General features: G+C 30.0%; 5 protein-coding genes across 18 annotated transcripts in view; all 5 read right to left on the bottom strand.

The window, feature by feature from the left end:
- The window catches only part of LOC106763117 (kinesin-like protein KIN-7N), a 7,473-nt gene extending 1,708 nt beyond the window's left edge, over nt 1–5,765 (bottom strand). Inside the window, exons 1-17 of the mRNA XM_014647308.2 lie at nt 5,521–5,765; nt 5,346–5,435; nt 4,231–4,349; nt 4,020–4,133; nt 3,833–3,914; nt 3,666–3,733; nt 3,491–3,568; nt 3,262–3,404; nt 3,064–3,166; nt 2,895–2,975; nt 2,223–2,291; nt 2,092–2,151; nt 1,836–1,955; nt 1,379–1,669; nt 789–881; nt 207–365; nt 1–113 (exon numbers count right to left, since the gene is read on the bottom strand). The exon at nt 1–113 is cut by the window's left edge and continues 154 nt beyond it. Of these exons, the coding sequence (XP_014502794.1) occupies nt 1–113; nt 207–365; nt 789–881; nt 1,379–1,669; nt 1,836–1,955; nt 2,092–2,151; nt 2,223–2,291; nt 2,895–2,975; nt 3,064–3,166; nt 3,262–3,404; nt 3,491–3,568; nt 3,666–3,733; nt 3,833–3,914; nt 4,020–4,133; nt 4,231–4,349; nt 5,346–5,435; nt 5,521–5,671 (1,934 nt within the window). The 5' untranslated portion in view covers nt 5,672–5,765. The remainder of the gene's footprint in view (nt 114–206; nt 366–788; nt 882–1,378; nt 1,670–1,835; nt 1,956–2,091; nt 2,152–2,222; nt 2,292–2,894; nt 2,976–3,063; nt 3,167–3,261; nt 3,405–3,490; nt 3,569–3,665; nt 3,734–3,832; nt 3,915–4,019; nt 4,134–4,230; nt 4,350–5,345; nt 5,436–5,520) is intronic.
- A 9,900-nt stretch (nt 5,766–15,665) lies between these two features.
- LOC106764519 (basic leucine zipper 4-like) lies at nt 15,666–16,495 on the bottom strand. The gene has a single exon (XM_014648797.2). The coding sequence runs from the start codon at nt 16,359–16,361 to the stop codon at nt 15,930–15,932; it is 432 nt and encodes a 143-aa protein (XP_014504283.1). The 5' UTR covers nt 16,362–16,495; the 3' UTR covers nt 15,666–15,929.
- A 5,413-nt stretch (nt 16,496–21,908) lies between these two features.
- Nucleotides 21,909–35,784, bottom strand: LOC106764837 (protein ROOT PRIMORDIUM DEFECTIVE 1). 13 transcript variants are annotated; one of them, XR_002668306.1, is made up of 7 exons: nt 27,290–27,400; nt 24,620–26,593; nt 24,439–24,533; nt 24,203–24,323; nt 23,997–24,116; nt 22,663–22,886; nt 21,909–22,488 (listed from the first exon to the last, which is right to left on the bottom strand). XR_002668306.1 is itself a non-coding variant. In XM_022782516.1 (3 exons), exon 2 carries the CDS (start codon nt 32,317–32,319, stop codon nt 30,991–30,993), a length of 1,329 nt encoding a protein of 442 aa, XP_022638237.1. In that variant the 5' UTR covers nt 32,320–32,351; nt 35,595–35,784; the 3' UTR covers nt 27,410–28,780; nt 30,990. The 13 variants fall into 13 exon arrangements, 5 of the variants coding, with proteins under 5 accessions (XP_022638237.1, XP_022638238.1, XP_022638239.1 ...); XR_001375996.2 differs by having other exon boundaries at nt 24,208–24,323; XR_001375998.2 differs by lacking the exon at nt 23,997–24,116 and having other exon boundaries at nt 24,208–24,323.
- Nucleotides 35,785–39,288: 3,504 nt separating this feature from the next.
- On the bottom strand, nt 39,289–42,281 carry LOC106764347. 2 transcript variants are annotated; one of them, XR_002668091.1, is made up of 2 exons: nt 41,669–42,281; nt 39,289–39,318 (listed from the first exon to the last, which is right to left on the bottom strand). XR_002668091.1 is itself a non-coding variant. In XM_014648631.2 (1 exon), the coding sequence occupies exon 1, from the start codon at nt 42,188–42,190 to the stop codon at nt 41,732–41,734; it is 459 nt and encodes a 152-aa protein (XP_014504117.1). In that variant the 5' UTR covers nt 42,191–42,281; the 3' UTR covers nt 41,325–41,731. The 2 variants fall into 2 exon arrangements, 1 of the variants encoding a protein (XP_014504117.1); XM_014648631.2 differs by lacking the exon at nt 39,289–39,318 and having other exon boundaries at nt 41,325–42,281.
- Nucleotides 42,282–55,594: 13,313 nt separating this feature from the next.
- Nucleotides 55,595–60,261, bottom strand: LOC106764946 (growth-regulating factor 2). Its single transcript, XM_014649402.2, has 4 exons — nt 59,560–60,261; nt 58,630–58,848; nt 57,806–58,151; nt 55,595–57,054 (listed from the first exon to the last, which is right to left on the bottom strand). Exons 1-4 carry the CDS (start codon nt 59,957–59,959, stop codon nt 56,190–56,192), a joined length of 1,830 nt encoding a protein of 609 aa, XP_014504888.1. The 5' UTR covers nt 59,960–60,261; the 3' UTR covers nt 55,595–56,189.
- Nucleotides 60,262–65,440: the final 5,179 nt, after the last annotated feature.

Here is a 65,440-nt window from a genome sequence, read left to right as displayed (position 1 = left end):
CCACCCATATTGACTGAAATATGACTTTCCAAAGTTGCAAATAGACGAGCTCCAATTTCACTCACAGTTGAAAGTATCTTCTCAGTCGATAGTGTGCCACCCGACGCACATCTCTGTTTAGGACACAGGAGAAAAATACTTTACTGTTTCTTGAAATCATCAAGCAAATAAAGTTCGAAAAGAGTGATATAGTGCACTCATTCAACCTGCATTACTGACAAAACCTCCTCAAAGCCATCCTTGAAATTTCCCACAGATTCAGATAACCCCAGAGGCAATTCATGAATTAGTTGTGTTTCTTGTTGATGTTTTGCTGCTTCACCCATTAATTGTTTGCTTGATGGAACTTCCTTCGAATGCTTTTTCTGGATTCACACAATTAACATAGAGCCAACCATACCGAGTTACAAAAAAAAGTTCAAACAGCAAATGTTAATAATACATAAGATAATCACGAACAATGACATGAGACGACTACAAATCATATCTCGTTAATTCTTATTAAAAAGGAAGCTCACTATAGCAGTATTTTATGGATGGTCGACTCTACAAAAACGATGTTTTATATCTCTGTATCAGTAGCTCAAAATGGATTCAAAATATTGACAAATTAAAAACATTCTAGAAAAGTGCATGAGAGATATGTATAATTATCATAATTGTAATTTGTAGCGTCATACTGGAAGAATTATCCTTTTTTTATTGGTCTTCTAGATTGATCACAATTCTATGGTCAAAATTTCAATTTCACAAATATGATTGGGATAGGATATTTATCAGATACTGACCTCGAGTTCATTTATTCTTTCTTTAGCTAGTTCCAGTTGTCTCCTCAAATCTTGAACCTCTCGTTCATACCTCTCAATTTCACTAGTACAACCCTGACAAACACAGGTCAAACGAACTAAGTAACAACTGCCAAAAAATTGCATCATATACTACTTAATAAAGATACCAATATCAGAATATGTAATAATTAAAAGCAACGCGCAAGCCACATGGGCGTAAACTTACTGAGCATTTGAACTACAAAAATGGTTTACAACAAATTCCAGTTTTCGTAAACCTTTTAATACATGATCACGATCGGGTGAGTCTATGATTCTTCAATAATACAGCAAAGAAAATTTTGAAAAATCCATCAACCAAACAAATTAAAATAAAAAATAATCTCCACCATGTATGTCTAGATACCGATTTCTCTTCTATCTCTTGTATCTTCAGTTGTGGAGGGCAACCAGTGCAAACTGTATAGCGTTACCCTTTTACTCTTAACTTTGTTCCTTTTGGGGAGATGAGGATGGATTTGAAACAATAGAAATGCAAGAGCACATAAAAGAAAGTTTTTGGGGAAAAAACTTAATACTTATGTACTCACAGTTGTATCAATTGTCGGGAATGACTGAACTTTTCTGTTGGTGGGAGGAGTAGTTTGAAGGGAATCAAGATCTGCAACATAACCGTTGTTCATTTTCAACCACATATCTTCATCGGCCACATTACAGAAAACATCTGGAAGGGGGCTTTGATCTGGCAACGTTGAATACTTTGATCGCCTGACTACAAAAGCACTGGGATCTGCCTTCGGAGATTTAAAAATATCTCCTTGAGATATACTACTAATGTCATTGTACTCTTCCATAAATCCGTGCCTCAAAAATCCCGGTCCCTAATGAATAAAATGGTTAAAATATCAGGAAGAGTGAGAATGAAAGTCAAGTTAACTACAACGCGGTACAAGAAAGGAATTGTGAATTGTTCCAATGGAAGAAAAGTGATTATGCAATTCAGTTTAACATGCAGATATAATGATCATTCAGATAAACGAGGTTCACCTGACTGTCGTTCGTCCCACAGTCTGAGAAAGATTTTGTAGTAGAATTTTCAAATTTTATCTGTTGTTCCCTAATCCATTGATTACGTGATTTCCTCTCCTCTTGCAGTTCCATTTCAGACTGTACAGTGAGATATAAGCAGATAGTTAATTAATTAATACAAAACGATAAAACAGAGTTTACGATAACCCTTTAGAATGAACTTTAATGGCTCTAAATATGCATAGTGCATAGGAATTTGAAAGGCCAGACCTACCTTCAGCAAATCGTTCCTGAGTTTAAGAATCTCTTGCTCGAGCACCTCAGCATGGGACCCCTGAAAAGAAATTTCTATAATGTAACATATTCTTATTTTGAATGTACAAATTATCATCAGGAGATGATTACCTGAAGCTTCTTACGTAGTTCCTCTATCTCTAATTGTTGCCGTTTTAACAAGGCAGCATCCGTCAATATCTGTAAAATTTCTATTGTCAAAACAGTGGCCAAATATAGGCTAGAAACAAGTACCAGCACGCGCATGAAAGCACACCCTAAGCGCATATAGCTAGCTGCGAAGGAATTGAAGGTTTATTATTGAAGTGCCTATATCTTAACTATTCCCTGAGAAAAACAAGTGAAATGTAGAGAAAAGTTCAGGCTTGACCCAATTCTCTTTAATCTGCTAATATACTGTCGGGCAAGTCTTACCAGTACATATAAATTGTTTTAAAATTTCTTCAAACTTATGCAGTTTAAGAAAGAACAAAAGAAAGAAAGAGAAAAAATCGCCATCGTAAAAGGTACTTATGCAGATTAAGAAAGAAAGAAAAAAAAATCACCATCGTAAAAGGTAATACGCATCCTCATCAGTAAGATCATCATGGTGGAAACTTAACATTGTAAAACGTAAACATTTCACAATTAGTGGTACCTAGGCAGGACTACATATGCACGTACAAAACCTACACTGAGTTCCTATTCAACAAGCAATATGAAACTTTTAAGAACTGAAAATAAAATTTAATAGGGTAAAAGTTATAAAATAGTAAACTTGAAGTACACAAAAAATACGCAGACCTCATTCACTTGAACGCAATTCGTTATGCGTTTGGCTCTACTGGCAAACTGAAGAGTTCCCCTTGTTTCTTCAATGTGAATCTGTATGGATTACGGATATTGGCATTAAAATATTGTCGATCTCGAGCAGACGAAAAGAGCAATGCAAAACCGAAATCACAGCCTCTACCTCTTCTGGTGCTATGGTGCAAATAATGGACGTTTTGGCATTACCACCAAGAGCAGGTTGGAGTATACGAGTTAATTTACTATCACGATACGGGATATGCCCCCTGCCATGAAACAAAAAGGGGCGGAGCATTATTATCTTGTGAAAAGCCCCCAAAATTAAAATATTGCAGAGGAGGAAGGACAAATAACTATATACCTTTGCTTCGAACCCTCACTTAGTTTGTTGATAACATTTCCCAAAACCATCAAGCTTTTGTTAATATATTTTCCTTCTTTTAAACGTACTCCATCAGCTCCAGTCTTGGCAATCCTTTCAGAACCAGCAAGATCTACTAAATTCTAATTCCACAAAGTCCACAATAAGCACGCCAATTACTCGTAAGAATTTCTTATATGCAAGGAAGGTGTGAAAAAAGAATACAAACCAAGACTGAAACTCGAACAACATCATTAATTGAACAATCATTGGAAGAATTGGAATCCTTTCCTTTGCTTTCAATAACCTGCATATTTCATTTTAGCAAATGATTTAGGAATAATTTTATGAGGAAAAGTTCTCTGATAAACATAAGTTTCGCAAATAAAAAGTTTGAGGGATACCATTCTAAATATTGTGTGCGATCTGCTACTCCTTACATTCATATTTGTCTCACCAAAATGTCTGTTAACTGTAAAAGTATCAAAGAACAATCATCAACTTAAATAAGCATGCATATACGTTCAAATTTCAGAGCAAATTATAAGAATGTATCAGTATAAACACAAACCTTCCCCTGCTTTAATGAGATTCAGCACTTGTTCAGCATTATTTACAATTTCCTCTTTCAGCCCTGAGACAAATACTCCACGCTGGCAAAAATTAAAATGCAAAAGTCAGCCCATTTATACCATACAGTTTCTATGATGTAAACGCACATCAAATTTTAAAAAGAATACATATAGCAATTATGCAACCTCCAAACTCTCGTGAATTTGCAATTTCTGGTTTTCAACAACAAGAAGGTCGTTAATTTCTTCGTTGTAGATCTCCATATAGGAAACTCGGATCAGAAACTCTCGATCAGATATCTGAGGCACCGAATTGGTCGAACCAAACATCAACATTACATAAATAATCACAAACTTGAACAAACTAAAACAATTTCGTACTAAGCACTAAACCTACCGTCTCAATTGTCGCAAATATATCTCTAACTGCCCGAGGAATCACTCCTGCGTCAGTTTCAGAACCATTCATGGTGAAAGTCTTGCCACTACTGGTCTGCCCGTACGCAAACGCAGTTCCTGAGCATAGCATGTGACATGATCTCAATAAATCAACATTCATATTTAGAAATTACAAAAAATTAATTACATCGGTAAACTTTGGATTTTCGTAGCATCCTCCAAAGACACATTGTAATACTAGTAATTTTAGGTCAACGTTCAGACATTTAGTCCATTGAAAATTTTATTATTAGTCGAAACAATTGAAAAGAAAACGAGATAATGAGACTTGGTTTTAGAATAAAAAATCAAAACATAAAATCAATTCCTTTTAAAATTGACTTTACGTTAAGCTATTCACTTAGTTCCTGCAGTTATCCCTTACGCTTACGTAAATGTTCAGACTTAGTCCATTGATAAACTGATTATTAGTTGAAACAATCATCAAGAAAACTTGATGATGAGACTTAATTTTCGAATAAAATATTTAAACATAAATCACTTCATTTCAACTTAACTTAGTTGCTGTAGTTATCCCAATTTTAACTTTACTCCTCTAGGGGAAGATTATAAACTTTAGTAAACAGTCTTTAATAGGCGTTTATCACTGCTAAAATTCTTAGTAAGCAGGTTCATGTCTATCTCAATCTCACTAAAATTGAATTGTAAGGTCAGGATTACACACCTTTTATGTATTACAATAATTTAGCTTTATTCCTAATTGAATTAGGATCTCCAACAATACAACCAAAGCATAACATAAATCTTACAATAAATTAAATTAACCATTCTTGGGATTTCCAAAAATTACACAGTCTCTTTCTGAATTTCTAATCGTGTAATAATCACCCTTGCATGTTTAAAAAAATTATACCTACACTCCTTATCTCCTTAATGTTTTAAAAATGTCGGCGAAGTTTATGTAATTTCATGAATCGTTGGAAAATCTTAATACAGCATTGTTTAGTACTTGAGCTAAGCTAAGACTAAGACGAATATCAGAACCAAAATAACTAAAATAAAATAACAAAGAGTAGTAGATATGAGAAGTGAACGAGTATCGAATTTGGATACCGTTGAAGCCATCGAGCGCGGAGTGAATGATATCCTTGGCAAGGAGCTCGTAGACGCTAGCATTGCTGCTTCTTTCGTCGAATATATGATCTGAAAGAGTGAGAAATGGAAAATTGAAGAGTAATTTGAATATAAAACATAGAGAAGAAAGAAATTGACGATGACGATGACGTACCAAAAGCGTAAGAAGAGGCAGAGAGAGGAGTGCCGTGAATCTTGTGAAGAGATATACGGTTATCTTCGACATTCCAGAAGGTTCCAACGGCGGAGGAGGAGTCTTCGGACACCGGAGGACGGAGGCGAACGGCGACGCAGATCTTCTCCATTTTGCTGCTTTTCTCAGTGATTCTGTTCTGCAACAAACAGAGCGGGCACTGCTACGATCCTTTTCTCTTTTACTACGTTTGAATTTCTGTGCATTGACGGAAACACCCTTATAGATCGCGGCCCAACCGTTGAATTTAATTTCTGGACATTCACACAAGTGGGCCAACCAGGAGCGCCTCTGTTTCGTTAAGGTATTCAAAAACATGGCACAAGATAGAATAAAAGTGAAAATTGTCTAGTTAAAAATATAAAAAGTAAATTAGGAAAAAATGTGAAAATAAGTTACAAATATAAAAAGTTGTGGTAAAAGTCATTAATCACACATTAGTTGTATGTCCGTTTACGTAATATCTCTATTAAATTATAGCATAATGAGATATTGTACTTTTTAATGTCTAAATTATTTTTTGATTTTATCTTTAAAAGATATATTTGAAGATAAAAAGTATTTAAGTTATCTTTAAATTTAATTTCTAAAGAATCTAAAATTCTAAAATTATTAAAGAATATCATAATATACTTAATTTTTAATTTATGAAAAAGTGGAAATTTATGAAAAAAAAAATCCAAAAAAGGACATATATGTGTTTATGACTGGATTCAATATTAGACAAAGAATATTCGTTAACAGAAATTGGAATATTTTTACTAAGTTGATTAAGAAAGACACTATGCTTTGTTGGAAACAACGAGATATAAATTATCTTAGCAGGTAAAGAATGTACGGTGGATTACAAAAACCAAGGTAGGTTAATGTTGTTGTTACTATGAACACAAGAACATTTTAACAAACTTAATATCTTATAAGAGAAGACATATTTAATTTAAAATATAACTAATCATTCTTTTCAATTTTAATATATTTTTATTAATAAATCTGTAATAATATAAAATATATATTTTAAATAAACTCATCCACAAATTTAAAATCTTGTTATTATAACTTTAATAAGTACATTGATTACTACATATTCTATTAGCTTATAATTGATTTTATTAAATATTTACTCTCATTACCTAAATTAATTATTATTTTTTATTTAATGTTATTAATTTTTACATATTTATCTATATTTTAAAATATTTTCATATTACTTTATAATTTCCTCATAAATTGAGATTTGTTTTTCATATCATCTTCAATTACACTTTTTAATATTTTTTTATCATAAATTCAGATAAATAAAGGAATGCATGGAATATAAAGTTGGCAATAACTTATATAATAACTGCATTTTTATTAGTTGACTACATGAAATTAAAAAATGTTTGCGGAAAATCATATATTTATATTTGCTTTTCTTATTTATTAAGCAACACGCATTACATAAAATGTTAAATTTATAAGTTTTTCAAAAGGTAACCTTGAATCATACCAGTTCACCAATGCACTCAGTAATTAGTACTGAATTATTTGCTTTCAAAACAGATTATTAATTAAAAAGTTATTAGATACTTTTATATTTAAAAAAACTAAACACTAAAATATAACTTGATATTCATTAAATTAAGTTAGGTCTAAAATGTTTTACCTTCATAACTCTAAAATCCTAAACCTTTAAACAAACTCAGTTTATATAATAATTTATATTGACTTATTTAACACCATTGAGTATTGAAACTAATCTCTATTATTTTGTTTGATAGATTAAACCAGGTTCTTGTTTTTTAAATAGAATATCGAGATTTTTTCTTGAATACGAAGAGATTTGATATTACTCAGTATTAAAACTTATATTATTAATTTTAAATTTAATTCAATTAATATATATAATAATTTAATTATATATTAAGTTAAAGAATGTCCGATAATTTATATAAGGGTTAAATATGTTTTTAGTCCTTATATTTTGGAGCGATTTTTGTTTTAATCCTTCTTTCAAACTAAGGTACAATTTAGTCTTTCAACTTTAGAAAACTCTGGTTTTAGTCTTTTTTACCAAATTTTTTTAACTTTATTTGCTGTTTCAAACATGTTTCATTATAACATTTGGATTCTTTACACTGTTTGACACATTTTTTCTTCAATGTTAACATAGAAACGCGTTTGAAACAACAAATAAAGTTAAAAAAATTTGATAAAAAGAACTAAAACCAGAGTTTTCTAAAATTGAAGGACTAAATTATACCTAAAGAGGGACTAAAACCAAAATCACTTCAATGTATAGGAACTAAAAACATATTTAACTTTTTATATAATTTCAAAACATTGACATTTACATAAACTGACAAAACATTAAAATAGTAAATAATTTTCTCTCTTATCCATTAGAAAGATAGAAAATTCACCCCGAAATAAATAATTCAAAATCATAGATTGACATGAGATATCGTAGTGTTGAATGTCTTCTTTTTTTAGAACTAAAGTTATTGGTTTCTAGGTCAAAAGATGACACCTCTTTAATTACTCTTTCCAACCAAACAAAGATTTTTTGCTGAGTTCTTAAAACTTGCTTGTGAATAAATAATTGAAAAATTAGAACTAGAAGACAAACACAAAATGGAAGAAAAAAAATCACATGTGAATTAGTAAGATAATAATATTCTTAAACCCTCACTAATTACATAGTCTTGTATGAATGTTTCTTTTAAAGTTTTTCTTAATTTTTTAATTTCACGAGAGTGATTCTTTGAGGATTTCATGGGGGCTACAAATCTGAATTCCAAATCGATTCTTTGCATTTGGATAAAAACCGACCAATCATCAAAAAGTGATTGTAACTTTGTTAAGGGGACTTGACTTCAGTATGCATGTCTCTTTATTATCCAAATCAATGATTGATATTATGAAACAACAATAAATAAAAGATAGATTAAGTTATTTTAAGAGTAATTAAAAAAAAAAGCTTTAATTAATCGCATCGTTCTGCCATTGCTAGACATATCCAGAAACTGTTGTAGTAGTTCATGTAGCAGTCACTTGAGTTTGAATTTTCTCTGCAAGATTTAGAATAGTTTAGTAATATTGGTCTTGTTGTAATTACAGGTTCTGTAAAGTTGGTTCATATTAATTTGTGATGCATAGAATCTACAGTGCCACTTTAATTAGTTTTTAAGCTACTTTTTGCGAATATTATAATTACTTAAATTTAAATTTTTTTAAAAAAAGTTTACTTTAATTAGTCTTATTATTAATCTTACATTTATATTTAAAACATTATTTGTACTAGTTTATTCTGTAATTTTGTGTTTGAGTGGCCATTTCTAGTTAATTTTTATTTAGAAGAAATAATTAAGTTTCAAGTTTATAAGTATTTTCAATTCAATTTTTATTATATTTTTATTTATTAAATATTAAAAAAATCATATTTTTAAACTTAGTTATCTTATATCCACAGCTTAAGGTTAAAGTAAGTGATATAAATGTTATTTTATCTTTTTATTTTATTTTCTTATTTTTGCGTGTTAATAAATGTGATGTTATATGATTAATATAAAAACGATATTATAATTGATGTAAAATAATGAATGGTTTTAATTGTTATTATTGATAACGTGTTAGATAATAAAAAGTCATTTATATGTTTTTTACATTATCACTTATGGCGGCAGAGTCACTATCATGTGCATGTAGCATATATTCAATGAAAGTATTAAAAGTCATTTATTATTTTATATAACTTGTAATAGCATTTTATGTTATTTACAAAATTTTACATTTCTTATAAATGAATATAATTAAGTAAGATAATGAGTAAAATAAGAACCACGTCACTCAATTAATAGATAAATTAAACAACAAAAACCAATTGAAAAATATAAAACTTTTGAATCTTCAATAAATCAAAAGAATTTGATAGAAATTAAATTTAAAATATTCAAATTTACGATAAACTTAAAACTTAATTACTTAAATGAACTTATTTATAATTTTGCTACATAAAGCATATACTTTTTGCATAAATTATTTTTCATAATCTTTATCAAATGTGTTATTGAGATAAATTTTATTAACGTAAAAATTGGATATGATATATTGAATATAGATATAATATTCATATATAGTATTTGTTTAGTTTTAAAAGAAAGCAACAACACGTGACTTCCCTACATCATAACAAATGTAAAAGTGTGATTAAGATCAAAATAATGTAACATATGTTTTTTTTAAGTTGGTTTTATTTTCACATGTCTCTTGAGAAAATTTACAAAGATAGAATGGTATAAATATTTGTAAAATATAAAATCTTATACATATATTTATGAGCTCAATTAATTATAGATTTTCAATAAAACAATAAATATTAAAGTTAGTAATTTTTTATCTGATAGGCTATGATTGATGAACACTACGAAAAGTTTAGATGGGATGTCAAGAATCATAGTTATCATAGTCACACCTAATATGTAAATTTTTAGCGTAAATACTAAAGTTAAACAAAAATTCAACTTAAGTCTATTTTAGTTGATTCAAAACTAAAGACTGACTATTAAATTAGTAAAACTAAATCCTATAATCAAATAATTTCTAATGCATAAGAAATACTTTCTCATGATGAATTACTATAGTTATTTTTGTGTCCAATTATTCATCATCAATAAAAGTTCCACCGTATTAGATATCAAATTTTCTGTTATAATAGCATATTCAAAACTATAAATATTATTCTAAAAAATTTAAAGTATTATATCACTTATTTTTAAGAATTTTAACGAGATATTTAAGTTATTAATTTAACGTCTAATCAAATAATATCTCATTTGAAAAATGTGTGATGACTATTTTATAATATAAAAACAATAATATTTATGTCGAATTCAAATGACATGTAGATGAAAATTTTGAAGTTATATTTTCACATTGTTCCTTCTTCTTCACTTCTTTTTGCGATTTCAACATTTTTTATTTCTTCACTTTTCCTATATTTTAAAATAAATATAAAAAAAGTTGTAGTTTAGATTGTTATTTTTTAGATACGGTAGACTTCAAAGTGTATAACGAAAAGAGCAAATCTATTAATATGAAACTTGGTTTGGATTGTTAAGGAGAGGATATAAGTTGATGTGGATATTGATTTGTATAAGTTATCATGTCTTTATTCTACTAAGTTTCGAAATTACTTAGGACTTAGTTTTTGACATCTTTCTATTGTCATTTGTATGAGATGAGGTTGAAAAGACAAATAAGAACCTTCTGTGACAAGATATTCAAGTATATGAATATCATAGTAGTTAATTTGATTATTAACCTACATTTATAATGAATTGATATATTTTTTTTGTAAAATGTTAAGTTCTCAATACTTAGCTAATAAAGAAACAAGTCTTATATGTCATTGTCAACTTATAGGGAGACTTCAAGACTTTCTTTGTGAGAATGTGTTTGGAGAGCATAAAAAGGTCAATCCTTATGTCAAGTACCAAATCAACGAGAACAAATTATAGATTTGTGTTAATTGGTTGAATAATTATTGAAAAAGGTTAGTTTTTGACAATTCTTATAATGATACAAATTTGTATAGACAATATTTTGTATTAACAATTCTTATTTTGAATGACTTAAGACTCAATAACACCATACAATACCTGAACACATTTTTTCATCCTATTATAAACAAATGGATTATTTAAAATGAAGTAATTTTATGAACAATTACATTATAAATAACTTACTCCAGAAGTCAGAAAGACCTTGTGAATAGTTTATAAAAGCATTAGGCACCACTTCATGATATTGCTTATATGAAAGGGTTGCTTATATCGTTGCTATATGGTGTATATTGTCCCCATTATTTCTTTATTTTTTTTTTCATCTCATTTTATCATTGTGGTTGAAAAGTGTGAAATTTATGTGATCTTGTCGAGTTTGGGTCAGAGTCTTCGAGGTGAATCAATGTTTTTTAAAGACTAGGTTGTTGTTTGACTTATCTGGAAGGGACCAAGATCCAAGAGAGTCTAATTGGGAGATTCACCTATAAAAGACTCTCTGATACTTAATTAAGTCAATAAGAAAGTATAGATCATATGAGTGTATAAAACATTTAGAGATGATTATATATATATACATGTGTATATATATATATATATATATATATATATATATATATATATATATATATATATATATATATATATATATATATATATATATGTGTGTGTGTAAATGTTTATATTAATTGAATTTGAGTTGGGTCGAGATCATTTGAACTTTGTGTTAGGAAGTCAACCTCTTATTGAAAACAACTCTTTAGCTTTGACTAATTTAGAACCAATACGTACACTAGTAGAAAATGGTGATATTAGAACATCACCGATTTAATTCAAAATCCAATGAAAACTTTGTAAATAACGAAAAATATTCTAAATCGATTATAAGGGAAACCGATCTAATATGTATATATTAGACTGGTTATAGAAAGAACCAATCTAATATATACATATTAGATAAGTTAAAGCAACAACTGATTTAATATGTCTTCTTCACTACAAAGCATGAAAACCATTTTCACTTTTTGAACTTCGTCTTCTCTCTTATGCTTCCATTGTTTCTTCTTTTCTTTTCTACGAAAAATTAACAAAACTTTTGTCTTTTCCAGACCATTCACTTTCGCCACCATTGTGCCCTGCCATTATCGCACTTCAATCAGCTTCTTCAGTAATCGATGCAACAAAGTAGTGTTTTAACATAATACATCAACATATATTAGATAAACATATATGTTTTAAAATTGATTTGATATACTTATTTTGCACTGATATTTACATTAAATTTTACAAATTGCATTGCATATAGATTATGTAGTTGATAAGTGTATCCTTAATATTATACCAATCCTAAATTGGCTTCAATATAATTTTATTTGATTAGGTGTGCGTCATTTGTTCTCTTCCTTTATGAGTAAGAAATGATCATGATAAGAAAATTCATCATAGCAAAATAAACTTAAAGTGAAATTTAAAAATAAATTTAAGCAAATTGATCTAAATGCAAAATATAAGTTTATTAGAACTTTTTTCTTCTTCTTTTTTAAGGTTATTACACATGAATTAAGAAATGCTTATTTTGGTTGAAGAACTCTTACTAAAATATTTGCTTTCATTTTTTTTATCAAACAATTCATGTCTAAAATTTCAAAGTAAAATTAACTTATTTTTTGATGCATAGAATACATCAGTGTCATTGTCTAATTCTTAACCTATCAAGATCTTTAAATGTTCCTATTCTCTTTGAAACTCTCTTCTTAAAAGTAATGTAGACGACAGCTGTAGTTATAAAGTTACTTTAATGTTTAAATGAACAAAAAAAAATATAAGTAAAAAAAATGGGAAGGATTATAATGTGTCATTTTAATATTTGTTGGCCAAGGAAAATCCTATCCTTATAATAAGATAACTATTATATCTTTAATAAAATTATAAATGTTAGACTTTTTTTTTATACACGTCTGACTGAAAATCTTAGAAACAATGAATTACGGTCCACGTACAAATCTATCAATGTGACTGATTTGTCATTAGACAAATACTAATAAAAAATGAAAGATTAGAGAAATTATCAAAAGACATCATAATAGTTTCTCAAATATAATTAATGATGTTACTGCTCTTTTTGAAATTGATTGTATGATGCAAAGTTAGTGGGTACGTAAGGGTTAAAGCACCACTATTTACACATATACTTCTTTTTGTTGTTGTAGTAATATTTATCTTTTTCTGAAATGATAAATAAAAGAAAACTAAATTTAGCATAAAAGATGATGTTTGTTGTTCAAAGTTATTGCAAATTCAGTGATACTAAAATATGAAAACCTAAAAGCTGGCATGACGCATATAAGGTTGAATGGGTGGATTTGTGGATGAAATTCGTAGAATGTAACATTGATCATGGAGGATATATCTGTATCATACTTTAGAAGGCGTGGCATGTATCTTTCATCAAAGTCTACAGTGGAATAAATTGATGTGTAGTTTTTCTTCATTTATTTAATATTATTCTCTCTTATTATCTTAACATGATAGTTTAAATTTAATATATTTTTACAAAATTAATTAGTGAGATAAAAATTATTTTTATTTATATGTTGTAATTAATTTTTATCTTTAATTAATACAATAATATTAATAGTAATAATAACAATATTTTTTTTCTTTTATTATCTATATTATAGGAGGTTATCTTTCTTTATGTTAATTACATTTGTTTTCATTTATATTCTTTTAAATATTTTTTTAAATTAAAATAATTATTTCATTGTTTTCAAGTAATTGTTTTTTAAATTTAATTATTTTTTATTTGACTATTTTTATTCTAAATTTAACTATTTTTTATATAAAAATAACTATCTACTGTAAATTTGTGAAAATTATTTATATTTATTTTTATAATGATAGTAATAATAATTTTAAGTTTATACATACAAACATGTGTTTTCTTCATTAATTTATTAAAGGAAAATTATATTTTAACACTAATTTTTGGACACTATTTTGACACTGCACACGTGTCAAAATGTGGTTGGACGATTTCAAATTAAAAAAGAAATTTTGGTTTTTCTCTTCCAAATATACCTTTGTCTCAGTTTTTTTAATTTGAAATCGTCCAATCACATTTTAACACATGTGCAGTGTCAAAATAGTGTCAAAAATTGGTGTTATAATATGATTTTCCTTTATTAAAATTGACCCATTTGTCTAATATCCTAACTAGGATATATGTTTATCTGTCCTACCTCTTCTTTTTTAAGATGTGAATTTACTTTTTTTCTTACTGAATTTTAGAAAAGTTAACTTTAGAAAACATTGAACAAATGCAACTTTTGGTTCCATCTATATAGATTCTTTATGTCAACGACTCAATGTATTGATCCAAGTTTTATGATTTATAAGAGAAATATAATATTTTTTGAGAAATATATGTGAAACCAATATTATATTATATATACACCAACTTTATTTAATTAGACTCTTTTATTCATTTGTGATTATACGAGTTTTACTTTATAGTAAAGAATATTGTATGAAATTTTCTTATGTTTTTAGATGAAAAAAAGTTGAACTATATATAGATCACTAGCTGATCACTCTGTTAAGAAGATAATGACTATCATTAAGAATGACTATCATTTTCAATCAATTTTGACCATCAAAATCAATCTCAATTGTCCACTATTAATTGAATAAAAAGTTAATGTCTTTAAACCAAAAAATAATCAAATGGTTCTCTCAATAATCAATGTATACACACACACACACAAACTTATGCATTAGATTTTATATCGTTAATTAATAGTGGATTAATACGAGATTATTATTATTATTATTAATAATTTCTGAAAAAGAAAGTAAAGTAATTCCATCCCTTATGATTAACAGGGTTGTTCACATGTGGGGGGTCCTCTATGACCTCATTGCTAAAATTTTGGCCACACCTCTCTTTTCCTTCTTTAATAACTTTTTCTAGGGCAACTTTCTTTATTTTCTTTTCCCTTTTTCTCATATAATATTTTATTTAATTTAATTTTTCTCATAATAATTCATAAGGTATCAACAATATTGCATGATGAGAAAACACTGAAACTATTGCCAAACGGAGAGCTTATCAATAATAATTTCCTTTTGGACAGGGCAGAAGGCATGATGAACCAAATATCTTTGTCCACTTCAAGTCATAGTCAAATCAACAATACTTGACGATTATCCAAATCCAAAAGACACAAAAAGAACAAACAACGTTATATAAAAACATTAATTCCATCATTCACCCATAACTATACCTTATATTTACATCACATACATGCACATATCTATATTTAACATATATATTTATATATATTTCTTGAAGATTCCCATCATAGAGACTTAAATAATTGTCACTCACCATTCTCCTTAATTTAGACACTAATCAATGTAATTACAAAAGCTATACCTAAGACAAAACAAAGTGGCAACAAACAACACCAAAAAGTAGAGAGACCCTCAAAATCTCTCTACGTTCCTCTTCCAACAACGTGGGGTTTCTCGAAACTACCACATGCATGTGTGTGTATATATGGATATAATAATTTCATATTGCAATAAAAGAAAAAAAAAAGTTGACGAAATTAGAAAAGCTTAAAATTTCTGACTTTAACACATGCACCCAACACAAATTTGTGGTGGGGGTATATAGTATATATTAGGAAGAAGAGCTTAATTTATTATACAGTGAGATGCTAAACGACGTCGTACGTACTACTCAATGTGATATTCATATACACATAATGACATAGTCTAATTTTGTTCATGTTGTTGTTACATTTTAGTTTATGAGTGACACTGCTACTGTTGTGAAATCATGGTGGCTAAAATTTGATAAAGATTTGAGAGTGTAGCCATAAGGGTCACGGATTCGGATCTAAGACGTTCATTCTCCAAGGAGACAAGAAGATTCTGGTGCATGGTTAAGCATAACCGGTTTTTTAATTCTCGGTTTTCCATTCTGAGCCGGTTCGCTTGGTTCGTGAGGTTCTCTAAATGCCGCTTCTTTCTCCACCGGGACCGTCGGGCTGACTCCCGGTTCGACTGCATTCGCCGGAGCTTTCTCTCGTGCGTGGACCTGACCACCCGGTTCGATTCCTGCGAACCGGACTCCGGGCTGAGCGGTTTGTTAACGAGGGAGAATAGCTCCTCTATTTCGGTAGGCGTGAACATGGTTTCGAGAAGCGGGAAACAGGAGGAGTGAACCGGTTGGGCTTCTTCGTGGAAGAACATTGTCGTTGGTAGTTGCAACGCGAGAAGAATAAGGAGAGGAGTGAACCGGTTGTGTCGGAAAAAACGAACCGGAGAGAGGAAAGAAGGAGAAAAGGGAAGAAGTGAAGCTTAGGGACGGGGTATTTAAGGAGGAAAAAGGCTGCAAAACGTTCCAACATGTGGGGCCAGAAAGCTATGTGCGCATTTTCCCAAAGAAAAGAAAAAGTAGGGTAACACATATTTTAGGTATTTTCGTTTTTACACTTTAAAAATTACTTCTTTTACACACCCACACAAAAAAATTAGGGTTATTATATTTAAGTTAACCTTTTCTTTAAACGATCTCCTTTCCATCAATCTGATAATCATATTTAAATTAAAGCTAATGTGAAAGAGAGACTTATTAAATCTCTGTCAAAACTTCAAAATTGATGGTTTTCATTACTATATATATTCCTTTGAAATAGCTAATATTCTATTAAGATTTTTGATAATTCTAATGATTTTTCAAGAATAAGAACGAGGAACAAATATATATATTTTATATAAATTGAATTTTTCCTTCTTTTACGTATTTGGTTTTTGTTCTACGATTGATGAGGAATATATATAAAAAAAAAATGCATCTCCTAGTAAGTGGTAAGGATATTCTTCCGTGATGTGTAGTAGAAAGATAACATATTGTTGCTTTTGAGGGAGTGTTAATGCTTAATTTCGTGTAGTGGACAACATAAGGAATGATAAGATAAGAAATTAATACATAATTAAAACTAAGTTTGACCCATCTTAATTAAGAAATTAAAAAACGTTTTTGTTAATTAATGAATGAAGTGGGTTTCAAAGTTTGAGATGGAAAGTTTAAAAGGGTAAACAGTGTGGTGGTGGGGATTGATTTGAGGATGAATAATGACCTATCTTTTGTTTCTTTGTGTATTTTTAATTTTTTTTATATATTATATACTTTTGGTTATATGGTAAAATAATTAATGGGGTCCTCATGAAAATTTTGCTTTAGCTTAATGACGAAGGATCAACCAAAAACGCATATGCAACGAATTGGATTAGAAAGTTACCAGACAGAGGCACTGCGCCGAAGTCATTTTGGACACGCACATGCATGGAAGGTGCAAAAGGAAGTGAAAGAAAAGTTCCTCCATGAATAATCTTATTGATTTTTCTACCAACAAAACAAAATTTAATTAGTGTCGTCAATTTGGACTAATTAGGGTTTAATACGTGGAAAATTATGGCCATGAATTTCTTCTTTTCCTCTCCCACCCTAATGCACCCACGTCCTTCATCAAAGCCTACAACAATCACCAATTTCAACGTAGCCACAAGCATAATTAAAAAATCCACTAGTCTCATCGTTGTCGCATTACACTATGAATTTGTCATAATTTGGTCATCAATTTATTCTCTTTGTCAAAAGGGTTTTTGAGTTATAGATTAGACTCCATTTATATATATGAATTATCCAACATAACTAAAGAAAAAGATTATAATACAAACAAATGCATAACACAAAGTTTTACTAGCTATTAGGTTATTTGTGGAATATCAAAAGCTTTTGTATCATGACCAACTTTAACTTAGTTTTGTCAAAGCAAAACACTGTATTATCAGCGACCATACAGTAATTCCAAGTGCAATTTGGAAGATGGAGATAACTATCAAAGCTCATTGATTGCTTTGTTTTCAATCTTTTCGTTGATTTTAATTGTAGATACCAAGTATCTTCGAAGAATTTTATTTGCTTTGTCTACTATTTCACTAGCTATAGTTGATGTGGTAAAGTATAAAGATTGATGGATGTCGTTATAAACAGCATAGTGTACACCAATCTTCCCATAGTTTTTATGTGAAGCATGAGAAAAAAAAAAAAAAGAATCTAATATGTGATTGTTAACAGAGATTTTATATGATTTCTATCCACGTTATGGTATCTTTTATTGTATCATTATTCATCTCCATGGGACATGCATGACTTTATCAGGAAGACGTTCTATATAGGAGCTTGTTTAAGTCAATCATCAAAATCAAATTATCAATTCTAATACCATTGATGGATCTTACGGTAAATGATCATTAGGGAGATATGACACTAATAAAACATGAGTTTAACTCACACATAAGGAAATGACACCACCTTCAATCAAAAATCTTAAAACAAAATATGGTTTATGAGATTTTTTCGTTATATAGTGTTCAACTTTCTTACTTTTACATAATGTGTAACTTAACTCACATTTGAATTTTCAACACTTAAGAGTCAAGGTCAAATATAATATAACTTTTCTCGTTCAATCATTTGAAGTGTTTTTTAAAGACAAAATCATGACAGAAATTTCAGACTCCAAAACTTACAATACCGTGACAAAACTACCAAACTCTGAAGTAAATAATATCTCGGATGTAGTGACTAACCCTAAAGGTTATCTCAACAAACTTAAAATCAAAATATATATCAAATAAAGAGAAGATCAAAATGTAATTTATAAGTAAGGAGAATCATAACTTATAAGTCAATTTTGTATCCAAAAATATTTAGTTTTAAATAAGTTATACTAATTAAAATCCACTTTTATTAAAAGAAATTGGAAAAGATAAAATAGAAATAAAAAGGAAGGGAATATTCTTGGGTAGTTTTGATTCTATAGTTAACTAGGGACAGGTTTTGGGTTTGGTTGGAAGTTGGTTCCCTTGAAGAATGAGGAAAATATTAAAGGGGTTGTGAGTGGAGGATAACATGCGACCCTTTCTATGCCGTTTCAGTGTAATATGACTAATTTAAAGAAGCAAAAGGAAGAGAATTTAGCAACCTCGTCTTTTAGCAAGCCAAAGTGGTTTGCATGCATGTGCTTCAGTAAATTTTAATGCACTCTCCTTTATTTCATTCATCACCAAACCAATGCACGTTGTTTTCTTTCCTTTTATGATGAGTGGAAAGAAGTAACCATAATACACTTAAAAAACTCTTTTATGACATTCTTTAAAATCATTGCTTTAACATTTCTTAAAAACAACCAACTAAAAATTCTCAATCATTGAGTAAGAGTTTAGGACAAAAACAACATATTAGGGCTTTTAGTATAAAAGCACGTTCCATTACCAACTAAATGTGCAAACATCACCCACAGTTTTGACATAAACTAAAATGAAATCAGTTTTCCTTTTTCTTGAAAATATCAAAGAATTTATTTTGAAACCCTCAAATTGCACCTTTTTTGGAAAATGAAAAACGTATTTGTGAGGAAAAAAAATTGTAGTCAATAAGCTTACTGATGAATAATGTTAATATGGCACAGTATCATATTAATATGAAATAATAAATGTTTGGGGGTATGAAGTGGATATCAGTTATGTTGTCTAGACTGAAATTCAATCTTTTTTTTATTAGTAAAATTGAAACGAATCGGATCAGGTTAAAAGTTGAGACAAATTAGAAATGATAAAATATCGACCTAGACTAAAATTCAACTTTTTTTTACCAATAAGTCTATAATCAAAACTCGGTTAAATTACTATAGATCGAAATTCGACCAAATTCAACTGAGTCAACTCCAATTGAAAATCAACTAAATTCACTAAAAACAACATTCACCGAAAATTGGCTAAGTTTACCCGGAACTACCACGACCAAAACTCGATTGAATCAATTCCAACAAAAATTCGACTAAATTCAATTAAGTCAATCCCAATTGAAATTTGACCAAGTCAATTCCAATCAAAATTTGATCAAAACATCAACCATCAAAACTCAACTAAGTAAATCTCAACCAAAATTCATTCAAAGAGACAAAACAAAAAATCAACCAAATTCAACATAGTCAACTCCTTTCAAAGTTTAGTTAAGTTGATAACAACCAAATTTAACTACAACTTTAAATATTATCAAACAAGTAGAAAGTATAAAATTAAATATTTTTAAGTTATCTAGTGGGTAACTAAACTACAACTTTAAAAGTTTTATTTTTTAAAACTAATCTATAAAATAGTACAAATCAATTTTTAATTTAAACCGTTCAAAAATTTTAGTATAATTAATTAGTAATTCAGTTCAATTCAAATTATTTTTCTCACCCTTAATTTTAGGGATTGAAACCGAGTTTAACATAATGAACACATTCTATTATAACATCATTCTCGATGTTATGACTATTGCGAAAAAGTAAAACATGAATCACGTCCCCCTTCTGAGTTACGAGCCCAATCATCGTGCCGCCTACTGCATACATGCAGCATCCACCATAACCATTGCCAGGTCGATTAGTTTGTTCCACTATCATAATTCTTCTCAAATACACAAGTATCTCATGGAGTTTTCACTCTCCTAATCCAACCTCAAGTTTCTTAAGGAATGGGATCCCATTGTTCGTAGAAATTAATATTTCCTTAGCTTTGGCTTTACATTGGTTTTCGGCAGATTTGTAAGAGTGCACAGCTTCACTCATGATGAACCTTTCGCCTTGTGTTGATTCACATATACTTTCAAGATAGTTCATTCCTTCTTTCCACATATACACATTTCAGCATGGTACGATAACACACAAGATCAGGAACTATACCAAAAGTTGATAGCTCCTCGTAAACCCTTTTGGCTTCATCAACCTAGCTTTTGTGAAAGCGTGGAGTAAAATATTAAAATGGACACAATATGGTGGAATGCCTTTCCTATGCATAGCTTGTAAGGTTTTCTCCAGCTTTACAAACTAGACCTTTTCTGTTTCGATAAGATCTCGAGCATTGGCCTATACGTTGATCATGATATTGCAATTGACCTGTATTCCAAAGCAAAGGCAAATAATTAGTACTAGATCATTATTCAACAATTACAAACTATATGATGCCAGAAATGCAAAATATTTGATGTTGTCCAATGTAGGAAATATGATAATGCAGAACCAATGAACTACAAGTAGGGGTGGGCAAATCGAACTAAACTGTACTGCACTGCTAAAAACTGAACTGTAAAACAGTTCAGACAAACTGAACTGAACTATAAAACAGTTCAGACAAACTGAATAAACTATTTTTTTTTATCAAACTGAACTGTACTAAATTGTACTAAACTGCAGTATGAACTAAACTGAACTATTAACTGAACTGTAAACTGCACTAACTGAACTACTAACTGAACTGTAAACTGCACTAACTGAACTGAGCTATTAACTGAATTGTAAACTGCACTAACTGAACTATTAAATGAACTGTAAACTGCATTAACTGAACTATTAACTAAATTATAAACTGTACTGAATGAACTATTAACTGAATTGTAAACTGCGCTAATTTTAACTGAACTACTAATTTTAAACTGAATTGTACAAATTTTAACAATGTACTAGATCTAAAATCTGATTTTAACACTATCTAATAACAAAGTAACTTAAATTGAATCATTGATTCGTAAAAGTCTTCGACTAATATTTGAGAAAATCTTAATACCATTTAATGTTCTATTGACGAACAAGATTCAATTTATTTCCTCAAAGCTTTTGAAGTTCTTTAATCAGAATCGAATATGAAAATAAAACTCATTTTTAAGAAGTACGTCACCAAAAGTATTTATGAAACTTATAATTTTGTCAATATAAAATTCTCACATGTTCAACAATAAAATATATGAACAAAACAATAAAACATCTCCAAAATCTGTTAAAAGGTTTAAAGATTTTGACAGACCCCTGGGAGTGGATTCATTTCAAAGCCCAATACATTAGAATCTCCAATACATTAGAATCTATAGTAAAATGTATCCCAACACAACACTAATATATAAACAGGGAGTGCACTCCAACTGTTTGCATTTATAACAGCTCCAGCATTTGAAGTTGCTGTGATGGATGAACAAAAGCTTTAATCATACATGACTCTACCACAACGATCACATGCACTAGAGGCAATTGGAGCAGCTTCTCTTGGCTTCTCCTTCTGCAACTTTGGAACATCAATTTCCAAAACATCAGCCAGGGCCTGGTGTCAGCGAGGTCCAGAGAGCTCAATGGCTTCAATAATAAAGGAAGATTCTTCGTGAACACTGTAGAGACAAATCCACTGCTTTCTCCAACTCTACAGGATCAAAACATCCCCTCAGATCCCTATCCACTAACACTTCCACCTGTTTCTCCTCGTATAAGGTTCTAACCTGCAGGAATTCGGTAGCTTCTTCAAAATTTATGATCAATGCAAACTCTAGAATATAAAGTTGTGAAGGAATATTATTATATAAGTCAAGGTTATTATCATGTAAAGACCAAAGTGACAAAAAATATATGATGTAAAAAAGTGAGCTCACAAGTAATTTAAAGAAACTACTCACCCAATCAAGAATCATTCCCTTTTGGACCTGAGCATTTCCTGCAAGACCAAAATCCCCCACCACAGCTTCAAAACTTTCATCTAACAAAATGTTTGCAGCCTTAACATCCCTGTGGATTATTTTTGGATTGCACTGTTCATGCAAGTATAGAAGCCCGCGTGCTGTACCAAGAGCAACGCGCATTCGCCTGTTCTAGTCCAATGATGGCTTTTCACGGCAAGTCTCTGTTTGAAGACAAGGGAGAAGATAAATTCATTAAAATCAAGAGCCATTGGAATTTAATATAGGAAAGAATGTATTAAAAGAATAAGTTGCATGAACTATGGTGCTATCACAAGATTTTTCTTGATACAGAAAGTAAACATAATAGTTATTACAGATCACACACTGCCATTTGAAAATGATTGAATGAATGGACATGTAGTGAGTAACGGAATCACTACATGTCACTGATTTGAATCTCCTAATTTCCACTGTAAGAGGCATGTAAATAGCAGTTACATTACTTTACACAGCCTTAAGTATAGAAATTCTAATAATATTTGCATATTGTTAGAATGTGTTACAGAGAGAAGAAAAAAGCTAGGAAGATCATGTCAGGAAGTACCATAAGAATGAAACTGTAAGTTAACTTACCAAACACCAAAAGTAGTAAGAATGAATCTTTAATACTTATCAGATGAAAAATTAAAGTAGAAAAAAAGAAAAGAATGTGAAGAGACCATATAAACCGATATTAAAACTTCACAGCAGCTATTGATATTAAGCTGTTGCTTCTTACACCTAATCAAATTTCTTCCCCCACCCCATAAAAAAACTTCGGAAAGATTCTTTAGACTTGATATTATAACCTAGAATAAAACACTATTCAATTTGAACCCTGGAGATTTAGTTACTAAATTCACATTATTCTTTAGACTGTTAAAACTCAGTACCAGATCCTTGAAATTTACATAGAATTGTTTCTGATTCAGTCAAGTTATCTATCAGAAGGTGTATTTGGTTAATGGATTGACGTATCACTATAGCCCTTTTATAGTCAATTAGCATAGAATATATGTAGGTATGTATATTTACGACTTCTACTGACCAAGGTTATGGTGTTTTTATTAAGAAAAGTTCACGTTCAGTTGAAGCACAAAGAAAGCAAATTCTTAGAAGAGCCACCACCAATCTAGCATGTATATATGTCAAATGTAAATTAATTTCACAGCTCCAGTGAAGGAAAATTTTAAACTTTGTGTTGTTTAAGAAAATATTGTGTCACACATGCATGCAGCACAGAAAAGAAACCAGCACACAAAAAGAAACCCACAAACAGATACTGTTCTTACTAGTTTTACATATTTCATGAGCCTAAGCTACGGATTCCTGCCAGTTATGAGCTCAAACAGTAGCACACCAAAGCTATAAACATCACTTTTCTTAGGTCTGGAAAGCCCAAAGTTAGTGACCTAAACATATATAAAAGAAGAAAGGTTTTGATCTTCAATATGGACAGAACAGAAGCAAGTGAAGAAAAAATTGATCTCTTTCTAACCATACAAATGGGAAGCAAGGCTGCCATTGCTCATGTGTAAAGAAGCATATGTTTTCCTGTGTGCCACATATCCCACCAAATCCACAAGGTTTCTGTGATGTAATCTTCCAAGTAATAAAACCTGCTAACGTGAAAGGAAAGATTATTAAGCTGTCTTAGTCTTACCAACATGAAAAAGGTTATAATCCGACAAAACAATATGAAAAACAAAGCATTAAGGTTATAATCTTACGTACATGTACTTTAGATAACTAACAAGTTGTGACAAAACTTCAATCATCGAAATTAATAGCAGCACTTGAAGGTCCCACTTCATCTTGAGAGGTTATTTCTACAAAATAAAATAAAATATTTCATAATTTTTGAACACTTAAAATATAAATTAAAAAAATATATAAATTTGTCATATAATCTCACCTTGCTCAAATTTATCAAGTTCTTTAGGATCCTCGTCAAAAAGTATAGAGAAAGATGTTCCTTTTAACCAATCTTGTGTGCAAACAAGCGCTTCCACTATTTTAGGCGTTAGGCAACTACGATAAGGACTAACCACTCTTCTTCCTATACTGAATGCACACTCTGATGCTACGGTAGAGATAGGAATGGCTAACACCTCTCGAGCCATATTCGCAAGGATTGGAAATCTAGTCGAGTTGACTTTCTGTAAAATATCAAACTCAACTGACATATAAGGTTCAGGATCCTCTCTCAAATATTTATCAAGCTCTGATATATAATCAAATCTACGTGTAACTCTTAGGTAGAAACGCATGCCATGAGGATCATCATCATCATCATCTAGTTGAGGTTCTTGTTGACTACTTTGAGAACCCTCCTCAATACCTTGATATTGTTCATAAAGAGTTTTTAAGGATGACAATAATTTTGCTTTCAATTCATTGGCCATACTAGATTCAAATAGATAATCAATGAAGTAATTAACAAAATCCAACTTACTCCTAGGATCAAGCACAACAGCAATCAATAATAAAATATTAATTCCATTAGGATTTTCCCAATATTTTTCATACTTGCCCTTCATCCTCATTGCCATCGGTTTTATGCTTACATCACCACTCTCAGAATATTGTCGAATCCTTTTACCGATTCCAAACACCTCATTCATATACATATGACTGGTGACATAAGAAGAACCACAAATGCGTAGGGTAGAGTCATAAAAGATCTTTAAAAATGGTAGAATAGACCTCGCATATTCCCAATCCTCTTCTAATGGCACACCACCATTACTTTTGGCCATTTCAATACCGAATTTCTTATCTTGCATATCTAGCAAGACAAAGGTATCTTTGTACTTCAAGCTTGCCTCTAACATTAAGTAAGTTGAATTCCACCTGGTTTCAACGTCAAGACAAACAATACCTTGATAAGAAATTCCTTCTTGTTCAACACAGGCCTTGAATTTAGCAAATCTAGCGGGAGAAGATTTCACATATTTAACTACACCCCGAATTTTTGAAATTGAATCTTTGATCTCTTTTAGGCCATCCTTCACAATCAAACCCAATATATGCGCACAACAACGCATATGAACATATTCTCCCTTTAAGACAAGACAATTCCAGGATAACATCCTTCTTTTGAGGTATTGGACCCCAACATCATTTGTTGTAGCATTATCCACAGTGATACTAAGGACTCGCTTCAACTCCCAATTATTCAAACAAGCCTCAACATGTTTAGCAATGAGCTCCCCTGAATGTCCAGCTGTTTGAGAAAAATTCAAAATTTTCTTTTGAAGTTTCCAATCATTATCAATAAAGTGAGCTGTTAAACTCATGTAATTTAGGTTTTGGATTGAAGTCCAAGTATCTGTGGTTAAACAAACCCTCTCACACTGCTTTGACAGAAAAATTTTCAACTTTGCTTTTTCCTCTTCATAGAGTGCCCACATTTCACGCCTCAATGTAGTGCGGGATGGGAGTTCAAATCGTGGTTGCAATGACCATACAAAGTCACGGAAGCCCTCGTTTTCCACAAATCGAAAAGGAAGCTCGGACTGCACAAACATCTTCACCAACTTCATTCGAGATGCATTTTGGTCAAATTTAGAAATAGTTGGTGAAGGGCTAACACTAACTTCTGTAGTTGATGATGAAAGCTTTTGCCTTTTGAATGCTTCTCTATTAGGATTTTCTTTGCATCTCATCAAATGATTCCTCATCCCGCTTGTTCCACCCGAATATTTAATCAAATCACCACAATAATTGCATTTAGCCTTCTTCTCAGAATAAGGTTCTTGTTTAGTAAAATGTCCACAAACATCTGATCGACCTTTACTATTCTCAGTTGACGATGAATCGATAGATGGAGGTAAATGATCCATTCCAGAGGTAAATCAGATTAAAATTCTGCACCAGTTTCAGCACACTGCACCAGATTTTTTACTTGCTCAAGCTTTCACAAAAGTATGGAAACAACAAATTTTGTTTCAAGTAAATCATGAACATGTTGCAATGTATGACTACTGCCTAATCTTATGCCTAATCATGAACATAGAGCAGCATCAATACAAGGACACAGAAAAATTATGCAGTGGTGCCATAAGTATCAAAAACTAATATTAAGTTGAAAATGATATCAAATGATGTGTTAGAAAACATAAAACACTAATCCTTACTCATACCAAATGACATTAATATCCTCATAAACAGTGAAAACGGGATAAGAGAGTCATTTGATAGTAAAAGAACAACAAAGTAAAACAGCCATGAAAATAGGAAGCTGGTGGTGAAACAGTGTTGACTGACATCTAGACAGCAGGGGAAGATGACAACAAACATGAGGGCTAATGTTATCACATTTACGTAAACTGATAAAATAGCACATTTCTACCAAAGACCAATACTACAAACCAATAAGGGTTCTACAATGGACCCAAAAACAATAATATACATAAATTATGCAACTTCTATTACTGAAGCATAAAGACACAGAACCTACGTCCTTGTGCTTCCCTGTCAACAATCTAAACATATGAAAGTAGTAGCTTAGCAAACCTAAAAAGAGGAAGTCAAGAAATGTAAAATAAACGGACACCTAAAGATGGCATGCTTAATCACAAACCTGATGAGTGATGGTCTGATCAGATTCCCCAAAGGGTGCCCCTTCTCCCTCCCAAGAAACTATGCCCCCAAAAGCAGGAATAACAAAAAGTAATGACTCCCTTGGTACCTGAATAATTAGACCAAAAAAAATGTAGGCAACGTCAAAACTAAACAGCCACAAGGAAACTTCCAAAAACTCAAACCAAAAGTTAAAAAACAAGCCATCTCGAACCAAAGTTGAATACGATGTATTGTGCTATATGCATATACACGGATCATATGAGATGCACCTATGATGCTGTATTAATATATTCTCCAACTAAATTTTGATTTTTCCTTTGATAATTTATATTTTATTAAATGCATTGAATTATTACATCATTATTAAAGGCCTTGTATGTATATTTTCTAATCAATCAATGATCTAAAACTTCTTTACCAAAAGCACAAAAATTAAACTTCTAAAACTATAAGGAAACAAAAAGAATGAAGTTGCAAGACATGATGACATTGATGGAAGAAAAATGTTAATGAAATTAAAAAGATTAAGCACACCTCAAACACAAAAACAGGAAAAAATTCCAGAAAAGTTATCAGCATTTGAAATCTTGGAAGGGACAAAAAGGAAAAACAACATAAGATATGGTGCAACTAATGTTACATTGCTTAAACTTTTTCTAAGGCCGTAAGAAAATAATACAGGTAACAAAATTCATATGAACCAAAAAGAAAAAGTAACTATGATTGGAACCATTTCCTAAGCTGTTTTGAAGGCTTTTTCTCTCCGTTATCTTGGGAACCCTTGTGTGAGAACTTGGATCTATATTGTTCAATTAGCATGTCAAGCTTGTCTACTAAGTCCTTCTCTACTGAATCTTTATTCTTCTTAGGCCGTTTCTTAGAAACCACCTTATGCCCTGCTTCTTGTTCTTAGAAACCTTACTATCCTAATAAAGACGATATTTACCCATCATCATCCACTAGCATCTAACAAAAGAAATATCCATTTTAAGACAAACTTCTACATAACCAGGCAATATTCCCCAACTGTTTTACTCAAAAGTGAATATATGCATGCGTGTGTGTTCGTGTAGGATTACTTAAGGGAGAAACTTGGTTTTCGAAAATTACTTTTCTCTTCTACATATGCTCAAAACAGCATACAAACAAACACATTAGAGTTTATACAAGCACAAGGGCCTCTGAGATGATGATGGGTCAAGCCAATTCATAATTCATAATGGGGTAAAAAATAATTAAGAAATTAATCAATAACATTTATATCCCCTTTTGCAGCAGGACAAACATTATACATTCACAATGCCACATATTCTATTTCTATATTGTACTTAGTATCTGTCTTCCTCCTCTTAACATTTTTTTTACACTTATATTCTCTCAAACTCAGTCACCCTCATTCTTTTCATGACTTTGTCATTCTTTATTCCCATGGCTGGTATCTTATGGAAAATTCCTACAAAATTCTTTATTCCCATGGCTGGAATCATACCTACAAAATAAAATTATTACAATTGCAAAATTCTAGGAAAACTGTACATGAGAAAGAAAACAAATTAATAATCATACAGATTTGATAATATCGAAGTGCTAATCTCATGTCATATCGAAAAATATATTCATATCAAATACCAATGAAGAAAAACTGGCATATAAATTCCAGCCGGGTACAATGTTGAATTATAATTATAACAGTTCATCTATGTTAAAGTAAAAAGACACAATATCAGTTTTCCCCTTATAGCCAATCATATTCGTGTATGATTTTTTCATCCAGCTGAACACCAAATGAGCTAGCTTTGTTGACTATCTCCACTGCTCTATCCAACTTTCGATCTTGTTAATAGACACTACTGTATCATCAGTTTAACATTGTCTTAAAAACAGTAACAAAAAGGTAGATATGAAATTGATATCACATAACAAATAGCCTATCAAAACTATAACCTTATCATTGTGCTGGATGTTTCAACTGATGGAACAACACCAGAGGAATTTTTTAAATAAAATATACTTGACACAAAATTCAATTTGCCTGCAAGCCTCCTGTTTCATTATATCTATCCTGTTCATGCAAGATACTTAATATTAATTTGCTTCAAGCATGGCTTTGATGAAGGTATTGTAAGCCACGGTATCAAGCTCCAGACACCAGGTTTTCTTTAAGACTCGTGTATATAATTCTCAGCCTACAGACGTTCTCCTAGAAAAGAGTTACACAAAATTATCTACCAAATGCTAAATAACCACAAGTTAAAATGGTTGTCTGTCACTTTCACATTTTCTGAAAATAACATATTCATATGATTTTTCACAATTCCATGCGTACACAGTTTAAAAATAAAATCTAATTCTCAAATAATAGCATAGCTAGCAGATTACCACAAAGCTGCTCACATGTAACAAAACCAGCAAAACTAATCACACAAGACTGGCTCAAGGACCTAGGGCACGCCCAACACACTCTAAATATGGCTAAGAAATGAATTCCATCAAGAAAAAGCTACAGAACAACGTAAACAAATAAAGACTGAGCTTGCAGCACACATAACAAATATATTAGATGAAATAGCCTCATGCACCCTATTTGATCTTGACCACATTCCACATCAAGCATCTCCAAGAAGATCTCTTCAGTCTGTTTTATCTTTCCAACTTGCCCCTATAAGCGCTACACTATTCAGTATAAAATTACACTTGGTCTGTAGCTCAGCTCCTGAGGCTCCAAACTATAAATACACTGTATCAATCTCTATATTTTGGAGGAAAACAATATAAAGTGAAATATTCATGCCATACAATACACCCACTAGGTTCACCAATATTTTCTTAATGATCAATACCTTATTTTGCAGATTTTTTAAAGAAAATATTTAATAACACTCTTTATACTTACCCATTTAGTCATTACTCAAATTTAGTCTCCACTGCCCATATTTTTTGTTTTGTCAAATTTGGTTTTCACAATTTTAATCTTCTATTTTTTGTTTATCTGTAAACTTACATCCAATATTTAATGCAACAGTTGATGTAGCAGTAGAGTGATGAGGTGGGTGATAGGATATTAAGAGTCTATGAGAGGAGAAAAAGGAATTTATGAGGTGGATAGGAGATTAGGGAATGTTTGTAAATGTTAGCAGTTCTGTTAACAGTTGGTTAGTGGTAGGGGGTCCTTTATAAGAAGGCTGGGGGCTCTTGTAAAGGGTTAGCTTTTGATATTCTTTGTGTAGACAGGAGGTTATTCCTGTGAAGGGAGAGTGCTCCCTTGAGAGTTGGGTGCTGTACTTGTACACTCTTTGAATACAAGAAGAATATACACTTTGTTTCTCCAGTTTCTGAGTGTGTGTGTGTGTGTGCTGTTTTGAGTGAAAGATTGATTTATTTACCAAAGAAATCTATCAGTGGTGTGTTGTATAATGTCACATCAGCATTTACTTTAAATATGGAAGTCAACTTATCATGTTGATTGAAATTGCACTACTAAAATAATGGTTGACCAAATTCCAAGAACGGAAACCAAATTCGACCAAATGAAACATCAGCAACCCCAACCAGACAATTTGAAATCTCCTTCCAATGAAAATCAAAAGTAACCCACTGATATTATGCATGCTCCCAAGAGTCTGATTTTACATCAAGGAATACAATCCCCAAAAATGAAACAATTATCTATCTCTATTGAAATTGGAACAAACTCTGACCTCATGAGTTTTCAAATTTTCGATAAGTTTGGGCAATCTCTCCAACATCCATCTCAAGATCATCCCCATGTAAAGGATCCTCATAGTCCAAGGTACCAATTTGATCAATATTCACATGCAACTCCCCCATTTCAGAATCACACTGGTCCGAAACCAAATCATCATAACATTCCGCATCAGACCCCTCACTAGAAACCTCTAACTTCTTCTTCCTCCCTCTGTAACCCACAAGCCCTAGAACCTTCTCCTTCCACAGCACCAAGGGACATTTCTCAATGAGCTCGGAACCCTCATAAGCCTCAGTCAAAAACACACTAAACCTCTTCCCCCTTTCTGACACATAGAAGATCCCACAATGCTTCAATAGAAGCCTCATCAACTTCTGAGGCATCACAAGCTCCCAACGAAAGTGAGTAAGGTGATCAGTGACCAACCTCTTCTCAATAGTGAAATTAAGCAATTCGTGCATAACAGCAACAGCCCTTTTATCAAACTCCAAAGAACCAGCCTTAAGTCCACGGGCATCTGCATAGGGAGACAAATAAGACATCTCCTGAAAATGCTGAATCTTTTCAGCATAGTACCGATATACCCTCTTATAATTTGAAGGAAACTTCAAAGGGAACGGAAGGGAAAGCATGCTAGGGAATTCACTTTCACTTCCACTTCCAGCAACTCCACTCACCGCCTTCTTCTCCAACTCAGTAATTGCCCATTCAGGATTCCAAGACACAAGCTCCAAAAACTCAATCCCATCAAGTGTTTTCACCACCTTAAAATGTTGAGGATACTTGTGCACCCAATGGACTCTAAAATCCAAGGACAACCCAAAATCTCTTCTAAAGTGAGCAATCTTCTCCAACGGAAGACGTTTCTCCACTGACATCATGAGAAACCTTGTAACATATTCTGCAGCCTTGTCAGCATGGTCCTCGATGACCCTTTGTTGTTGTTCCATCAAGTCCTCAGCTTTTGGGGTCATGCCACACCATAGGACCCCCTTTTGGTCCTTGTAGAGTTCAAAGAGTTTGGGGGTTTTGCGGAGGAAATCAGAGATTCGGTGGGGCCTAGGGAGGTTGATTTGCCTCCGGTGATTCTCTAGGGAGCTAACAGGAATAACCATTTCGGGTTCTTGCTTCAAAAGCTCCATTAAGTAAATGATTTTGGAGACTATCTTCCATTTCTCAGTTACAACTTCAAGGTCGTGAACCCTCTTCTTCTTGCTCCTATCTTGGACCCTCCTGCTACTCGTCATCCATCGGATCAGAAACTCACTGTGGTAACAGTAACGATCCCTTGTTCTTCCTAACCACCGATTACACATCACCATCGCTAATCCAACTTACTTCCCAACGTTATTATCTGCAATTCCATAAAGCACCATCTAGCATAAGTTAAATTACCCAATAATCAACAAAAAGAAACAATACTAAAAACATACTGCATGAAACTGCATTACACATAGTGAAAAAAAGGTGTTTATGGTGTAGCCTTCTAGGATTGAAAAGGTTTGTAGTTGAGCTAGGTAAAGTGTCATAATAATTTGAAGTCAAATACCGGGTCTACATCAGGAATAATTTCGGCATTTTCTACTTGGAAGGTTGTTCTATCTAAAGAGCATGTGAGAAGGGAAAAGAGAACTTTAGTTTAAAACCAAAAAAATTGAAACTTTCGTCATATTTCCAAATAAAAAAAATAGCAGAAGTACAGTTTATATTTATGAAAGATCGATCAAATACTTTTAAACTAAACTTGAATAGCTTTTACATTATTAATTTTAGTTGAGATCGTCAGACTCTAAAAAGACACAGTACGAAGCGGTTGCAGAGCATAGACAAAATCATTCAAAGACAACTTGTAAAGTTCATTATGCAACTACCAAGCCAAAAATCCTGCAACCACCATATTCTTATCATCGCCTCCATCATAACACAGAACCAGCCAGAAGATTAGAAAAAAAAATTACGCAAAAAGCAGTCAGAAAAAGAAATAAGCAAAGAACAAAATCCTAAACCCCAATCCTAGAACCAAACATAAAAACGAAGCAATAAAACACTATGACAATCATAGTTAGCGAGCTCGACTGTTAACATGTGAGAACGTACGAGTTTACGTTAATACACCGCCGGTTTCCCGAGTTGAATCGTAAGCAGAATCGTTTTTGGAGCAAAATCGATAGGCTCGTCGTTAACTCGGTAAGCTCGGCCAAAATAACAAGCTTTCAATCGAATTGGCGAGTTAAGCGGGGTATTTTTTTAATACAAAAACGACACCATTGATTGTCGTTTCGTGTGCGGAAATAAACAAAAACTCACCGCGATTAGGTTCCTTCTTGTCTTCCCCCTCTACTCGCTGACGGCTCTATCTGTTCGTTAGGCACTCTCGTTCTCTCTATTCCCCACGCCGTCGTTGTTGCCGCAGTTCGTGAAGTAGTCGTCATTCCGGTCATTGGCGTGGTGGTGCGCGGTGGTTCTCTTCTCAGGTCACGACATCATTACCGTTCCAACCGTCGCAATTGTTCGTGCTATAATTTTTTACTCCACTAATTTTCAGTTTCTATTGAATACTATGCATTTTAAAAATTATAATAAACTATCTTTTACAACACCTATTAAATTAAACTCATTAATTTTTTAATCTAAATTCAAAATACACACTTATTACCAACTTCTACCAGAAAATGCAGGCAATGAATTTTGGTGAATGAGACAGCTTATATCCATTACTTTTTTTTTTCCTTTAAACATGTAATAGAAGAATAATTATTAAGGTCAAAATGTTATCATTTTAAAATGTAATAAAAGATAAAATAGAAAACCTTTTTTTATACAGAATAGATAATAAATGTATGTGTTTTTACTAGTAATAAATATAAAATATTATAATCTTAGTTAAATTAAATCATTTCTAGGCTGAAAACTTAAATAGGCTTAAATTTAGGTCGAACCTTTCTATATATGTACCGGTTAATTTATTTAATAAAATATTAATTATATTTTTAATATCAGAATAATGTTATTTTATTAAAACAAATGCATGTTTTATAATTTATATTTCAAAAATTAATTTCATTACTATCATTTCCTTTTACATATACATATTTATTTTTTATTTAAATTACTATATTTCTTTATTCTTACCTATGTTAAAGCAGTTCAAAATTATCTATTTAGTAGTTAACATTGGCCTCTAATTACAATTAGAATAGAGACGGAGTAAACAAAGCGATATTCTAAAAAAAAAATTATTACTACAGTTTCATTTTTCTATATTGTTATTTATATTTATATGTACAGTTTTCAATTTAGATCAAAATTTAATTATCAGAAAGTCGAATTCTAACCTTCACTTTGGTTAATGGTATCCGGAATACCATTCCCGAAAAACTGAATCAATGAGTTGGTTTTTTAAGTTTTTAATTTTTATTAAAATAAAAGAGAAGGAAAGAAAGAAATTATATCTTTCTTAATGAGAAAATATTTATTTATGTTTTGATTTTGTTAAATCATCTTTTTTAAATGATTTTTATTTATTAATAAATAATAGGAAATTTAAATACGAAAAAAATAAATATGAAAAAAATAAATATATAAATATATTTAATAGAATTCAAATATGAAAGAAAAAAAAATATATAAGTATATTTAATAGAATTCAAATATAAAAAATAAAAAATAAATGTATAAGTATATTTAATAAAATTTGAATATGAAAGAATAAAAAGTTTTGAAATTTTAGTAAAAACTGGTTGTAAAAATTATGAAATTAGAAATTAAGGATTATTATTAAAAGGAAATTGGAATAAAATTTTGAATATGTAAAACTATGGTCTAATATTTAAATTGTTAATAATTTAATTTATTATTTTTTATGAATTATATGGAATATTGTTTTGTATAGAAGAATTATTTAGTTAGAGTGAACAAAACATTTGAATATTAAAGTATTTTTATGAAAATTTATTATTAAGTTATTTAGAAAAACCTTTCAATTGAGAACGTAAAAGTGAATTATTGAGTGAATAAAAGATAAAATAAAGGTTGAATAAAAGATAAAATAAAGGTTGAATAAAGGTAATGGTGAGATGTGGAAAATATAAAATGTAACTGTGCTACTCAGAAACAACAAAAAAAAAATCCCCAACAACAGGTATTGCATCTTTTCCAGTTCATTGTGACTTTTCCAAATCCATTTTCTATTTGTATATTAAAAACATCATAAAGCAGCCAGTGTTGTTTTTTCAGGTCTGAAGCAGAAGATGGAATGGAAGAACCAGAAGGAACACCAAACAAACAAATCACTTATTTAAACAATAGATACCGTTTCACTCTTTATCTTCACCGAAAACCCTTCTCCAAAATATTTCAATGTATTCTATCATTCTTCACATCAGTATCCATAACCCTCTTTTTATATCCTATAAACTCACATAATCAAATATGTATAGAAATAACCTAAACCGATAAACGCACAATAAAAGTGCAATTACAACTACTACTCGAAAACCAAATCATATCACTGAAAATCTCAGAACCCAAACCAATACTAATTTCAAACACAAAAAATGTCTTGCAATTTTATAATATACGATTTTAAAAATCTCACCTTTAGGACAATCACAGCTCCGTCTTTGACCTTCACAGGAAAAACATTAGCGCCACCACATGCTCAACCTCCTCAGCAGGAGCTGGTTTGAGCTTCTCGTTGACAAGGACTGAATTGACGGAGGAGGGGAAGAAATTTTAGGGCTGTTGTTTATATGAGAAAGGGGGAAAGTTAACTGGCAAAATTGATTTTAGGATTTGATTTTGTAAGAGAAAAAGAGAGAAAAATAAAAAGGTGAATTGAGGGATAAAAGATTGTTTTAATTAGTTATTATTAATTTTTAATATTAATATTATTAAACTTTTTATTATTAATTTATAAATCTAGTTATATTATTATAATAATAATAATTTTAATATTAATATAATTAACCTTTTTATTATTAAGATATAAATTTACTTATATTGTTATATTTTATTAATATTATTAACCTTTTATTATTAACATATAAATTTATTTATATTATTATTATATTTTTGTAAAGAAATAGGATTTATTTTATTTATATTAGTGAAAGCATATTGTGTTATTTTTTTTATAATAATAAAGATAATAAAAGTATTATTATAATTATAAGAGTAAATTTAAATAAATTTTACAATTTTATTATTTAATTTTAAAAAATAGTAAAATTGAAAAAAAATTAATATATATATATATAAGTGATAAAATAATTATTTAAAATTAAAAAATATTTAAAAAGTAAAATTAAAAAAATGTATAAAAAAAATCTAATATAGATTGAATAGATATTAAGATATAAATATCTCTTTTACACAAACGGTCCGATACTCACCAGAATTTTTTTTGTTGTTACCAAATTTATTCTTTAAATAATTGATTTTTTAAAAAAATTTAATTTTTTTTCAAACTGAACTAATTTTTAAAATTATAATAACTATCACTAGTAAAAAAATCATATTTTATGACGTACAAACGTAGATAGTTTTGTACGTTATAATAGGTCTACACATTTATTTTATGACGTAACAAAAATTTATGTATCATGTATTGTTGATGACGAGGTCTTAATTATATATCTCTTTAACATATAATATTTGGGATGTTGTAACATGTATTTTATTGGATTTAATGTGATTTTTGTTCTTATATATCATTCAATTTAATTAATTTATTTTTACCTAATTTAGAATCTTCAATTTATACTTCAATTATTAATACATTAATTTAGTAGGTTTTTATTATATCATAAAATGAATGTGTAGACATATTATAACGTACAAAACTATGTACGTCATAGTTTGTTTTTGTACGTCATAAAATATGATTTTTGTACATAGTTTGTTTTTGTATGTTATAAAATATGATTTTTGTACTAGTATATCTATAATAAAAATATTATTTACAAAATAAAAAACAATTAGGTATGATAAAATTATAAAATTTAATTATATTTAATTAAAAAAAAGTGAATACACATTTCACTCTTTCACAATAAAAGAATTACCTATAATAAAATTTATAAAAATATTTATTTATAGACTAATATTTTCATAAAATTGAATAAAAGGAGACGTTGGTAGCTATGATAAATTTTCTTTTTATTTTTTGTTATCGTAATAAAAAAAAGTAGAGATACACGTGTTTTAACCAATATTTATAAAAAAATTTAATTCTTTAATTATTAGAACATCTTTGATCATCATTCTGTCATACCAATTTTTATAAAAAAATTAAGAAAAATTTTTCTTTTAACAACTATTTTTTATCAATTTTCTGATAACGTCTCCGATCGGTCTATTTCAAATATTTTTTAAACATAAATTTAAAAGACTAACATGTATTCTATTGTTAAAAGAAGTTGTAATATCATGATCTAAAAATTAATTCCGCATGGTATAATATAACTAGAAATAAACTTTAAAAGACTTTATCTTACTACCTTTTTTAAATTGTTATTATTTATTTTCTTAAAAAGTTATCCTTATAATTATTTCACTCTAATATGTGAGTGAATTAAAAACAGGTGGGGATAAAAAAGAAATTAGGGTTCATTTTCAAGCCAAGAGATTATGTGTTTCTTTATGTTACAATAGTTGTTATATACTCAAATGTGCTTACATGTAGAAAATATTTGGTGTACAAAATTACTCAAATATGCTTACATGTCCCATTGGTTGCAAAAGTTATTAAGTTCGTGTACAAGATTGTTGAAGAATTCTATTATGTTTTACTCTCTAATGCTAAGAATAAGTGTTGTTATAAAATTTACAATGGTAAACTTAAGGTTGAATTGTACTTGCTTCAAATTGTTAGATCTTTTACATATAATTATATAAACCTTTTCTTTTTCTCTCATCACATGTAGTTTTGATGTTGAACTTTCCTTAGTTTTCCAAAAAAAGAATTGAATATTAGAGATTTAAAAATTTAACATTTGTATTTAAATAAATGAGGATATTTTCATTTTGTTGTATAATTTACCCATTTGACTTTATTCTTGTTGGTTTTTATGTAAAAATAAAACTCTTCACCACAACGTACCTTCTTTCAAAAATGCAAAATAAGTTTTTTTTTTTAAATAGTCAATTCTAAAAATATTTTGAAATAGGAAAAACGTTTATTTTTAAAATTAAACAAATTAGACAAACATATGAAAAATATATGTTAATTTATTAAAGTAAGAGTAAAATATAATTTTAGTGTGAGAATTATTATTTAATTTTGTTTTATGAATCTTTAAACAATAAGTATATGTATTTTTAATTTTTTTTATCAAATTTAATTGAAGGTTGTTATTGTGAAATGAAATATATCATGTAAAGTCTTCTTTCACCCTATTGGCTTTAATTACTCGGTATCTAATATTTAAGCTTCTTTCATTTTCTACCTGATTATTTATAGAAGATTTCAAGGTTCCTGATTATTTATAGAAGATTTCAAGGTTCAAGTTAGAGATTCTGATTAAATTTTGAATTAATGTAAAAAGTGAAGTCAAACATGATTAAAATAATATTTATAGAAATATTTTATTAACTATGAACCTTTATCTTATTGGCCTCAATTATGGGTCTATTGGTTCAGAGACCCAATAGTTATCTTAACTGTGAAAAGTTACCCATGTTCTCTTCTGGCTAAGTTACCCAACACGAAAATACCCGGCTCAGTGAGCAATAGAGATGTCAAAACGGGTAACTCGGCCCGACCCGGCCCGGCCTACCACGGGTTGGTCACTTAATGAGCTAACCCAACCCGACTCATTTATTAGCGAGTCAGAAAAACTTGAACCCGACCCGACCCATCACGGGTTGGTGGGTAAGCGGATTGGCTCACTAGCCCATTTAATTAATTTTTTTTAAAATAAAAAAATACAAACTTTCTATAATTTAAATTTAAACAAATTTCACTCTCAAAAAATTATGTTAAAGACAATTCAAAATAATAATAAAAAGTATAATATAATTCAAATGTCATCCAAAAACAAACACAAAAAAATACAAATAAGTTTCTTATATTCATCATTTTTTGTTCCTTATCCATTTACAATATTAGAATCTTGAATAGATAAATTCACAATATTTTGCTCTCTTGAATCATCTTCTTTATCTCCATCTACAATTCAATAAAAAAAAGGGTTAACTAATGATATTGAAACACAAAGTAGTAAATAATTAAATAAATTTTGTAGTACTAATAATAATGTTACCTGTTAATTCAAAACCATGTAACCAATTTTGAGTTAAAATGAGTGCCTCAACATTCTCTGGAAGAATGAAGGAACAATATTTGTTTAGCACACGAGAACCAAGACTAAAGAGAAGAAAAAAGAAAGGGTGTTTTACCTGCTCCTTGAACAATTTCAATGAAGTAAGAGTAAGAGCACCATCAAATGAGAGCAAGTACCGTGAGAGTGATTTGTGATAGTAGAGATTACTTTTTTGGTATACACAGTGAGTGAAGAGAATATTTTATTTTTTAGGGTTTCATAAATAAAATAATAAATTAAAAAAATAAAATTAGGTTGATGGGTTGGTGGGTCAACCCAGCTCACCACGGGTTCAACCCGCATGAGCCGAGTCTAAATGAGCCAGGTTGAAATCTGACCCGTATATAGGTGGGTTGTATTTTTCAAACCCAACCCGATCCGAATCCGTGACGGGCCAGGTTGACCCGCGGATTGTGACCCATTTTGACGGCTCTAGTGAGCAACATCATTATAAAAAAAAGGATAATGATATTTAGACAACATTTTTTTTACAACATTTGTCAATCTGTAATTGGTTGTAAATTACTCCATAATCAATAATAATAATCATAAACACTATTATGGAGTAATTTACGACCAATCACAGATTGACACATAATCAATGTTCAAATGTTGTAAAAAAAATGCTGATATGGTATTTAGTACTCGACATTCAGTGCTTGGTTCTTGACATTTGGTAAAATAATCCATTCTTCATAATCTTTGATATTTAATACTTCTAATATGATATCTGTTATCTGATTAAATTCCTGATAGATAGTAATATCTCACTTGTTTTCGATCTGGTTAAAGACTATAAGTAATATGATTGAAGGATCCTCAAACCACGTATTTAAATTTCTAAACATATGATATTATATGTTTTTAATAAGTACATAGATTTGTGATTTTGAAAATAATATCATTTACTTAAATAAAAATAGTATTACATTACTTGTATTAAGAAACGAAGTTTAAGATTATTATAAAAATAATTTGAAAGATAAAATTTACATTCAGTGTAAAATTATGTTAATTTTTAATCGACGTTTTCAATACTTTATTATTAATTGATCTTATTTATATTAAAATATTAAAGAAAGATTAGTATACATGGAAGAAGAGTTGGTTAACAGCATATAAAGTTGAAAGGAAAGAGAAGTGAATAATGGTTGAAGAAGGGGAAAAAGAAAGTGGTCGCATTCTTTGCTTCAATTTTCGGGTCATTATATATAGTGGTTATCTTAGTGGACTAAGCTAAAAAATCTAGTGCTCCTAGTATTTGGATTATAAATTAAATATTTATATTATTTACATTGATATAAAAAAAATGATATAATTTGTGTAATCTATTATTTGACATAAGTATTAGGCAATTTCGTACAAAATACTACGTTTTCAAGGATAACATAATATCAAGAAATATCAATAATATTTTAGAGAATTATTTAAAAAATAATTAAACACTTTTATAAGTAAGATCTTTAGTAAAATATGACTTTTTTTTTTTTTATGTACCTTTCTACATGTCGTCATTTTAAAAACATCATTTTAGTTTATCCTTATCAAAAGTTTTCAATTTTTAGAATAAAAATTTTCATCATAATTTCTTACTTTGAAAATGACTCAGATTAACGTTCTAATAGAAAAAGATTATTTAGTTAAATGTATGAAGAAACAATATTTCACCAAATTATTATATATGTTTATTTATAAACGATTAACTCATTCATTAACCTTAATCTCCACACTAATTTCAATAGCTTTTTATTAAAAAAATGAGTGCAAACTAATTTTCTCAAAATTTCAATTAAACAATTAATTGACACTTAAATGATTTACACTTATATTCTCAAGTTTATTAAAAAAAAAGGAACTTTATTGTGGGTTATGATTTGAATTTTTAAATATCTTCTCTTACCCTATATTGGTAATCTATTCCAATAACTTCTTCTAGTCAATATATCAATAATCATATACTTTATCTACAATATTAACCATTTAAGAAATAACCTATTAGTGAATTAACATAACATCTCTCATAAATTAAAACTAGCCCAATATGAAGTTCTCTAACCTGTTCAATTCCTACACAGATAAAAGCAAAATTACATGAACTGTAAAATAAGCCATAGCAGGTTATCAACTACACCTAAACAAGTTTCATAAATAAATTTTTAAAATAAGGTAGTATTTAGAAATAACTAGCCTATTTGCAAAGTCATACATTTACTACTGCCTTTGATTTTCCAGTCAACAATAGCTATCGATAGCATAAGATTCAGCAAAAAACCATACAGAAAGCATACATAACAGCAACAGAAATATTGTCACTTTGATTATTCTTCATACATCTATTATACTATACCTTGACTAGTAAGTTGTGCAGGAATCACCCGAATAGAACAACAGATGAAGAAGTTACAACATATCAATCATCATCTAGGTGAGAGATCCTGAGCAAATTGGTGTCATGAACAGTGCAAGATCTGGTACATGAGAAAAAGGACATGCTCTTCCTTACCCTTGACTGGATTCCATCTTTGATAAACTTTTTATTCACCTTGGCACTTTTCTGATTCTTGGTGCACTCTTTGAAAGCTGCTAGAAAAGGGTCTTTGTCCTGAACCCAGAGACCCCTTTTGGAGGAAGTTCTGTAAAAAGGAGGCTGAAAAGCACAAGGAGGAAGTGGAATTTGGAAATTATGAACATGGTTTTTGTGAGTGGCTTCTTCTGGTGTAAAAGGAGGGGGTGGCAGCTTGGCCAAAAGCTCTTGCTCTTTTGGGATGAGAGTTTCAGCAAGAGGAGTACTTGTTACTTTGGAGACACCAGGCTTATTTTCCCATGAGAATGCTACCTTTCTCGCTGAATGATCCTTTGGTTGACTCATTCTCTCAGTTTTTTGGTATTGGAATAATGACAAGACCCTTATACTTATATGTGGCTTGAGGAATGAGGTGGTGGTGGAAGTTTTATTCTATGATGATGCCATCATAATTTATATATAGATTTTTTTGGTCCACTTCCATCACAGTGTGTCTAATGGCACAGTCTCAATGGACATTGGACAAGCACATAAAACGTAAGCATAGACAATTTTGGTTTTGTGGTTTGAAATTAACCATGAAAATGATGACACATGAGTTGGGCAAAGAAGACCAAGTTCACACGGGTTTTACATCACTCAGAAGAAGACAATAGCAAGGAGATACAAGAGTATAAGACAAACCCATGATGGTTGACTTGTTCCTCCTCTGTCCTCACCCCTCACTTATAATATATACTAGATTAGCTCAAAACATTGCTTTCAAAAAGCATCAAATTGCACAAGCTAGACCAATGAGTGTGTAGCTTAGCAGACGCAAAACTCATCCAATTAATCAACGATTTCAACTTAAAATCGTGGTTATACAGTTGCATCATTCACAAGCTTATCTATCTTGAACAAAACTGTCTCTATAAAATATACTATGTGCATGCTCTGTCAGAATCAAATGCATAAAAAAGGTCATAGCAGGCCAAGGTTCTGAATCAGATAAAAGGGGACAATCTGTTTTTGAGTCATGTAACATGATCAGGTTACAGAAAATTATAAACTAGTCAGGCACTATGCTCTTGCTTTCTTGTTTTATTTCCACCAATCCTTTTCTATATATATATATATATATAAAACTAAACTAAGGCACTTCAATTGTCACATATGATACTTACAAAAAGACTTCCCCCTCCTCCAGACAAAGAAATTACATTAAACAAAGCATTAAAAGCCTAAATGGCACAAAGAAAGAGTTTGGAGAAGGTGTTGTGAAGAGAGATATCATAGCATATAACATTCCTGACATCATGTGATTAATGTAGCCGACCGACCACCTTGTCTGACTAGATATGACAGGGTTTTTGTAAACAAAGAATTGAAGATATCATCATCATCATCATCCGAACTTCTATATAGGTATTATTATTTGTGACTACAAAACATCATTGGAGTGCTTGCAAGAAAGAATGTTGACATACTTCCTTATGGTAGGCCAAGATCTAAGGTTCTTTTGGACCCTATTGCTGTGCTGATGTATAAAGGGGCTTTGAGTGCATTTCTTGTAAGCTTCAACAAAAGGGTCTTCCTCCTTCTGAGTCTCCATCCTAAAGGAGCTGATTCTGAGCGAGGTCTGCACTGCACACAGAATCTGAGACTCCTCCTCCAGTTTTTGTCTATGATCTGATGATGATGAACATGGAGGAGGCTGAAGCACCAAGCCAGAGCCATTTTGGCCATGAGCAGTGACTTTAGAGAGACCAGGCTTGTGTTCCCAAGAGAAAGGAACATTTACTATGTTTTCTTCATCATTGGAACCATTGTTGTTGCTGTAATTGGTGTGGTGTTTCATGGCGATGAATTGAAAATGATGATGGAGTTGTTTTGGTTGCAATGTAGAAGTAGCAGTACTGTGTGTAGGATCTAAATTAATATAAAGAGGCTATGCTATGTTGCTATATCACGTGATTTGTGATTAATAATAACGGCTAATCTAAATTCTGGTGAAGAGGGGTTATAGCTTGTAGATTAATCTACAGAGAGAAGACAAAAGATGCAAGTATGCACTTCACACAACACAGCTTCCCGTCACGAATCATGATTGGAACTTGGAACTAGGAAGCGTAGAAAAACACTATTTTAACATCAACCACTTTTATTTTATTATGGAATCTTATTATTAACATTTTTTAATTTAAATTTCTCTTTTAAACAATTTCATGACTATTTAAAACTATAAGATTCAATACAAATGCCAAAATTTTGATAAAGTAGAGTGCAATTAACTTAAAACTCCAATCCTTTTATAGCTAATTCTTTTAATTTTATATCCTCCTATACTAATTAATTTTCTATATTTCAACATTTTCTCGTTCTATATATATAAAAGAATTTTTTTTTCTAGTTCTTACTTTGGAATTTGAACAATAGATAGAAAGAAGATAAAGACTTTGACCTTTTAAATTAATGGTTAAATATATGTTTTAGTCCTCATATTTGTTCCTCATTCTCAATAAGGTCCTCATGTTTTTTTTTTTTGTCCCAATTGCATCCTAATATTTGTAATTTGAGACAATTAAGCCCTCTCCGTTTTTTTTGTCCCAATTGCATCCTAATATTTGTAAATTTGAGACAATTAAGCCCTCTCAATTGGCCTACGACGTTAGTTCCAGTTAACGGAGAGGGCTTAATTGTCTCAAATTTACAAATATTAGGATGCAATTGGGACAAAAAAAAACATAAGGACCTAATTGAGAATGGGGAACAAATATGAGGACTAAAACATATATTTAACCTAAATTAATCAAAATCACTTTAAACATAAGTTTTGAGGTAGTTATCATAAAAAAATTACGAACTATGTGGCATTCTATTCCATCTTTTATTGGGTACTATCAAATTATTTATTAATTTTACTCACATTCGAGATTTTTATATCTCAGCTTGAATAGGATGGATTAAAAGTCTCACATCGACTGAAGATAAAACAAAATTATAATATATAAGTGGAGTGCAAACATCATCATACAAGCTAGTTTTGTGAGGTTGAATTATTTTTAAAAAATCACTTATGAACATTAAGATAATATCTTATTTACTTATGATTCATTTTCTCTATTTTCTTAATTTATTTTTTACAATGTCTTTTATTGATGCATTTTTACTTGATAATTTTAATAACATTGAGAGAATATAATTTTTTTTTCTTGCCATCTGATTCTTCTTTTGAAGTCTGATTTTAAAATTGTAGTTTAAAAAAAATTAGCATATATGTATTTTTTTTCTATATGTTAATTAAAATAAATTTGAACAAAATTATAATATTTTTAACTCAAAACCTTAACAGAAAAATGAGACTGAAATTACAATTCAATATATTTTTATTTTCTTGGTTGCTCCAACATTTGCATCTATATATATTATGTAATCATTATCTAGGATCTTCTCTGTTTTTTCTTCCCTTATTTTGCTTCGTTACTATGCAAACGATCAATAGCAGAAGTACCTTGAAAACATCGAAAAATATGTCAAATTCAATGGATACCAGAATGATTAGATTCTGAAATTCTCCAATGGATATCAACTATGTTGTTTTCGTTTGGGGTACCAAAGGAATAAACAATCAAGTGCACTAATATTCCTGTGTCGAAGAAAAGCAGAATAGTAGGTTCGAACATGAAACCGAAGGCCAATTGATAAGTAATAATCATTATCACCTATTTATTTATGTGTAGTTAATAACTTGATATATATTTTTACGTTTTAATTCTTATATTTATTTTTGGCTCAATTAATTTTTATTTTTTTTTCAAAAAAAAACAATGTGATCCTTTCGTCATATTGACGTTTAAAAGTATACATATTAAAATTTAGGTATGTCATATATGAAAACATGAATCATCTTTCACATATAACAGTTCAAACGACATTAATGTCAATTTAATAAAAAAGACAACGTTAAGTTTTTTTAAAAAAATAAATAAATAAAAACTAATAAAAGAATACATGAATCAAACGGAATCAAATACCTAAGTATAAAAATAAAATTATTAATTAAATCATTTGTTTAATTTGAATTTTGATAAAAAAAAATAAAATCGTTCATAACTTTCAGATTTAAATTTAATTTAATTTTATAAAATTAATTTATTGGATAAAATTGAAACCTTAGTTATGTATAGTATTATTTTAACAAATAGACGCAAATGGGGAGGTGCAAAGTTTTGTTGAATTAATAGTAAGTTTTATTTAAACGGCTGCAAGGTTGGTTAAAAAGTAATTTTCAAATTGAATGAGAGTGGAAGATGGTGATTAATTTGGAGTAAGCTATGTTGCATATGTGTAGTAGGTTTGCTTCATCAAGGAAAATTGTGACTACGGTTTTAAATTCAATACAATTTTATTTCCTTTCATGGTTTTATATTATATACATGCTCATAAAATCTAGCTCTATAAATATGGATACACCTATGTTATGCCCTAATTGTCAAAGTGTTGCTATATATTTAGCTACAACTTTTCTTTTTTTTTTCTCCTACCATCTAAGACGTTTTTGTTAATTTTAAATTAAAGGATATGAATATGTTTTCCTAAACAAAACTATAAATAGATTTAAATATTTTATTTTTTATTTATTGTAAAATCTTAATTTTATAAATTTTAAATTATTTGTATTTTCTTTCGGTTAATAGATTGATTTTCTATCATTTTTCTAGATAAGATTTCATATTTGAGAAGACAACAAAAGAAAAGGGGTAAGCTTTTTTGGTTTTTTGGTTAGAATCTTGTCTTAAGAGTTGAATAACCTTGAGGATAGAAACATTAAGTTGTATATTAAATTGTTATATGGTTACAAGCTTTGATGCATAAATGTTGTATGTTTATGATGTCTTATACTTTTATTTTCTTTTCTTTTGCATAGTACAATAATAATAATTACATATTCAAAGATTATATTGATAATTCAAGAGACAATGAAATTTGAAAAAAAATAAATGACAAAATAGTCTTCTTAATTTTAAAATTCTCATTATTCAATTATGGTTGCTCTAGTGATAAAACGTAAAAAAAAAAAAAAAACAAAAAAACAACAAAAAAAACAAAAAAAAACCTAAGGTAAATTGTTGCAAGGTTGTGACTTAATGTAATGTTACATAATCGATGGTGTACCATTTTACTAACAAGGGTTAGTGTTGATTCTTTTTCAATTAAGTGTAGGACACTCAAACATTGGATGGATGGATGCTCAAATAAGGAAGAGATTGAACTGATTATATCTTCATTAAAGCTCTAATTATTCAATCAATGTAAGTTTACATAATAAAATCAAATTAACACATGAACAAGATAAAATAAGATTCAGGACACAGAACTAAAAGTTGAAAAAGTGGAAATGACTTGAGAGATGAAAGAGAGATAGTAATAAATGCATGGACAAGGAGCATTCATGACTGTTGTGCCACTTATTTTCATCTTTAAGATAAACTTGAAAGAAAAATCATTACTTGAGTTCTGAAGTTCAAGATAAAATTCCAAAGTAAAAAAATCAATTTCACAAATTTCTCAGATATTAAATTCTCGTACATCTTAAAAGTTAAGTATAAAGGTATCAAATAACTATAAATAGAGGTATTTTCTGAACTGATTACATTAGAATACTTTTAAAATAAAATGTAAATTCTATTTTAAAAATATTCACACGTTATCAATAAATTTTAGAATTTCAACTGTTGATAAAAAAAATTATGAATAAATGAAAAAATAAAACAAGAAATATTTTTTTATGTATAAAAAAGATAAAAGAATAGGAAGAAGACATGTGATATTATTGTAATGTTTGATTAATTTCGTCAAAATAACTTTTTTCTCTCTATAAATATTTTTTTCCAAATTATCATAAGGAAAGTTGTCATCACATTCATTTGTTCAACCTTAATATCAACAGTAGCAATTAAATTTAGTATAATTGTAATGGATAACATTTTTACCATAGGTGAGAAAATGTCATTGAAATCAACACATTTTCTCTATCTAAAGCCTTTCACCACTAGTTTGACATTGTATCTTAGAGATGTAGAATAAACTTTTAGCTTCATCGTAAAGATTCACCTATTCTCTAAAGTCATTTTATTCTCAAGCAATTTTACCAATTCGTAAGTGTGATGTTGAAAAGATTTCATCTTATCTTGCATTACATCCTACCATTAGTTTTTTTTTCACTTTTTAAAGCTTCTTCAAAACATTTAGGTTCTCTACCATTAACAAGATACCCAAAAAATGGTTTTCTCACCCTATTGGATCTCTTGGTGAGGACATGTGGTAATTCAATTGTATCACCAAGATAATAATCATATATCATATCATGTTCCTCTTCAGCATTATCAATCAAAACTTGTAATTCATCTCCTACTTGTTGATCATCAATATCACTATGTTGCTCATCATTTTGAACATCAATTTCAGCATTATCCAGATTGCGAACAAACAATCACATCGAATTACTAAAAGTTAGATTATTATCTTTCTTGGATGTAGGCTTCTCCACCTTGTTAATATCTTTAATGGTTTAGTCTTTAATGAATTGCACATCATGGTTTCATACTAATTTCTTCTTGATAGGATCATACAACTTGTAACTAAATTTATTTTGACAATAGCCAATAAAAATATATACATTGTCTTGTCTTTGAATTCATCTTGAATCTTTCATCATTTGGAGCATAAACAAATGTCTTGCAACCAAAGACACATAAATTATCATAGTTAACATTCTTACCAAACCAAATTTTTTCTAGCACCTCAATATTCAAAGATGTTATAGAACTAAGATTAGTAACATGCATGACTGCAAATAATGCCTCTTCCAACAAATGCTTAGGAAAAATTTCTTCAAAACAATACATCTAGCTCTTTCAACCAAAGTCTTGCTCACTCTTTTTGCTAGGCTATTCAATTGAGAAGTTTTAGGATGAGTCTTTTCATCTTGAGACATGTTGCTTGCAAATATCAAAGGGTCGATAAAATTCACATTGTTATCAATACGAACACATTTCAACTTCTTTCCTTATTGCATTTCAACCAAAGCATTATTTAAACTTTCATGTACTATCCTTTCTTTGAAATGCATATACCCATAGCTTCTTGGAACAATCTTGTGCAAAAGTAACATTAAATTGCACCACTAAATGACTTTATCTTAATGGGCCATAAACATCAAAATACATCAACTTAAACAACTCTCACTTCCTTGAAGGATGATGCTTCTTAAAGGATGTTTTGTTTACCAACCATGTAATGAAAACATTTCTTCAATCATACACTTTTCAATCCTAAAAGCACATCTTTTTTAGCTAAACAATTAAGTCATTTTTCACTTATACGAGTAAGCCTTTGGTGCCACAAAAATTCCTATGTATACATTAGATTCACATTATCATTAACAAAAAAAAGTTTTAGTTCCATACAATTTAAAATTTTTCTCCACTCTAACCATAACCAAATTATCTTTATTGAGTTTCCATCTATTAGAACCAAAGTGATTGTTATAACCACTGTCATTAAACAAATATATAAAGATTAAATTAAAACGCACACATTTGGTTTGCTTGTTCTTAGAAATGTTTATTATAATTTAAAAATTAAATAAATAAATTATCCTACTCTTACTCATACTCATACTTTTATGTTCTATTAATTTTATGAGTAAATATTGGTTGCTGGTGAACAATTCTTTTAACTTTATTACATTTATTTTAGTTTAATCAAATTTATTACTATTTATTATTTTATTTAAATTTGATTTATTCTTATTTACTATTTTATTCAAGTTTGATTTATTCTTATTTACTACTACTTACTCAATTCTACACATAAATGCAATCTATCTGCATGAGAAAAATAAACACAAGAAGTTATATGGGAGTATTTATTCTTTATTATCTTTTAAAATATTAGTACTCATGACATTTAGTTATCTTTCGATGCATTTAATCAATCCAACGGATTATTGTATACATATTATGTCTTGTCTTGTGCAGTGAAAGATTTTCTCACAGAATATAACGCTCTAAATGTCTGAATCAAATTCTTTTTAATTCTTTGTTTATAATTTTATTCTATATTTTTATTATTTATTATAAACATGATTTGACTTAATCAATCTTCCGTTTTATTATTATTTTTTATTTTTGTTTTTATTTCTAACTTAAACAAAGTCACAAAGATGGAGAAATAGCAAGCTGTTTCATTAAGAATAAGGGGACCTGCAACTTGCAACTGACACAATAGTGACATATACACAACCATTAGAATTAGAGACAATGAGATTGAAAGGTACGAAGCATCTATTTCAAGCTATTACTCGATCATATTGTAAACCATTCTGATGAAAGAAACTTCCAAATATACTATACAAAATTAAGCAATTAAGTCACACCTAAGTCGGTTAGCTAAAAAACAAATGAAAAACAAAATGTATAATGACATGTCACATGATAAAATAATTCGTTAATTTTCTCTATTGCAAGAGTTAGAAAATTTAGATTCATGCATGTGACTAATTAATGAAATAAAGAGTTCGAATATTTAGGTGGGGAAGCTATGATGAAACAGTAAATTTGCACCATGTGTGGCTGTCTTTTACCCACTAATTAACTAGGGCATGCAAACAAATGCATTCTACAATGCTGTTTGAATCCAACCTTGTTAATGGACGAGAATGCTTGTCGTGACATTGGAATCATTGCTATAGATGTTGAGAGGCTGTTTTCAAGGTGATGAGTTCCCAGCCACTGCTATAGTAGAGTAGAAATAATTTAAACATTGTATTATGAATCAAGTAGTATATGATTTCTTTTTTAGGTCTTGTATAGATCAAGTAGTATAGGGTTTTTGGTCAACTTGAGTTAATAAAGTTAACACCCAATGTTGACCTCAGAGAGACATTTTACTAGAATTGATCACATGGGTCAAAATTTTGTCTTAGCTTATAAGTAAGGGAAAAATGTGTCGCACCTTGATAGAGAGTAGCCATATGTCATGCTCCCCATGAAGAGGAGTGCTCTCGTGTAGTGATCATGTGTCATTCTAGGAATGGAGAGGATTTTCCCAAGTTAGTGGTCATATGTCCTTCTAATGGAGAAGATTTTTCCCTTGGTTTCAAAACCAGCCAAGTTGAGATTTTTAGGTTTTGTTTCTACAATTTGGAGACACCTTGAGCCTATATATAGATTCTCTCCCCCATGTAAATTAACTTTGAGATTTATAATGAAATGTTGCCAAATTATCGAGTCATTCTTAACTTGTCTCTAAGTCATGGGTAGAACATTTTATTGCTCTCATCGAGCCACCTTCTTAGAGAGTTGGCCCAACCTCTTTTTAGAGCACTAAACATCATCATCCTCACTTCTAACATTCAAACTCAGAGCATCCCTATCATACAATCTCATTGCTTCTACACACTTACCTTCATGATCATCTTCATGCTTTAGATCATCCTATAACTTGAGAAAGAGGCTATCAGGTAATAAGGATGATGAGATCTTGGTTAGAAAAGATCACATCTAAGTTTATCACCACGAGAAAAAATAGTTACAATAAATAGAGAGACAAAAAGAGCACTCCAAAAGAAAAAAAAAAACTCAAAAAGACATTAAATGTAATATATTGTCAAGGATATTTTACATTCTTTTATAAAATATAAAGACAAATTTAAAAGTAAGAACGAAATACAATTTTAATTGAAAAGAAAGAAACATATTTAATGTTTATAAATTTATATAATTATCCTAAAATTGATTTTTCCTTGAAATAAATCTATTCAATAGATAATCTTGTATTTAATCCTATATTTGTTAATTATAAGGATAACTTTATATTATTTTCTTTAACATTAATATTAATATATTAGAGATTATCGGTTAAAATATGAAGTGTTAACATGTTAATATTACATTAACACTTCTACATATAAAACATTTACACAATCAAATAGGTTTGGTAAGATGGAGATTTTAACAAATTTCTCTGTCTTGTTCAACCTGTTCCCTCAACTTAGCAAATTAGTATCAGACATATATTTTTTTTTAGAAAAATCATAAATTATTTATGTTTAAAATTTTATCCTATAACTTTTTAAGATTTTAATATTTTTAGGAATAAAATATTTATATTGGTACTGTTGATTTATTTTTATAAATTTATTTTCTCTAATATTAATAAAACAATCAATATTCAATTGAAAATTATACTGAATTTTATATATTTTAAATAAACTTATTTTTTCAAAAACTTATTTTATAAAAAAAATATATAATTTTCTCCCTCTTTATTCGTATTTAATTTTTGGTGATGTCTTCCACATGACATTAAAACTACTTATGTTTGTGTATTAATTTTTTTTAATATAATTTAAAACATCAAAATCGATATTTATAAGTTTATTTTGAAGAAATAACATAAGAATAACACATAAAAACTCGGTAAAAAAAAATCTAAATTCGTTTTTCAATCTGAATATCATTGACAAGTCAGTCGAGAAATTTAGGCAGCATACTAAGAGAGGACGTTGAGCTTCCCACTTAGACTTTGGTCCAAGATATTGGACCAAGTTGAAGCCCAATGCTACAACCATGGCCCATTAAAAAGTCCATTTATTTGTTATTGGGTCTTGAGCCCAAGGTTACCAACCACGTTGAATTCGAATATCATGCAGGAACATGACAATAAATTAAAGGCATATAGTTGATGCAATTTAAAATATAACCATAGATAAAAAGAAAAAAAAATCAAACAAGCTGCTACTTTTAGAATTTGATAATGTCCACGGTATTTTAAAAATATTGCTGGTTTGGGTTTGATTACTTTTAAAGATATACTTATTTTTCTAATTTCCCTATAAACTAGACAATGGTCATTTCGTGAATAAGGGTAAGAAAAATAATACATTCTTCTAAAGTTATTTGACAAAAAACAAACTACATAAAATAGACATAAATAGAAAGAAACATAAAATACCAATGACACCAAAAACTTATTTTTCTTCTTTAACTTATTGAATAAAACCAAATATATTTGTTGAATCTAAACCATTCAAAAAAAAAAAAAAGAATCCCAAGCACTTAATAAATGTAGTCATTTTTGTCTTTAAATAGCACAATGAATCAATAATTGAATTCACAGGGTAATCTATACATGGTGGCCAATTTGAGTACATAAAGCCAAACCATTGAAAGTGTGCTAAAAATGGAAAAATCAAAGTACCTTTCTTTTTATGATACATATGGTTTTGAGAAAGGATTGTTGCATAGAAACACACCAAACACTTAACTTTTAGTATACAACTATTCCGACATTTTCCTTGTTGGTTCCCTTCCATACAACATTGTTTCAAAACCATAGAACAATGGAACAGAACATATAGAGTGCTGAGCTACTTGCAAAATCACCACATTTTTTCTTTTTCTTCTTTTTTCAGAAATTCATGAATTTTAAAAGTTTAATTTGAATGCTAATTTTAATTTCCATATGTGAACAAAATTAGCATGCAAGTCAAATTGATTAGTTTTCTTGCCATAACAAATTAGTAACACATACACTTGAAGAATTTGTTAAGTTTTTATCAGTTTATGTATTTAACAAGGAGAAACAACAATTTGAAGTTACTATTTTTAAAAATCTCAACTTTAAAGCAGTGGAGATCTTTCTCAATGAATTAATATAAAATAAGAGACTCAATAATCGAACTGTTGTTTCCTTATAAGAAATTTTAAAAAGTCCAACTTTACTTTCTAATGAGAAAATTCAAATTTTAAAAAAGAAACAGAAAATAAATTCACTTACCATATCTATAAACACTGATATCTTAGAAATATTTCTAACATGAAAGGTGTAAGAGGAAATTTGAAGGAAAAACTTCAAAAAACATGAAAATGGGTTTGATTCGATGTTTCTCTTTGAATGTAAATGTTAAAGATAAAGAAGAATAAGAACAGTATGCTCCTTATCTGTATAAAAATTCTTGATATCTAAATACAAAGTATGTATGGGAAGGACAAAAGGTTTTCTGGTTCATTTTACTTTTGTTCAACAGTGACCAAATGACAAGTTACTCCCTATAAAGAAACATTTAAATGGACATATATGAAGCAACCCATAACATAAGATATTATATTATACTATACGTTGGAACATCATGGTCTTTCTTTGGATCTTAGGCTGTGGGAGCTGTAATGTTCGAAAAGGACAATATGCAAGAAAACTAATGCACAGATTTCTCTTTAGAGTGTCCATTTTTCACATACCTTATCACAGATTCATTTCTACAGATTTCGGACATCCCTAATACTTTATATAGTTTGATTTTACATTTAATTTTGCATTGTTTTTTATTATGATTACTGTGTTATATGAAATATACCGATCATAGTAAATGGTCATTCCTTAGAAATTATCAGGTATTAATGGGTCAGATTTCCTTATGCTTTACAAATATACGGTATCAATGATTAATTATTGGATTTGATTGCATAAAAATATATTGCGTTAATGGTTAATTAATGCGTTTGGATGTCACAAGCCCTATCACGATCGACATTCAGGTACAATAATCTTGATCTATCCTAATAAAAATATTGACCTCTCTATGAAACATATCTGCCTTGAACGTCGGAATGACTTTTGCAGGTTAACCCCCCAATCGAGAAGGATTACATTAAGAGTTGGACTATCGGAACATAGCAAGGAAGGACGATCGACCCTTGAAATGGACAACTTTGAATGTTTTGGATTAGGGATCTCAACTCAACCGAAACAATTACATATGTTGTTATCTTTCTTACACTTTGAATCAAACTACATATATCATCTTTTAAATTATGAGTGGAAGTTCAATAAGAATATTAATAATGTCTACACCAGAAAAAAAACTAGTATAATATCAAACAGAGATTTATGAGAGAATAATAAATAAAAAAAAATTATTATTATTAGATTTTTTACTAGTTCAATAACATATGAAACAATATACTCAATAATCTTAATTATAAAAGTTACTAATAATTCTAATACTATAAAGAAAATAAATTTTAAATCTAATATAACCTTATAAGAAAGTTGTTGGTAACTTAAAAAGTTTACATAAATTACATAATATAGTTTAGTCTTATTTTCAAGGATTTTCAACCATTAAGGATATAATCATATTTAAATTTTAGAATTAAATGAACATTTACCTCTTAAAAAGTTATGATGTTTTTATGTTAAGGAATTGAATAAAAATGACAACGATTAAAAGAGTGTATGACATAATACTAGTATAAAGATTTTGTAGATTTATCTTGTTAATGCTAAAAAATTCTATGAGTATATTTACTAGACTTTATATTTAAGTGATTATTTGTTAATTAAAAATGATATAGTTTATTTTTGAAATATACTGAATAAAAATAAATATAATATAGTTTTATATTACGGGTAAAAGTCATTAACATTGAAGAACTATGACGTAAGATGGTATTGGAAATTGACAGGGACATTGGGCAGAAGAAGTGAGAAAGAAAAGACAAAAGAAAATTTAGACAGGATAAAACAAGTTAATCCGTAAATTAGTTTATAAAAATTTAAGGGTTGTCTGGAAGTGAAAGTTAATACCTATGTTAGATGCTAAAATATGCAGAGTAGTACAAGGCTGTGAAACCAAAAGATTTTGCAAGATCTTAGAGTGAAAGGGACAGAAGCAAGGCAACCACAAGTTAGTGGTCCACATTCCACAAACGCCAATTCATTACCAAACAAAAAAACTTTAAAGGAAGAACAACAAAACCCACTTCAAACTTCAAAACCAGGAATCAGAATTCTCTATTCCATTTAAGACCATCACAAAACTTTTCTTCTTTGCATTAACTTTTTCTAAGTGCATCTGCTCACTCCTACTCATTACTCATATCATTCAAACTATATATACTATAGTCATGCAAAATCATGGTCTCAACTTCACCCCAAAACCTATCCATCATCATCATCATCATCTTCTTAAGAAACAACCAAGTCCACACACTCCAACCAACATCACTTACAGTTGAATACAAACTTTGCCAAAATGCATGAATAGAAAGAAACAAATTAAAGTCAAGCAAACCAAAAACCTACCTACACATCCAAATAATGATGAGGGCAAGGTATTAATAAACAAGAACACATATTTCCAAATTCTAAGATTACCATATGTATTTATATATTATAATATATATAAACTTCACTAATGATTAAAGTCAAAAGAACAAAGTTCTTTTCTTTTCTTCTCCTTCCTCTTCTTCTTCTTCTTCTTCCTTCCATCATGCCTTCTTAAAGCTGTTGTTGTTCACAAGGCATTGCACAGTGTGGTGGCACTGGCACCTTCTTTGATGTTGTTGTTCTCTGCCCTTGGACTGCTTCCAGCACTGCTATTGGAAAGTGATCCAAATGCTGTTTTTTGCAACACCCCATTTGGAGATGACCCTAGTGGAGGACTGTTGTCCCACCCATCTTTCATGAGGTTGAGGGCAGAAGTGTTCTTGCCACAGTGATCACTTCCATTGCTGTTGTTATTAGTACTACTCAGGTTCAAAACCTCACCAAGAGGGCCACCCATAGAACTCTCCCAAGTGATTGGAATCCAATTGGCTTGCCTAGTGTTTGACTCATTGTGAGCACCGCTTCCCACTCCCAACCCCATTTGAATAGGGTCTAACTCCCTTGAAAGCCTTAGTGGTGACAGTGTGAGTTTCTCATTAGAGGGTGAGGAGGTAGTGAATGACATGAAATCTGAGGAAGATATCGGTATGGAGATCGATAACTGAGTCCTATCTGACTGCATGTTGTCAAGTTCAGGCCAAACAGAAGAACGGTGATGGTGATGGTGATGGTGATGATGAGACTGTGGTTTTGGAGAGTCATCGATGAAGTGCCTGAGAGAATGTTGTTGTTGGGACTCAGAATCATCCTTTTGTGAAGATGATGAACCAAAGCTTCTCTTCTGTGAAGGGTTGAGCAAGGAATCAGAAGTTACAAGCCCAAACTCATTGTTGTTCCTTGAGGAAGATTCATCATATGGGAGTTGGTGTTTATGAATCATGAAAGGGTCCTTTGGTTTCAGCTCAAGAGTTGGAGGCACCATGGGAAGCGCAGGGCCATCCTGCATCCTCTCACTAGCGTTGTTACTGTTCTCTTTGCTACTCATAAACATCCTGCATGCAAAGGAAAACACACACCAAAAGAAACTCCATAAAGAATCAAAAGCAATCTTTAATACACACATAAAGTAACAGAATTTGAACCATCCTTTTTTTCCTCTCCCTAACACGAATCTCAACTCATCCACTATTTAAATGACCAGTCCCTTTCTGCCCAAAAGGATGATGGAATACTAGATTCTTTTATTCTATTTTGTGCAAAGTCCTAAAGCCCTACACACCAAGCAAAAATATATTACATAGATCTGCACACACTACCTAAACAAACCACAACGAGGAAACTCTTACTTTAGTCCTCAAGTTCCAACTTTAAAATTTCCTTCACTTTACCCAACCCTTTAGGAAAATACTAATCCCCCATGTTGGAAAACACAGCAGAAAAGCACTAAAATGAATGACAGATATACAAAACTTGGGGCCAAATTTAGAATCTTATAAATTTAAGTACTAAAGTGACTTATATCAGAACTGCAGTCAAACTTTCAATATTCCCACAATATGTTCCCATAACTTGGAAGAGTATTTGAAAATACTTTCTAGGACCACACTCAAATTGAGCTTTGAATGCACTGATAGAGTAAAGGACTCTACCACAGTTATTCACTCATACACATGATAAGTTTGTAAGCTTTTACAGCAACCACCTTAAAAGTCATACATAACAAGATTTCTGATTAGTTAAATGTAAATGACAATGCATGAAAAATAAACTGTGATTATTAGTCATAGTTTGTGAGTGACTGACCTATTGATGGTGTTGGCTGGAGAGGAATGAGATGGAAGAGGGTGGTGCACATTGTTGTGTGCAAAGGTGTTGTTGTTGCCGCCGGGCACCACAATGGAGTTTGAGGAAGCATTAGGAGGAGTAGTGGTGGTTGTTGTGGTGGTAGTGGTGGTGAGGGCATGGCCTGATTGGCCTTCCACAGGCTTTCTTGAACGATGGCGTCCTCTGTTCATGTGCCGCTCGCAATACTTCTGATCTACTACGGCATCTCTCGAGCACCGCCATTTCTTCCCATCTGTTCTCCTACACCTCCCTGGCTCAGGGTCTGTGTTGTTCGAGAATCCCAGATGGAAACCTCCCCATCCCACTGCCACACAAAACAACAACATCATCATCATCATCACACAAGAAAAATATATCCCAGATGAACTGATACTGTTATATTCAATCAAAACTTCTGATAAGTTTAACTTTCACAATAATCAACTTACAAACTCATTTTGTGAATTGTGTCTGGATAAGAGCATAAATCTGTTTTACATTATCATCACTATTATACTCGTGAATTTATTCAACAATTCTTACTTTTGTTGCTCCAATTAGAATAGTATGAGTTTTCTGATTAAACAATCTATCCCTCATTAAAAAACATCACCAGAATATTCAAAGAAAAGTATGAGTTTTCTGATTCTTTTATACAGTGTCTTCATAAACATAACTACAATACATTAAATCAGTCCTTTAAATCATACTAAAATAGACCAAAGTTAAATAACTCACTTTGTCACTGTAGGATTATCCGATTCTTTTTGTTTTATGGGCAATAAAAGAGTTACATTACATACATGTGTTGGGTCTGAGGAGGCCGGTTGAAAAGTTGCAGAAGGCAGCAGAATCGAGTGCTTTTCTGATGGGTATGAGAAGATGAGTTGGTACAGGCACGTTTGCTGTGATGTACTTGTAGATCAAAGCTTGGTGTTCAAGTTCCATCCACTGTGAAGGCGTGAATGGCCCTCTCACACCAGCCAAAGCCCCATGCATGCTTATGCTTCCCGAACTGTAACCTGCGAACACATATAAACACACATAAGGTTAAAAAAAACATGCGAACACTGTCGAAATTGACTACTTAAAAAAAACAGAACACACAAAAAAAAAAAAGTCACTTCCTAACTCAAAAGAAAACAGCCAAAAGAGGGGTGGCAGAAGTTCAATCAATGGCGTGAAACCTTCAATGATTTGATTTTCTTTACCTCCTTTGATTTCAAAAAAAAAAAAAAAAACAGTCAAGTCAACCTTTATTTTTCGTGTGAGGAAGACATGAAAAGTGGAACAGAGATATTTTTTTAGGGAAAGAGACTATACTATTTGCCACGACCAATCAAATTTTGGACTTTATTTTTTTTTTCATATAAGGCTCTTCATATGTTTTTCTCATTTGGTACCCTCTAGTTTACCGTGCAAATTTTTTACCAAAATCCCTCTTCCTAAAACGGGAAGAAGTGGAAGATTTCACATCTAGGGAGGAATTTTTGTTTTACTTTCTTGTGACATGACTCACAAACAGAGACCACTCATGTATTTCCATGAAAAGACCCTCCACCGGTACTGTAGAATCAGACCGTAACAACCCACATAATATTTTGGCTCCCCACAAGGGATACCATATTCCAAATCCAAATCCAAACACACCCTTTGAAAAAAAAACACTCCTTTATTAATTAACAATTAATGATTATTATTTTCCTGAGATAAACCCCATAATCAAGTAGTACCTGTATTTCTGCTGTAACTAGACAATTGGTGGTAAGAAAAAGGCAATGTGGCATTTAAGGAGGCCTTGTCCACCATCAAAGGCTCTGATTTTGGTGAAGAGAAACTCAGCATTTGTGGTTGGTTGTGGCCCTCAGAGAAAAGGGTGACATTAGATCTCAGCAGAGAGTTTCTCTGATGAAAGAGCATTGCTTTGGATGCAGCAGACATGTTGTCATCAGTTTTAGGCACTTTTGGAGTCCTCCACTCATCTTCACTTGCTGTGCCAGATCTCTCTTGCTTGAGCACCCCAGATCCGTACCACTTGTGTTTTGTCTCAGGATCTGAAGCAAGAGAAGAACCAAAGGCGCAACTGCTGTCTGAACCCACCAACCCCTCCAAACCCACCACCCCAAGATCCATCAAGACAAAGAAAGAACCAAAAACAAATACAAAAAAAGAGCACACAGATAACCAAAACTAGACACTGATAATAGCATTAACAACACTAGGCTTCAAGGAACAAGGGAAGTGTTGGTGATGGGGCATCTCTTCCTCAGAGGTTGTGGACAACAACAAGGAGTAGAGTACACAAGTTGTTGCTGCTCCCTTTGGAAAAGTAAGGCACATCTCATGTGGGTGGAGAGAGAAATTGAAGAAGAGAGAGAGAGAGAAAGAGAGAGGTGACTGTGGAAGAGGGGTGAAGTAGAAATAGAAGATATGCTTGACACCTTAAAGCTAAGCTAAGCTGAATCTGGAAACCAGAAACCAGACTGGTTTTGTTTTTTTGGGAGTTGATGTCTTGGCAAAGATAAAATAATTGGAGAGATAGAGAGAAACTGGTGGGGAGCAAGAAACTGACTCGACATGGTTTACAAAAATATCATCATTTTCTCTTTCTCTTGCAAAATCACATTTTTCTTCTACTCAAGACAATCTTAATCAACTCAAAAACATCATCTTAAGGGTCAAAATTTTCTTTTGAAAACAGTTAAACTACCTAAATGACACCTGAATTTAATCTTATATTTCACTCTGGACAAAGTTATGCTAAATACTAAACAAAACAAAAACTTTATTCCTACATACCAACTTATTCTTAATTTTATTCTCTTATACCAACTGTCACGAGATTCCTCAGGTCTAATAAGTATTTTCAAGTTTAGATTTTGTTAAATATTTAACACAAAATAATTTGTGGCAACTACATTTACAAGATAGTCTCAAGTTCAGATAGTATTCAATACACAAAAATTTGACTGATATAATTGTCTTACTTGCTTCTTCTGTTAGAGTATTTCTTACTAAAGATTTTTTGGATTTTCAAAAAAAAGGTTTTGTAGGACATCCTAATCCAACAATCGTGTATTTGTATGGTACCATATACCAAATTTGATGACAAAATAATTGAGTATATATATATATATATATATATATATATATATATATATATATATATATATATATATATATATTTATGATGATATCTATTGTTTTTTATATTGTTGTAAGATAATATTTAATGTTATTATTATAGTATGGTATACTGGTTTTGTTTTGAGTCACGGTCTACTCTACTCTACTCTAGACTGTCCTGGGAGAGGGCATTTATGGAAACCTACACAGCAAACCATGGGATGTAGCTGTACTGAGAAGGATGTGAGTGTCTTTTTATGTGAACATGTTTGGTTCCACAACCTTTGTTGTTCTTTTCCATATCACTAATCTAAACCCCAAATTCTTCTTTCTTTTTGATAAACTTTGCATAACAATGTTATTTTCAACACCTCATTACCTAGTAAAACCACTCCATGTGAACATGTTGAAGTCTAGAACTGTTGAAACCAATAGGGCTATTACCATAAGATGAAAGGATAATAGTAATTAATGTTGGATGGGAATGGACATAAAAGAAGAGAGAGAGAGAAAGAAAGAGTGTAGTTATTAGTTTTATAAGCAACAATTATGGTTCTGGTTTGGCTTGCAATGTGCCTCACTTTTCTTTAAGTTAAAAGGGTAATAAAGCAAACAGGTGGTGGGTTGCATGAACAAAGATGCATTGGCACGTGACAGTGTGACACAATCCTCACTCAGAAAATTCTACCTCATCTCTGTCTTATTCTTCTTTCAATCCTCACTCTCTTCTTTTGCCCATGTCCATATATACCATCAAATATTTCTATATTTCATGCTCATTCTTTCTCTTTCTACGCATCAAAAATTTGATAAAGGAGAAAAATAATCAAATAACATTTTTTTACAACATTTGAACATCATCATATGTGTTATTGTGTGATTGGTCTATGGTGGTGTCATTGTGTCATTTGAACCAATCACACAATGACACGTATAATAATGTTCAAATATTGTCAAAAAATATTGTCTATGTATCATACCCTTTGTTAAAATAGTAATCTTTCAACCCTCATTCTCATTCAAAGTTAAAATTACACCCACTTATATATTGTGATTGAGTCATATTTTTAACCATTTTTCAACTAAACTTGTAATATGAGTAATAAATAAATAAGAGGGTATTAGGTGTGCATGTGTAGAGTGGATCTATGAATATATCTCTTTTCATTGGGCAATGACATAACTTGAGTTCAAAGGTAAACACATGCATAGCTAGTGTTCCCACCATTGCTATATAATAATATAGTGATAGATCACAGTTTTGTTCTGCTTTTAAGGAGAGCAAAAGATACTTGTTCCATCTTTATTCCTTCACAAACCTAAATTTTAATTTGGGTTTCAAATTTTAATCAACATTTGTTCATACATGTTTGGTAATAAACATTGAGGGAGAGAAGGTTTTGCAGTTTACTATAAAAGAATCATTTATCTCTTGTAAATAACACTTCTGATCTGTATAAAAAAAAAAAAAAAAACTTAAATGTGTGGTGTGATTGTTTTAAATATCATCATATAATCATTTAAAAACACTTTTTTTTTTTCAAATTAAAATTTATTATAATTGACATTAAAATTTACTAAGTATGTTTTTTTAAATATTTAACTGCCTTAAACTTTACCTTTTATATTCATAGACTTTTTAAACTTTAATTTTTTCATAATTACTTTCTGTTTATTTATTTATTTATAAATAGACACCAACTTCAAGTTGGTTCTAATTTAAATTTTCACTTTTACATATAAACACTTGAACTCAACTTTTGTTAATAGTCTTGTACTAAATTGGGATTAAACTTACAAAAAGAAGTTTATTTAATTGTTTTTTTTTTTCAAATCATAATAATCTATTAGTTTTAACTTTATAAATCAGTTTTCCAGAAATGTAATAACTTTAGAATTAAGAAAATAAATAAATAATTTTTCTTCTAACCTTTTAAATACTACTTTCTGATTAAAACAGAATTGCAACAATGAAAGAAGAACATGAATGAATGAAATTTAAGACAAATATATTACATCTAGTTTGTTAAAAATAACTATTTGTAAAATTATTCGACTTTCAGAAATAATTAAAATGCAACCAAAGCTTATGACATTTGGGAATAAAACCAATAAAAAAAATTAATTGAAACAAAATTAAATTGTTAATATTTATTTACTACTACAAAAAAAAGACCGATAGAATATATAATATTAAATTTCACAATATACATTTATAAAAGAGGTAAAACTTAAGAACTCGAATACAATTTTATTTTTTACTTTTATTCAATAAAATTTATATTTTTGAACAAACCAAAATTATATAGTTTCAAAAGAAAAGTTCCAAATTCATTGAAGAATAAGAAAATTTATATATACTGTATTTAATTGAATTTATTATGAGTTTTATAAGTGAAAACCATCTCCATCAACTTCTCCTTTAACATAGTAAATAACCTCTTCCATTAAGATAGTCTCCCAAAGTGTTAACCCTATTAAAGGGCTACAGTTTGTATCTGTCCTAAAGCATTCCCAACATCATAATTATGAATCAACAACACCACTTTGGTCAAACCAATGTGTCCAATAGTCAAATGTAATGGATACTAAATAAATTCTTACTTGTTATTATTAATCCCATCTTAATTATTTTAATTACCCATTTGATTATGCTAACTAGTTTATTAGAATGTCAAATTCATACTTGAGTTTCTTTCACATTCTTTCACATTATATGCAATGAAACAATGGATTCATGGTACAAATAAAAGTAGTTTTTTTTTTTTTAAATGTGATGATTATTAGTTTCAAGATTAAAGTAAAATTTAAATATAAAAAATTATATTAAATATAAATTATGACTAAAAATATCAATTCATTGAATTAAATAATATCTAGTTATTTAAATTCTGTGAATAAATATAATTAAATCAGAAAGTTGAGTGGAATCTCTTATAAATTATTATACAGGCTCAATGTTGAAAACTAGTCTCACTCGTGTTATAATAAGATGATAATTTAATAAAAAAATTTATGCGACTCATAATTTTTTGATTAAGTATATATTCATGCAATATGAGAACACAATATATCTACTCATAACATCAATCAATTGTACTGTTTTTCTAACATATGTTAGTTATGAACAAAGTGAAGCTATATTTATATTAATATTATAATTATTTTTAAAAAAAATACAAAATTGATGAGAGATGATCATGAGACTTTTAGTCACCCTTAATAAATTGACATGTTTATTGTACAAATGTATTTTTTAACATGTATTATACAGATACTTATGGTAGTAGTGCATGTGTGGTATGATTTAGGAAGATTACTAAAATGAAAAAAGGGAAATCAAAAGCACATGACCATCATATTAATATATTATTAATAACAATAGAGATAATTAAAAAATTTAAGGAGCACATGACCTCCTAGGCTACCTTATTATTATTTTATTTTCTAAGCACATGATGCTCCTATATGGAAAATATAATGTTTTTGTCATCTTGCATTTTTTTTTTTATTTGGTAAGATCTTTGCATAAATATAAAACTTTTTGCTCAAAAACAAATACTAATTCTTCAACTAACTTTTAGTCAAATTGACCAAAGACATATCTTTATCACTGTCATAGCACCTATCTGTCTACCTATAAAATAGAGGTGGAGAAGGGTATTAAGTGCAATTATTTATTTATTTTTGTATAATTTTTAATTTTAACAAAGTGTATTCTAACAGTGATTGAGAACACTACTTAAGAAAATAAAATGAAAACTTATATATTCTCATTTAATTTTTTTATTTGTATTTTCATATGATTTTCAACAAAATGTAACTCATTCTTATCATTTTTATCCATCTATTTTAATAAACAGTTACATTTAAAAAATACTGAATACATTATTTTCATGAATATAACATTTACTTGATTAATTTAATTATATATAATGGAATAACATTATTTGTCTATATATTGAAATATTTATTTTTGGATATTATATTTAATAATTGCATTATATTTTATAATAGAAATTTTAAATATGTAGCCATGTTGTTTAACTTGAATATATGATATGTAATAATGTAATACAAAATATCTAATGTGCTGGTCCATTTTTTGAACTATACTAATCATAGTATTTATTAAACATAATAAATCTACTCTCTCTATATATACATATTAATATTGCATCAAAGTTTTATTACCTTTATTATTACTAGAAATAATTATCAAACTGGGAATTTCACTTATAGTATACTAATCATGATCTTTAGCAAATATAATATATTTATTAAATTTTGTAAACTTATAATATATTTTAATTCTTTGAAAAAGTATTCGTCTATTATTATTTAAAATAATCAAAAGTTAAAACGTACATTTTCTAAAAATGAAAATTTAATATATATTATTTTAATATTAATAACCTATCTCTTATTTTATATATATATATATATATATATATATATATATATATATATATATATATATATATATAA

Source organism: Vigna radiata, chromosome 6, assembly GCF_000741045.1.
Source record: "Vigna radiata var. radiata cultivar VC1973A chromosome 6, Vradiata_ver6, whole genome shotgun sequence".
Lineage (NCBI taxonomy): Eukaryota > Viridiplantae > Streptophyta > Magnoliopsida > Fabales > Fabaceae > Vigna > Vigna radiata.
Note: the sequence above shows the minus strand (reverse complement) of the source record. Positions and strands in the feature narration are given on the sequence as shown.

What these genes read in the sequence shown, in the direction of transcription:
- LOC106764519 (XM_014648797.2), bottom strand. Translation starts at nt 16,361, where the DNA reads ATGTTCTTCCACGAAGAAGCCCAACCGGTTCACTCCTCCTGTTTCCCG.
- LOC106764837 (XM_022782516.1), bottom strand. Translation starts at nt 32,319, where the DNA reads ATGGTGATGTGTAATCGGTGGTTAGGAAGAACAAGGGATCGTTACTGT.
- LOC106764347 (XM_014648631.2), bottom strand. Translation starts at nt 42,190, where the DNA reads ATGAGTCAACCAAAGGATCATTCAGCGAGAAAGGTAGCATTCTCATGG.
- LOC106764946 (XM_014649402.2), bottom strand. Translation starts at nt 59,959, where the DNA reads ATGGATCTTGGGGTGGTGGGTTTGGAGGGGTTGGTGGGTTCAGACAGC. An exon ending in TAGTTACAGCAGAAATACAG is followed by an intron (nt 58,849 to 59,559) that starts GTACTACTTGAT and finishes ATGTGTTCGCAG; the next exon opens with GTTACAGTTCGGGAAGCATA. An exon ending in CCAGCCAACACCATCAATAG is followed by an intron (nt 57,055 to 57,805) that starts GTCAGTCACTCA and finishes CTTTGCATGCAG; the next exon opens with GATGTTTATGAGTAGCAAAG.